The following is a 53,712-nucleotide window of genomic DNA, read 5'->3' on the forward strand; positions in this document are numbered from 1 at the left end:
CAAACATGAGGCTCCTTCAGCTCCAGGAAATTAAAGCCTTGACGCAGGTGGGAAACCAGGCGGGAGGAAAACACCAAACCCTGAATACGGGTGAGCCACTACTTTTGAGAAAACAAAACAAAACAATCCAACTAAGGAAAAAAAGACCCCCTCCGCTCTCACAAAATTACATGCCAGCAGGGGAGAGAGACACAGAGCAAGGAAGCTCATGATCAGGGACTTAACCTATAGGGCCGAGATGGACGAGAGTGGGCAAGAGAAGCGTGTGACAGGGGGCAGGGGGGCACCTGAGGGACACAGCAGCTGAGATGTGGAAGGTTAAGGGACAGGAAGAGATCTGGGCGATCCTAAGGGGGGGGCTGCAGGCTGAGTGGAGCGGGCCTGGGAGACACGAAACTCTGTCCAGGGGTGGCTCAGTCGGTTAAGCGTCTGCCTTCGGCTCAGGTCATGATCTCAGGGTCCTGGGATTGAGTCCCCTGTCTGGCTCCCTCCTCAGCGGAGAGCCTGTTTCTCCCTCTGCCTCTGGGCTCCCTCCCTATCTCTCAAATAAGTAAATAAAATCTTTAAAAAATAATAAAATGAAACAATTTTTTAATTAAAAAAATAGCCTTTTTTTGGTCTCATTCTAAGAAGCAAATCCTTTCACATTTGAACATCTCTGAAATTAGCGCGATCTCACAGCCTGAGCGGCAGAGCTTAGACCCACTTTTCCCGGTGGCGGACAAGTCTCTGACTGTCAATGGGTCACAGTGTCGGGAGACCATGGGTGTGGTTTCTCGTACAGAGGAGTGACTGGAAGTAAACTGGTAAAACCTACATTTTCAAAAGAATTGTGTTTCCAGAGAAACCACCTACCCTGAGGCTTTCATGGACCCAACAGGGCAGTCAGGACTTTGATGGGAAACATCTGTCTCGGTCCAACTGTGGCTTTTCTGGGTTAGCTGAACTTCTAAGCTGATCTCAGCTGTAAATTTGTAACTTTTGTTTGGCTGAAGGTTTCCAGATTCTCTTTTCCCTCTGGCCAGAGAATTTCTAACAAAACCACTGACTCCCACAGGCCCTATGACTTAAAATGACATGTGAACAACATAAAAAAAAAACCAACAACAAACAAAAAAACCCCGAACAACCCAATCTAAAAATGAACAGAGCACTTGAATGTATGTTTCTCCAAAGAAGACATACAGATGGCCCACAAGCCCTAGAAACAATGTTCCCCATCACTCATCATCAGGGAAATACAAACCAAAACCACAACGAGATACCAATTCACACCCATTCGAATGGCTAGCATCAAAAAAGCAGAAAATAGGGGCGCCTGGGTGGCTCAGTGGGTTAAAGCCTCTGCTTTCGGCTCAGGTCATGATCCCAGGGTCCTGGGATCGAGCCCCGCATCGGGCTCTCTGCTCAGGGGGGAGCCTGCTTCCCTTCCTCTCTCTCTGCCTGCCTCTCTGCCTGCTTGTGATCTGTCAAATAAATTAAAAAAAAAAAAAAAAAAGCAGAAAATAAGCAGGGATGTGTACGCGGACAAACCGGAACCCACAGAAGGCCCTGAGAGCTGGGGGTCCACCAGTTCCTGCAGCAGAACCCCCCGCCTGACTAGCACGCGAACCATGCGCAGCGGGCAGACCACGCTTCCCCGGCGTCCCAGCTCCTGTGGAGGCCACAGGAGACCACAACCCCCGTTCCAGCCCTCTGAGCTGAGAAACCTCAGAAAAACCACGTGCCTCCTCTGGGCTCTGGGCCCCCACTTATGCCATTTTTATCCTACAAAACCAGGAACTGCATCATGTTCAACCTATCAGGAAGAAAACAGACACTGGCAACCCAGGAGGGGAGATCCGGACCCTCTGCCAACCTGGCCTCCAGCTCACCGCCTGGCTCTTGGCTTCCCTGTCTGTGCCTGCGGTGGCTCTGATCACCCATGGCTCCCAGCCTGGGCTGGAGAGGGCAGGGGAGGAGCCACTGGCCCAGGAACTTCAAGAGAGGCTCTCCGGCAACGGGCCCCAGCTTTAGGGACCAGGAAGAAGAGAACTCACTCACTCCCAGCTGTCCACAGCTTGTCTTATCCAGGGGACCAGCCTGAGACCCTGAGCCCCGGACCCCCACCTGGGAGGCTACCCACTCGGAGCTGGGAGCTGCACAAAGAGCCATGCCCTGGGCCATGGAATCACCCAGCCCAGTGCAGGTTGTCTCACGTGTCTGTCCCCAGGCGAAGGGAAGAGGCTGCGGCCAGGGCACCTCCTGGCCGCAGAGGGCATCCGCAGGACAGACCCAGCACACAAGGCCATCTGGAGCTACACAGAGTACTGAGCTTTATTTATAAACGTGCCACAGAATCATCTTCCCCCCGCTTCCCAACCCTGGAGACCCCACCTCTGTCCCCAGGAAGGAGAAAGGCCTGGGCCCATCCACCTGCCCAACTAGGAGGGTGGGACCCAAGTCCACCTCTAGCTGAGGCCAGGCAGGGCTCCCTTGTCATGGGTGCCCCAGCAGAGGACAGGGGTCACAGGTGACGGTAGGGGCTCTGTCCTCCTCCAAGTGGCCAGTCCTCAGGGCTTCAGCCAGGGGGCGCGCGGCTGGGGTTCTGACCAGATTGGGGTGAATGGCGGGACCCTGGCTGGCAGGGCCTGAATGGTAAATGGGGAGGTGTCAGAGGGAACCAGTTGAGAGATCCCCCTCGGTTCCCACCTCATCCCCTTCTGGATCAGAGAGTCGGGGTCACCTTCCTGGGTGGGGTGCAGGAGCTGGCAGGGAGCAGGACAGCCTAGAAGGGTGCCATGGGCTGGGGGGACAGGCCCCTTCCAAGAGATGCTTCTGGGCTCTGTAGTCCCTACCCCCAGCTGCCCCCCAAGGCCTGCTCCAAGGCATCTGTCCCTCCTGAGGCACCCTGGACCATACCAGGTGGGAAGTACTGGCAGCTGACAGCTTCTGGTGCTGGGCCTCGGAGAAGACACAGGACCAGAGGTCCAGGCTCTTGGGGGCTGAGCTCTTCTCAGACTTCGGAGGGAGAATGTCCCAGCCCAGCATGCAGTGCTGTGGAGAGCAAGGGGTTAAGGCACCCAACCTGTGGCAGGGCTACCTTCTGAGGAGGTGCACCCCAGGGAGGGGGCTACGTCCCCCCAAACAGTCATGACGTGCCCTGGGGACTGAGGCTCCCCCAGGGCAGGCCTGTGTCCACACACTGGGTTACCCCAGGCCTTCCTTTCACTACTGACCCAGGCCCTGGGCCCCTGGCCTGAGACAGAAGGAGGGAAGCCCGTGGATGCTGACAGAGCTCTTCCTGTGTGCCAGACTCTGCCCCATGCCCCTGACATGTACTGATTCACTGAGGTGCCCCACTCATCCCACCACTCTGAGGACTGTACGCTGTACCCATTTTACAGATGAGCAGACCGACTTTCCTCCCATAATCCCAGCTCCCCCAGCCTCAACTGAGAGTGGGGTCCCCACGGACCCCCCGCCCTACCCAGGAGACACAAAGAACGCTTCCATGGGAGGCACTAGGAAACACAAGGACCTGGGTTCAAATCCCCACTCTTCCACCTGCTGACCCAACACCTGTCACCTCCCTCTGCCTCAGTCTCCTTATCTGTACAGTGGGATGGCAACAGGGCCCGCAGTCTTGGGGGCTGGGAGGGCTCCATGAGCTCATCCTAACAATGCACACAGCACCCTAGAGCTCAATCTGTGAGGCTCGTGTGCATGATGTGAGCAGCAGGCAGATGCTTCTGGAAGTGTTGGGGGAGGGCGAGGAACAGGGAGCGAGCACAGTCACAGGTGACGGAAGGAGCCCAGGACCTTTGGAGACCCGCCTGCTCGCTCTCCTGGTGCCCAGCCTCACTCTCTGGGCCCCAGGATCCCCCTGGGGGCCTGGGCTCGGAGCCCAACTCCACCCCCACCCCGAAGGGCAGCTCACCCGGGGCAGGGCCAGCGTGTCAGAGGCGTCGAAGCTCTTCCGCCGGTGGATGCGGTACCGGTGCGGGGGGTCCAGGATGGACAGCGGGACGCTCACCCTGCAGGGGGACAGCGGACTGGCTGCTAGGGGGCCCACCTTGCCCTCCCGCAGGCCGGGCAGGCCTCAGGCTCGGCTCTTCTCCGGCTGCCCCGAGGTGTCCTACATGCTCGGGCCACTCACCTGACCTGCGCCGGCGCCACCAGAGTCTCAGGACGCTTCTGGTCCCGAGGGGCCCGGCACAGGCGGCAGGGGGTGCCGGGATCAGACGGCTCCAGAAACAGCCGCCGGTTGGCGCGGTAGTGGTACACGCCTGCGGGCCGCGAGAGGGAGCGCCTCTTCTCAGCGGGGCCCCCAGATCCCTGCACGCCCCCCGCCGCTGCCCCCAACACACAGGCCCGCCAACACCCCCCCAAGGCCACATGCACAGGCGCACACGTACAGAACACGAACACGCACGTGCGCCCCAGCAGGACACACATTTGGATCTTGCACACGATCGCAAACAGGAGCCGTGGCTTCATACAGTCACGCTCACAGACACACGTGCGTGTGCCCAAACGGGTCATCACACGGGGGACGCACACACGTGTTCACGTGACCAGCGCACGCACCGCACGCTGCAGATGTGAACCCAAAGCAGAGACTCAGGCGCTCGTGTGACACGGCCGGCGCCCCCACCTCCCAGAGCGCGGGCAGCAGAAGTGGGGGCGCACGGGAAAGCAGGCGGCCGGGGAGGGACACAGGGCCGGCCCTAATCCCCACAAGGCCTGGCCTCCGCTCCCCCCACCCCACTCCCCAGCCCCCATCCAAGGCTTGCCCCATCCTGTCTGGACCTCAGGCCCCCCTCCCGGAGTCCCCAGCACCCCAGCTGCTCTCCCAGGCGCCGGAGACCTCACCGGCCAGGCTGCGGGGTGCCTGCCGAGAGCTTCCACTCACATTCATGGTCCTCCTCCACGCCGCTGCTCTCCCGCGGGCCGAGAAACTGGGGGCTGTGAGGGGAGAGGGGTGAGCAGGCTGGGCAATGGGGGTCCCCCAGCCGCCCTGCCCACCCCTCGGCACCCCTGCTCACTCAGGGTCACTGTTAATGCACAACTCCTTGTTGGCTTCCCGGAAATCCTGTAGCTTCGAGAAGAAGGCCTCGGGCTTGCTGGTGATGGGTGAACTGCTGTCCAGAGACCCTGGAGCGGGCAAAGCACCGGGAGCTGCTGTGTGGCCACCGGCCGAGATTCAGGGGACTCTTACAGCCCTCCAGTCTGCGCTGCCCCTACTCTGTCTCGTAGAGACCTGGAGGGGACGCGCCACTTGCTGTGACTTCTGTTCCTGTCTCTGTGCAGGTCTACCCTCACGCACTATCATCCGTGCAAAAAATATTAAAACAAAAAATAATTACAGAGCCCCTCCTAGGGGACGCAGTTTTACGTGCCATGGGGAGAGGAGGGAACTAGACAAAGCCCTGCCCTCAGGAGCCTTACAAAAACGGTGGCAAGGGGGGCACCTGGGGGGAGCTGTTGGTTGGGGGTCTGCCTTTGGTTCAGTCATGATCCTGGGGTCCTCGGATCGAATCCCACATCAGGCTCCCTGCTCAGTGGGGAGTCTGCTTCTCCCTCTCCCTCTGCCCATCTCCCCACTACTTGTACTTTCTTTCTCAAATAAATAAAATCTTTAAATAAAATAAAGAGAGAAACATTTCATCGGGGTAGAAAATAACAGGTTGCAGCTTTACTGCTGAGCAGATGTAAGACTTTGTGAAGTGGCTCAGAGCTGGCGGCTCAGCCCTCTCATCTGTCCACGGGGACAGGGGACAACAGCTGCACCGGCCTCATCAGATCATTGAGAAGAGCAGAGGAGTTAACAGGAGCAAAGCCGAGGGAAGCTCATGGAACATTGCACATAACAGGCCTGAAACAGGCGCCCCATAAAACCTATGCTCCTCACCCTTCCCAGTGCTCGCATGCTGGTGGGACGGACCGAGGAGGGAGAGACGAGAGACGAGGAGGATTTGGGGATGGGGCAGAGCACACAAATGCAGGGACAGGCCCGAGATGGGAGCGTTCATCCCCCCTCGGGAAGGAGAGCGAGGACAGGGCAGGCAGGAGGCGGGTGTCTCCACTTTCCAGAAACAGAAAGCAAGGCAGTGAGCTGACAGGCCGGGAAATTCTGGAGACAGGGCCTGCGTCCCCACCACCCCTGGGTCCCAGCAACCCCATGGAGTACCTGCCTCGAGAAGTAACTCAGCCTCTCTGTGCCTCAGTTCCCCCTTTATGAAATGGGAAGCCAAACAGCAGAACCTCTTATGGCCGTTCACTCATGCATTCAACAAGGGTTGTGTGAGGGCCTACTGTGCGCCACATGCCTCTAAGCCCGGGCTCAGGAGATACAGCAAGAAGATGGCTGTGGCCCTGCTTGAGTGAAGCTTATGCTCTACTGGAAAACTCAGCTAAGAAACAAGGAAACAGGACGATTCCTGAGAACAAATGATATGAACATACAAATGACTGATGCCACAGGCAGGGATGTGGGGGTGGGTTCGAATCCCCACTCTCAGGGTCAGAAGCCCCTGAGCTGAGCCCTCAATGATGAAAAGCAACCAGGGAAGTACATTCAGGCAGTGGAAACGGCAAGTGCAAAGTGCAAGTGCAAAGGCCCTGAGGTAGTCGTGGACCGCACAGAGGCCTGTGAGGCTGGAGCAAAGAGCCAAAGGCTGATAGTCAGAGATCATGTCACATGGCTAACTGAAGCCAGGTCTTACCTCAGAAGTCTAGAGAGTAAGTAAGTCTAGACAGATTTTGGATCTTATTCCAAGTGCTAATTACTCTGATTCCCATGTTTAGAAATTCATTCTGGCTACCATACCAGAAATGGATAGTTAGGGGGGTGGACAAAGTCAGAGGGAGACCAGCCCAGCCACTGAGGCTGCTGGGGGCGGGGGTATGGGGCATTAAGCAGTTCGATGTAAAGAGATGAGATGCACACAGAGTTTTGGAGGGCCCTGGCACCAATACACTCTAAATAACATGGCAGCTCGGACTCCTTCATTCGGCACCGGCAGAGCTCGGGCAGGCTCAGGGAGGTGGGCATACCTGCAATCCAGTCGTAGCCTAAGTACGGCCTGAGGCGCCAGCTCCTGTCAGGCAATGCAGCCTCCTCACTGAACGTCACTCTTGACTGAGCAGGGAGACAAAGAGGGGCAAAGGCTAGGCATGCAGGCCCAGCCCGGAAGGAGGCCCCACCTTGTGGGAAGGAAAGGGGCCATGTCTTAACTTATACCCTGACATGGGCCCCAGGGCTCAGCCAGGGGCTTGGGAGTTGGAAGATAAGAGTTTGGCCCCCAAGCCCCCCTCTACGTGTGACTCTGAACAAGCTTTGCCTCTGAGCCTTGGTCTTCCCATCTGTATAATGGGCTTATCACCTTCTTCGCAAAGTGCTGAGAAACAACAACCAACCACCACTTTTTAAGCGCTTCCGTGGAGCCGGACATGACTCAAGGTATCTCCAGGAAGCCTCCCACCCTGAAGGGAGCCTGCCAATGAGTACTTTGTGAGACAGGGAGACTGAAGTTCAAGGAAATGCTGTTCTCCCATGTTACCTTGGACAGCCTGCTTTGCTGATCCAGGGTGGAGCTCTGGGCCTGGGACTCCTGAGACCCTGGACTGTCCAGCTCTGCTGAAACCTCTGGGTCATCTGGGTTTGAGATGGCCAGCAAGGGTGCCGAGTAGGGCCTCAGTGAGCCCAGGGATGCCTGGTGTCCGTACTTTGCAGATGGCAGAGAGAGCACTCCAGAGTTGGTCCCATCAGACCAGGATGTATCACAGGGATCACCCTCGTGGGCGTCCTGTAGGCTGGAGGCTCTGAAGGCCATTAAAGACGTCTCCTGGGACGATGGTGTCTGGGAGTCATAGCTGCTGGTGGAGTCCAGGGCTGACTGGAACAGAGAGGACAGGTCACCCAGGGAGCAGCCCAACCACCCACCCAGCTGACCTGCTCTAGGCACAAAGGCCTGGATCCTCAATCCTCATCCCCGCTCTGGCCTCTGCAGTGTCCCAGGCCAGTCCCTTCTTGGCTGGGCCTCAGTTTTCTCTAAACTGGATGCGTTGCACAGGAGGCCTGGGACCTGCCTAGTTAGGCAGCCACTTCCACACCTGCCTTGCGAGTTCTCAACGTGGGTGCTCACCTTTGAGGCCGCCTTGGCCACTGACCGCCGCACGGCATCCTGCCCGGCCCACAGCTGCTTCAGGAGCGCCAAGTTGAGCTGCCGGAGCTGCACCAAGTCCTTGGTCTCCACCATCCCAGGTGTACGGTGTGGCGTCCCCCTGGGCTGCAGTGTACCCTCGGGCTGGGTTCCAAGCCCAGCTCTTCTACCTAAAGCGAAGACAGCACAACACCAGCCAAGGAGGCTGGGTTCGAATCCCCACTCTCCTACTTCCTAACTGTGAAGCCTCAAGCAAGTTATTTAATCACTCTGTGCCTCAGTTTCCTCAACTGCCAGATGATAACAGACCTCCTGAGATTACGCAGGGATTAAACGAGGTAATGCATGTTAAGCCTTAGTATGGTGCCTGGTAAACAGTGAGCATTCAACAAATGTCTATTATTAAACAGACCAGAGTGTGTTTACTTACATGCCCCAAAGGGAACGATCCCCCTTTAACAACCTTAACTATGACATTAGTTTAATTTGTAGAAAACAGTGAGGGCAAGACTACAAATATAAGTATTATAATTTGTGAATCCGACACAGATCAGGCTTCTGAAGAGAAGCGTCCCTCTGTCCTGCCCACCCTTCCATCTTCCCCTTCTTTCTACAAATGAAGAAACCAAAGCTCAGAGGAATTAACCAACCTGCCCCACGTGACACCGCTAGTAAGTGACAAAGCCCGGATTTGAACCCTGGCTCCAGGACTCATGGTCACTCCAGCCTCTCCCTTGAAGCACAGAGGTGCCTGGGATGCCATCTCCTCCTCCTCCTCTCTCAGCCTTTTGCCCCCAGGGACCCAGACTCGAAGCCACACCGATGCCTCTAGAAGGAATTTCTGCAGGCTGGGGAGGGGGCTTCCTAATCCCCTCGGGGGTCCAGGCCCACGCTCCCCCCAGAAACTCGGTCTCCCTCACTGCGCACCAGGCCGGTTCTAACACCGGGTCCGGCCAGACCTTACTCTCAGAAAGCCGGCCCGGCGCCCCGCCCGCCCCAGCCACACCGGTCAGCTGTGGACCGCCCACACCAGGAGCAGAGGCCGAGCGAGGCCAGGCTCCGATGGACAGTGCTCCCTCCCCCCTCCCCCGGGCACAGACGACCCTGGGAGGGCGGGGAGGGTGCGGATGAGGGAGGCAAACATCCTGACCCGCACCACCCGGAGCCCCGGCCCCGCCCTCACCTGAGCGAAAGACCCGGGGTCACAGCCTCTTTCTCAAAAGAAAAACGGAGGCAACAAAACTGCCGGCGGGCTCAGCCTTCTCCTTCCTTCCCATCGCGGCCACCGGATCCTCCGCGGGGACGCTCGGGATGGGGGGGCTCCCCCCGAGTCCTTCCTCCCCACGCCAGCCGCGCCGCTCCCGCACTCACCGCCCGGAACCCTGGAAGCCCGCCGCCCGCCGCAGCTTTCGCAGCCAGGAGTTCCGCCCGGCCCACCCCTCGCTTCGCAGGCTGGGGGCGGGGCCCGATGCGGCCTCCCTGATTGGTCAGATTGCGGGCGGAGCGGGACGCTCCAGCGAGCGTTACTCCGCGTTCAGAAGCGGAAGTTTCAACGTTGGGGCGGGACCAACAGCGGGACTCAACAACTGATTGGTCAACGTTCGAGACTGCGTACTGGTCGTCGATTATAGAAATGGAGGCGTGCCCAGAGGGCGAACTCCGATTGGCCAGGACGGGGCCGCCCGTCACGCCGGATTTGGCGGCGGCAGTTTCAGAGTGTGGACCTGAAGCCGTTCGCAAATGGCAGAGCCCGGCTGCGCGAGGCCGGGCGGGAGTGGGTGGTCGGTGGCTGGAGACCCATTCTTTCCTACTTTCTTTCCAGTATTTGTCGTGCCTACTTTGTACCCAGAGGCACAGTGCCAGGCACAGGGAGGCCGAGAAGAAGGGAGAGAGAGGGAGAGGAGTGGGTTAAGCACCTGTAATCCATGCCAGCCCCGTTTTACGGAGAAACCCCAAAACGAGGTGGTACCAGATGAACTGACTTGACCAGAACGTTTTAAAACCAGTCAGTCTAATTCAGCAAATTAACAAGTAGAAAAAAAAAAGGATAGTAGTGAGGGAGGACGGAAGGAAGGGACTAAAGCAAAGGAAGGGGGGGACCAAGGGGGATGTTTCTGGGGTGCTGGACACGCTCTGAAACTGGGTTGTGGTGCAGGCTGCACAACTTTGTAAACTTGCTAAAATGGTTTGGTTGTACACTTAAAATGAGTGAATTTAAGGGTGTGTAAATTACACCTCAATAAAGCTGTGTTGTTGTTAAGTTCATACCCACTGCATGAGCCATTCTACTCCTAGACATTTACCCAAGTGGGAGAAAATTGTCCCTACAAAGATTTGCATATGAGTGCTCACAGCAGCTGTTTCCAAACACAGGTCAACATGTGTCTACCAAATCAGGGCATATCCATACAATGGCTACTATCCTGCAATAGCCACGAACAAACTATTGATACGCACAATACGGATGCATCTCAAGATAGTTATGTTGCCTTTAAAAGAAAGGGTACGCACCGTATCTTCCATCCGTATAGAACTTTAGGAAATGTGAACAGATGTGTAGTGATAGATCAGTGGGGATGGAAGGAGGAATGACAAGGGGGCATGACGGAGCCTTGGGGGTGATGAGTATGTCCACTGTCTTGGTTGTGGTGATGGCCTCATGGTGCATACATATGTCTAAACTTAATGTACACTTTAAACATTCAGTTTATTGTATATAAATTATATCTCAATAAGGGACGCCTGGCTGGCTCCGTCGGTAGAGCACGCAACTCGATCACGGGGTGGTGAGTTCAGGTCCTATGTTGGGCATAGGGCTTACTTTAAAACAAATAGATTAATAAATTAATTAAATTTCAATAAAGGTGTTAAAAGATGTGAAGCAGGACACCTGCGTGGCTCAGTTGGTTAAACATTTGCCTTTGGCTCAGGTCGTGATCCCAGAGCTCTGGGATGAACTGTGTATCAGGCCCCCCACAGAGCAGGAAGTCTGCTTCTTCCTCTCCCTCTGCCTGCTGCTCCCCCTGCTTGTGCTCACACTCTCCCTCTCACTCTGTCAAATAAATAAATAAATAAATAAATAAATCTTAAAAAAAAAAAAAAAAGATGTGAAGCGAGTAAAAGAAACAAATAAGAACTTGGTCTCGTTGGGCACAGTGTGTTTGCACTAGCTGGAATGGACAGCTGCCACTCCCGTGTCACCACCAGCCCCTCTCGGGAGTGGCCCTGAGGACAAAGATGAAGGCCAATCCTCCCAGTGAACACAGCTGTGCACTGCACACTTGGTCACTCATGCATAAAGAGGGATGAACGGCCCGAGGGAAAGGCACACACCACCACCCTGGGTGGTGGCAGGTGATCTGGCTGGTGCCTAGGAGTTTCAGGGAGAAAGTTTGGAAGATGGGGTCCCAGGAGAACTGGGGAGGGAGTAGGAAGATAAGCCAGTGAGCACCAATGGGAGGGGCACAACAGATGAAATCCGTGTCTCGCATTTCAAATCCACCCATCAGAGATGTCCAGGGCAGGGGAGACAGTCAACCAACAGATGGAACGGGAGGCGTGCTGGTAGACATCAGCCAGCCTCCCTCGGCAGCCTCCCTGGTGCGGGTGCAGAGGGCCCAAGGACAGACAGAGCGGCCATGATGACAGGAGTGAAGCGGCCTGGGCTCCTCTCCTGAAGGCTCCGGGAGGTCCCGAATGCCTGGTTTGCCAAAGCAAGACCAAAGCTGAGCCCTCTGTACGCCATCTCCAAGGGACCAGCCAGCCACTGGAAGCAGGTGGATTGCATCTGACCTCCGTCTGCCCTGGAGGGGGCAATCTGCACTTACTGAGATTGATGCTAATCCACATACGGTCCCCCCTGACCAGTCTGTGTTTGGGGGGGGCTCATCCCGACCACCATCTGAGGGCTTTGGATTCCCCGATGTAGTGACGTGATATACACACAGGGGCTCACACTAAGGGACCTGTTTTTGGTAAAATGTGGAACAATGTGCTTGTGACCAAAGGACCCACTGATCTTTCCAGGAACACCAACACCCACGTGGCATTGCCTGGAAGGACCAAGCTCAGGGACCATACCTCACAGCTCTGCTCTCTGAGCAGCTGAGATAGGCCACCGTGTCCCCTGTGGCTAGAATATTCGGGGACAGGAAGCAGAGGGTGTAAATAGAGGCCCTTCCCTCCAGCACTCCAGTGACCCACTTCTGGACTTCGTGTTTCCTGTGCCTGGAGGCAGGAAGCTTCTGCTGAGGGACACGATACAGTCCCATCAAACTTGAAGATGTGGCCATCCCCCGGTGGCTGTGCCTGTCCTGCTGGTGGACCAGGGGACAGAGTCGCCGTGCTGCTGGGGAGAGATTCTGATCCCCGTGAGGAGCCAGGGCTGCTGCTATGCGGTGGGACAGAGAACTGTCAGGAACACCCTCAAGTGTCTGTCCCTTGGTGCCTCTACACCCACTGGTACCAGCAAGCGGCAGTCGTGGCAATCATGGCCCAAGCAGAACCAGACGGCCAAGGGCTCGGGTCCCCTGGGATGAAGTCTGGATCACCCCACCAGGAACCGGCGCAGCTGCGGCATAGGCTAGGACAAGGACAATCCAGAATGGGGATGGACGATGGACAAGCTGGACCAGCAGGGCCTGTAGCTTCGGTCACTAGTCCCCCAAGGCAGACACCGTGCTGGCTACTGCCTCACAGGGCTCTGGCAGGTCAGACTGAGACCTCCCCTCCTGGGGAAGAAGGGAGGGAAGACAAATGCAGCTCTGAGTGATCTGGGGGATAGAATTTTCTACATAAACCCTCTCCTCCGCCTCAGACCCTCTTGGTCCCACTTGGGTCTGTTGCTCCAGCTCTGCCAGGGCTGAGTGATGCGGGGCAAGCACGACCGGCCCCACCGCCCCCCAGCCCACGCCCGCGCCCCTCACCTCTGCCACCCACCACTGACCCGTTTGGTGGCCCAGCATTCATATATGCAACGCAGAAATACTCAGTGTCCCAAGGGGCAAATCTTCAATCAGTGGGAAGAGACAAATAGTGGATAAATTCTTCCCCCCACCTCCGTCCCCACCCAGGAAAGGTACGCGATTCACCTGCAGGGCTTCTCAAGGTCACCGTCTGTTAATCTGCAGGCCCATCCAACTGCGGCCAACTCTATAATGCATCCTTCTGCCAGCTCTCCCTCCTTCCGACTTCTCTCTCCCTCCCTCCCCTCCCTGCTCCTCCCTGGGGTTGTTCCGCAGAAATAAAATGAGGGTGCGTGAGCCCTCTCCTTGAGGCTCCGCTTTCCGGAGAACCCTGGCCAAGGCGCCATCCATGTGCTGACTCCCAAACGTGTATCTTCAGGCCAGACTCCGCCTGAGCTCCAAGTTCTCGTGTCCAACTACAGAAGATGGGCCTTACATTTAACAAGTCCAAAAATAGACTCCTGATTTCCCCCAAACGTGCTCCACTGAAGCTGTCCCCCTCCTACCATGTGCCCAGGACCCCAAGTCACCATGACTCACTCAGTCCGTCAGCACAGCCCATCATTTCTAGCTTTATATATTTTTTTAAGATATGTCTATGTATGAGAGAGAGAGAGAACCCCAAGCAGACTCTGCCCAACGCAGGACTTGATTCCATGACCCCAAGACCACGACCTGAGCCAAAACCAAGAATCAGATGTTCAACCAACCTAGTCACCCAGGGACCCCCATGCAATCTTTAAAAGGACTCCAGAGGGCGCCTGGGTGGCTCAGTTGTTAAGTGTCTGTCTCCGGCTCTGGTCATGATCCCAGCGTCCTGGGATGGGGTCCCACATGGGGCTCCCTGCTCAGCAGGAGGCTTGCTTCTCCCTCTCCCACTCCCCTTGCTTGTGTTCCCTCTCTCACTGTCTCTCTCTCTCTCTCTGTCAAATAAACAAATAATATCTTAAAAATAAATAAATAAATAAATAAAAGGACTCCAGAACCTGCTTTTCACCACCTCCATCACAGTCACCTGGCCCCGGGCACCACCCTCTCCTCCTTGGAACACTGGTCACATTCTGACTGGTCCCCCTGCTTCCATCCTTACTCTGTTGTCTTCACAGCAGCCTGGGACCCCATAAATATGGGGGTGGCTGGGTGGCTTACTGGGTTAGGCCTCTGCCTTCGGCTCAGGTCAAGAGCTCAGGATCCTGGGATCCTCTCTGCTCAGCAGGGAGCCTGCTCCCCCTACCCTGCCTGCCTCTCTACTTGTGATCTCTGTCAAATAAATAAATAAAATCTTTAAAAAAAAAAAAAAAGGAAAACGGAAGGCAGCTTATGGGACTTCTCTGCTCAAAGCTCTCCAATTGCACCTACCTCACTCAGAGTAAAGCCAAAGTCCTTACCTGTGAGATGCCGATCTGCCTCCAGGTCCCTTTCATACCTTGTCTCCCACTCCTCTCCCCCTCCCTCACTCTGCTCTAGCCACACCAGTGTCATGTTCCTTAAAGATAATGGGCATGCTCCTACCTCAGGGCCTTTGCACCTGCTAGTCCCTCCATCTAGAATGCACTGCCCCAGGTGTCTACAGGATTTCATTCGCATTGTCATCCTTCAAATGTTGTCTTCTCAGAAGGCCTACCCCAACCACACTGTTGTAACACCCTCCCCAAACTTTCCCAGCCTCATTTCCCCCCACAGTCCTTATCTGCTGATATACTATGACTTTTACTCAACTGGGGTTTTTTTTAGTGATTTTTATTTATTTGACAGAGAGATAGAAAGTACACAAGCACGAGGAGAGGCAGAGGGAGAGGGAGAAGCAGGCTCCCCGCTGAGCAGGGAGCCCGATGTGGGACCAGATCCCAGGACCCAGGGGTCATGACCTGAGCCAAAGGCAGACACTTAACCCACTGAGCCCCCCAGGCGCCCTATTCAACTGGCTTTGCCTGTAGTCCAGCTCCCCCCACTAGCATACCAGCTCTGGAAAAAGACGGACGCTTTTATCCACATGACTCATTGCTGTGTCTCTAATGCTAGGCACCATGCTCATTAGCACATAGTAGGCACTCAAATATTTCGATGAATTCATGAACTCCCTCATCTGCACAGAGACAAACAGATCACGGAAAGTCTTGAGATTTGGGTTCATGCATATAAATATTCGACACGTGCTCAGCTCTCATTAAACATCGGCTGTTCTAATCTCAAGCCTGATGACTCAGAGCCAGAAATCCGTGTCCTGGAGCACAGGGTGAATTCAGCTGACGTCTGTGAAGAGGGCTCAGACTTGGAAGAGGGGCACATTCTGGCCACTTAGTGATTAAACAGGGACAATATTACTGGAAAACCAAAAATCCCACCTCTTGGATTCCCCAGAACTCTCAGTGGGTGAGGTAGGCTGAGCAACCACAGGCTTCTGGTCTCCACAGGGCACAGAGAACTAGGCGGTGCTGAGTGAGGAACAGGGTGTGGAACACCTTTTTCCAAAGATGGTAGGAGCAGCTGGTGAACAACTTAGTGGGTTGCGAACAGCAGCGGAAGAGAGAATCCCTGTGCATCACAGGAAAAGGGCACTGACTTTAGATCTTCGGCTTTACCTACATATACACACGTGTGTGCTGGTTCATCATGTATTTCTAATTGTGGGTAAAGAAGAAAGACAGAAAGACACACAGACAGAAAGAGAGAGAGCAAGAAAGAAAGAGAGAGAGGGGGGCGCCTGGGTGGCTCAGTGGGTTAATGCCTCTGCCTTAGGCTCAGGTCATGGTCTCAGGGTCCTGGAATCGAGCCCCGCATCAGGCTCTCTGCTCAGCGGGGAGCCTGCTTCCTCCTCTCTCTCTCTCTGCCTGCCTCTCTGCCTACCTGTGATCTCTGTCAAATAAATTAAAAAAAAATCTTTAAAAAAAAAAAAGAAAGAGAAAGAGAGAGAGGTGAAGGAAGGAAGGAAGGAAGGAAGGAAGGAAGGTAGGTAGGTAGGTAGGTAAGTTTGAAAGCCACTGGGCTTTGGAAAATTAAGACTTGGGCTCCAATCCAGGACCCATCAGCCCTGCAGCTGCTGACATTTGAACATCTGAAAGCCCCTAGTCCCATGACTACTCTTAGGGCGTTTCCAGTACCATTTCATTCTGGCCCCCAAGCCTGGAGGCTGACAGTATGTGGACTGTGTCATCAGGACAGACCTCATTAATTCAGCAAGGATTAATGCTGAGTTCTGATTCTGTGCCAGGCACGGAACTAAATGCTTGACATTATCAATAAGCAAAACAGACAAAAACCTCAAGCCTTGCAGAGCTAGTGTTCTAGCAGGCGGACATACCAAACCAACCCTATTACGTGGGGAGGATGGCGACTGGGAAAACGTGGCTATTCCATAGGCTGCAGGGCGAGGTCCTCAGAAATGCCAGCAAATGGGGAAGGAAAGAAGGATTTTACACAGGATGGTCTGGGTAGACCCAGACAATGAGGTAACATCTCAGCAGGCTTGGTAGTAAGAGAGCTAGCTGTGATGTCTGGAGGAACAGGAGGGTCAGCCAGGGCCAAGACCTAAGGAGGTTATGTGCTTAGCACTTTCAAACAGCAAGGAACCAGTGTGGCCAAAGCAGAGGGCACCAGGGAGTAAGGGGTACTGCAGACCTGAAAGGGCCACCGCCAGGATCTGGGCCCATTCTGGGTGGGAACCAGGGGAACCAGGGCAGAGGAGTAACATGAACTGAGTTCTGGTTCAAATCTATGGCAAGGTCACTCTGGCTGCTCGCTGCCTTGAAACAGGCACCTGAAGGCAAGGGTGGGAGGGACACGTTGGGTAGCAGTGACCAGGGCTAGAGTGGGGGCTGTGATGGGCCGGGGAAAGTGGTCAGGGTCCAGAGGCATTCTGAAGATGGAAGCAAGTGCCCCTGGAGTCCAGGATGACACCCCAAGTTCGTGGCCTAGGTACAGGGAAGGATGAGGCTGCCATCGACTGCGGTGAGAGGAGTGGGGGAGGCAGAGCCCGGGGCACAGGTGTCGGGGGCCAGGGAGGCTGACGAGTCACTGCCAGGGCCCTTCAAAACGCAGAAAGCTCACAGCCAAGTTCTCAGAAAGCAAACTAGGGTGGGCCGGTCTGAGTCATTACTTTTTAAGTGAAAAATCAATGGCTTGGAGTTACAGCGAAATCTGTAAAGACATCACTCTAGATTTCCTGGTTCTTAAAGATTGGTTACGCCTTTTGTTCTCAGAGTATGAGTCCTTCCAAGAGCAAGAGGAACCCATAGGCAAATCACAATTGGAACTTCCCCTGAACAAAGTTAAGGTCATTTCAAAATACAGCCTGCAGTCGTGGTTTGCCCAAGAACAGTAAACTGAGGCCCCACAAAGTGTTTCCAACTGGGTTTTATTTTAGTGCCAGTATTATCAGCAATGATACAGGAGTAATTCAGGCAAGTAGATCACCTTAAGTACATCAGAGAAAACACTCACTGTGTCAAGCACGTCTCACACTCTAGCAAATGAACGTAAAACGGGAGAACAAAGTTAGCAGCATCAAATTAAAGTGCTTTTTGCCACACTTCTGTCCGAGCCTTTCCCTCAGTGGGATACATTTAATTTCACTTACTGGAGAAGAAACTCAAAATTCATTCATTGCCCAGGGGCTACATTCAAAAAAATTCATGTTTAGTTATTAAATAATTTCTTTTTCCCCAAAAAGCACAGAATTCATTGGAATTGTGTGACACTGATTTCTCCTGACACGCTGTGAAGTGACCACGTAGGCCTGGCAGAAAGCTCGAACATCCTCCTGCCGTGGGGCGATCCCGGCAAGGTCCCCCACTTGGTTCCACACAGCAGCCGCACTACAGTCTGAATGAGCGGGCACCCGGACAGGATACCACCTGTGCGGCCATCTACTGGCGAGCAGAGGCCACAACTCATTTCCCGGAAGCTCGGTGGTGGCGGTGGGGGGGCGGGGTGGTGGGGGGAATTTCAAGAGGACAAGCCCCACCTCTCGGCCTGAGCCCCAGCTCTTTCTGGGAGAGAGAACCTACTGGTTTCTAGGAAGTTCTCCGACCCGAACTGCGAAGGCTGTTTGCCCCAGTTAACACCTCAGAGACAGGAACCTGCCCCCACTTCAACCAGTAACGATCCCAAACTCAACAGGGAACATTTCTCAAAGTCAACACGAGGCCAAGTGAGGGTCAGCAAGAGGCTGTGGGGAGCAGGGAGGACGGGAAGACCAGAGGAGGGCTGCTGGGTGTCCCACACCGTCTCTCAGCCAGCGGCAGCCTTACTGGCACAGGAGAGTTAGTCCAGAGGTCCGGAGGTCAAGGGCAGCCTGGGCCAAGGTTGGGGGGCGGGGGCAGGAGCCTTTCTTAAGGAGCCTAACAGGGACACAACCGAGCTAACAGGGTGGGCTCTCAGACCCCGTGAGGGCTCTGTTCTCCGTGGAGGCCACATTCTCCAGCCATCCCGGATCGGGCCCACCCCCCTCCCTCTGCCTTCTTTCCTTCAGCTACATCCTCGAACGCTCTGGACCAAACCATCTCTGACCAACGAAAAAACCAGACTACACGGGCTAAGGACCAAAACCAGAACAAGGGACGCCATGAAGAGGAGGAAGGCCAAGGCCAAGGCCAAGGACTCGGCTACCTGCTCTCCCCACGCGGCCCCTGCCCTCAGCTACTCTGACTCCAGTCGATTCTGCAACACCTCCCCCTTCCTAGCACGAGGAGGCTCCAAGACCAACCGAGGCAAGCCCCGCCCCCAAGACATGTCTGAAATGCTCTGCGGAAGGAGCGAGGCACAAAAGCTGAAGGGCCAAACTGACACACACAGGCAACAGCCCTTCTGGGACGGACTCGGGCCTTTCTGGAACTTGTTCCAGCGCAACCTGGGAAGAAAACCCAACCCTCCCTCAGGCGGCCTTTCTCCGCAGGGGTGCTGGAGTGCGCGGCAGGCGGGTGTGCACGGGTCGGTGTTGGTGCTGGTCGGAGAAGGGGTCTGCTTGGTACCCCCAAAAGCTTCAACCAGGCATTCCATGGGGCAGGCAGATCCCAGGACCTCGTCAAGCACTCAAGTGAGTCTCAGTCCCGGGCTCCTGACAAAGCAAAGACTCGACTCCTTGGTGTCATGCTGTCCACGTCGTCATTAAAGTTTCCTTTGGGGGCACAAGCCAGATCTTCCTGCAACAGCAGGCAAAGGGGGGGGGATACTAGCGATCAGGGGCTCAAAATGGCATGAGACGGGGGTGCTTTCCCTCTCACAGTGGCGGCCACAGGCAGGAGCTATGCATGGCCCTGCTGGGAGGCCCACACTGGCGGCACCGCCCTTGTCCACACGGGCTCCGGCTCGCGGCGGCCCACTATCTGCTGGGCTGCAGGTACTGGTGCGTGAACATGTTGAGCTCGCTGTCCAACCAACCGGCTTTGTTCCTGCGGAGAAATGGTTACTTTGTAGCCCTCGGAGCTGATCACGGGGGACAGAAAGACAGGCCACGCACGCTCTTCTAAGGACGCCTGACGTGTAACCTCCTTTACTCCTCCGGACACCCCCCATTGCACAGATAAGGGAAAGAGGCCCAGAGAGGTCACGGAACTTCCTATAGTCAACTGTCATGCCAGAGCTGAAAGTCGGGCTTTTCTGACCCTCCAGCCCTACGCTGGCTTCACCTGACCACAGGCAAGTCGCCAAACTGTCCAGAACCTGGTTTTCCTACCCATCGGCAAGGGGTTGGGTTGCTAGCTAAGCAGCCCTTACGGGTTCCACCCGTCCCTGTTGGTGACAGGTGGCAGAAACACGCTCCACCACACACGCCCCCCAGGAGAGGTCCCACGTGTCCCCAGAGAAGGCCTGAGCCAGGCTGGTGGGCGGGGAGGGCCCATCTGCACTGTCAGGGAGGGAAAGTCCACTAGTTGCTGAGGGGACCGGTGCTGACGTCAGCGGCAGGGGCAGGAAGCACAGGGTCCCCACGTGCTGATGTTATCTCGGGCCGAGCGGGCCGAGGACCTTTGCACAGTGCTTTTAGGTGCAGCTCTGTGGCTCTGTCATGAAATCCTGCCCTGTTCTACAGATGAAAACAGTAAGACCAAAGGAAGCTCTGTGACCTGCCCAACGTGAGTGCCTGGGCCAGAACCCAGGCCTCCTGCTCCTTTGAGCCATCCTTTCCAGCAAAGCACGGACAGAAGCTCTGACTCTCAACAGGGACCCCACAAGGATGGTGTGCCAACGCGGGCCCTGCCAGTCACCAGCTGGGTACCCAGCTCTCCTGGCGGTAAAGAGGCTGACCTGCCCGTCCCTGGACTCAGAGAGAAATGGAGTAAAGCATGTGGCAGGTCTAGCCCGCAGGCCCCAGCACACAGTAGACAATAAAAGATCATCAACGTGCAGAGCCACAGCCTGCTGGGGCACGCGTGCCTGGAGTTGTCTACTTCTGGCCTGACCGCTTCCCATGGAATCCCAGACAAGTAACTTCTGGAGGCCCCAATTTTCCCTTTTAGAAAAAGGAAATGGGTCGTACAAGCCTGGAGAGATGCCAAGATCTCAAGTGCCAGCCACGGGCTGCTAAGGAGGCGCATACGTTTCGGTTCCTCTACTGCACCCCGGGCCCGGCTGCAAGCGTCTGGAGGCCGGTGGCCCTCAGTCCCGCTGACCCTCCAGCGGCGTGCCGTCTAACCTCTCCCACGCAAGGCCCGTGTCCACACCCAAGACATAGCTGCGCGGAGGCCCCCACAGCACCCGTGCCACGCGCCAGAGCTCACCACCTCTGGCCGCCCAGGCTGACCTCACCTGAGCAGTTTTGCTTTGCTCTGAAGCGAGTCGAGAACCTCAATCTTCTCGTTCATGGCAGTGATTTCCTGCTCCAGGTCCTCCCGGGTGACGTCGACTTGCTGGCACAGGTGAGCAAAGGTCCCAGACAGCTCCCTAGGGGAGAGAGACTCCAGATCAACCGGGCCACGTGGCTGTTTTGCGGAACACCATGCCTGGCTAAATCCCACCAAGTGTGGGGCACTGACAGTTAGTTCTGCTCTGCGCCACCCCCGTGTGGCTCCCAGCCCCCGGCTGACACCTTGTCACAGCCGCCACCCACACAGCATCGCCACAGGGAGAGAGCCAGGAGCACCCTGCCTTGGGCACGACCGGCCGGGATTCAGATCCCAGCTCTGCTGCTAATCACCCAGCGGCAGGGGAAAAGGGATGACTCTTCCAGTCTGTTTCCCCATTTGGAGAAAAAATGCCAATACAAACAACGTCTATGTCAAAGGATTCACAGAGAAAATGAGAAATTAGGTGCCAAGTGCCTAGCAAGGGGCCTGCTATGGAGCAGTGTTAGGCAGGCAGGCCAGCACTCCCGTCCACCAGCCCGGCAAACAATCCAGTCCCAGCTGCCCAAAGCTATGCCAGGAAGACAGGCCTGCGACTTCGCATTTCAAAGCTCTGCCTATAAACCAAGCCCTTCAAGGCAACCTGTAATAAATGCTACAAGCAATGTCCCCTGCCTTCCCATATTCTCCTTTCTTGGGGGAACAGAGGCCTATGTGGACCCAGCCCAGGACACAAGGCGTCCCTAGCAAGACCCCTCTCCCCGTCCCTGGTCTCAAAGCTGACACTGCATAGCTGAAGGCCAGTGGCAGATGATGCTTGGGACCCAGTTGTATCCAGGCCTGGTCCAAAGGGAAGCTACAGGGAGTCCTGAGCCACAGGAGCCAGCACCGACCCCGGTGCAATGGGGCCACTCACTGTTGGACTTGGTGGCTGCAGTTGGAGCCAGTGTAGCTGATGACAAGCTGTAGCTTCTCGCTGGCGTACTCTACAAACTGGCGCTTGAAGGCCCTCTCCTTGGCCTTGGTGGTCCACGTCAGGCGCTCGTAGACATACAGGAGGCCATAGAGTCCAAAGGAGAGGGCGATGAGCCGCCAGCCCACCGCCTTCCACACCTGCAGAGGCACAGTGATGAGCGGACGCAGACCCTCTGCCGTCTCACTGCCCATCTTCTCAGCTGTCGCCAACAGGACCTGCCCAAGGGTCCCAGTTCAGAAACAAGAGTAACTTAGTGTTGACCACATAACGTAACTCGTGCAAAGAAGACAGGGGGGCAGGGAAGGTAGTGTTAGGACCAGAAGCATAGACACAGACACTTAGAATTCTTAAAGATGAATGTAAGCATGCTCTGAAGTGACATTCCATTCCAATGGCACTGAGAAGTAGGAGTCTGCATTTTGTTCCTCGTGGGTGGCTTCTGCTGGTCTGGTCTGTAATACTTCAGTTCAAGGCAGTGTCGTTATAGTCGAAGAGCAAAGGACGTGGAGCCAGACACCAAGGCTTCAGTGCTGCCTTCCTGCCTGCCTGAAACTTGGGCAAGTTTCTTTCCGCCCATTCTTCCCAAAAGGGCCATAACGGCCTCCACCCAACTCACAGGGCTGTTTGGATAAAACGGGGCATTTAAGGTAAGGGTCATATGACCATCAAGTATCAGCATCTGAGCTAATGACCCCCTGCCAGGTCATCCTGTAGGAACACGGCAGCACACAACGCACCACCTACAGAGAGGGAGGGCAAGGGGTCTCAGATCCGTCCCTTCCCAGCCCTCCAAGCTGACAACAACTCCTGGCAGCTCTGTCACTGTCACATCTGCCACCACTGTATAGCTCGAAAGACCATGACCGAGAGCAACGCCACAGGTTAGGAAAAGTCAACATATGACCAATGGCAGCTGCAGAGCATCTTGGGTCAGGACGTGGGGAGCACGCTGGTTATTAAGAAGGCAGCCTGTGAGCTCAGGCCTCGGGACAGAAAGGGAAGGGCAAGAAAACCGGGAGACACCTTTGCAGGTTTTGCTCTCGGTTTCCTCACCTACAAAGGAAAAGCTCCTGGCCACACCCACCTATCTAGAACCCAGCTTTGCCCATTTCTCAGGTCTCTTCCCTACCCATCGTGTAGTGCAGGCTCCATCGGGGACAAACATGGCCTCGAGATCAGAGTTTCAATCCTAACTCTGTCTTTGGCAAGCCAAGGAGATGTTCCTCCTCTGTAAGGTGGGACTGGTGATGTCTAAACCTCAGGTTAGCGCAGGGAGACTTTAAAAAGTCAACGAATACGCACTGGGGCTTAGGCTCGGGCTGTGCACAGTTCCTCATGAGACCCCTGTGAACAGTCAGTGGTGGCCATGAAACCACCGCTGTGCCCGCTGTGACGCATGGGGCCAACGCAGGGACCTCCCCCCGCCACTGGGACTGTGCCCCCAAGTCCCTGCCCTCCCACCCCCAGCCTTCCCGGACAGAGCTTGTCACTAACCACGCCTCCAACTACGAGAATGCCCATGGAGGTCCTGGACGTCAAGGAGGCCAGGCCAGTGACCATGGAAACCATGAGCTCTTCTTGGGTGAGGGAGCCCTGCGGCAGCGGGGGCATGCTGGGGTTGGCTGGCGTCAGAGGGACCGGGCGCTGCACCTGAAAAGAGATGGCAGGAGGGTGAAGGGTGTGGCCAGCCTCTCATTCAACAGAACCCTCAGTGAGCCTCAAGCCCCGGAGGCTGGGAAGTGGGACACACCGCGGCTCTGCATTTCCAAAAAGCAAAAAAAACCCAAACCAAAAACCCAACAAACTTTGCATGTAGCCAGGAAGCATTTAGGCTCCAAGAGGGGCATTGGGGAACCCCACAAAATGAGAGCCCTGGCCTTCCCGCCACGTGTGGGATGTGCCCCAGGAACAGGACACACATAATTCAAGTGCTATGGACAGGAGTGGTTTAAAATCCGACTTGTGGAATGGTGCCATGTGGGCATGTTTAAATCTTCTATATTCAACAGTTATATACTTATTTTAATATATACTAAAGACAAAACTCAGCTAGCCTGTTAAATTTCGTTAACTATGGGTACTTAGGGGAAGACTCGACTGATGTGTGGCAAAAACTGGGAGCCGCGGTGTGCTGTGTGGCCGCCGAGGCGCCCCAGCCGCTACCGCAGGACAGCCCCGTCCGAGCGGTCCCCGCGTCTGCAGGAGGGTGAAGCGGGCACTGCTTGCCTGGTCGTTGTAGCCCATTAGGGCCCGGCGGCTGTTCTTGGGGCCCAGGAACCTGTTCACCAGCATGGTCCACCCGAGAGAGAAGTGGAACTCGATGTCCTCCTGAAAGTCCGCACACAGCTTGTCACAGTTCAGGTCGTAGCTGAGGGAGAAGCACTGCCGAGGGACGAGCACGTCTATCTGACTCCGCACAGACGGAGGCAGGAGGGGTTTCAAACCATCTGTCAGGAGCAGAAATGAGGAGGAAGCCCATCAGCTCGTAGGCCCTGTGCCGCACCGGTGCCCTGCCTCGGGACGGAAGCCGTGCCAGCCCTGCCGGGGACGCGGACAGCTGCGCAGGAGTGGGCCCGGGCTGCAAGGGCCTCCTCAGAGAAGCAGGCCAGCGCTCCCTGGGGTTCTGTGCACCGAGGCTCTACACCTGCTGACATCTATGCCCCGTGTGCATCTCAGGACAGGCCAGACCCTCAGTCTGGGACAGTCCCGTGGGGTCACCCGAGATGGCTCCCAGAGTCTGTGTGTGGATGAAGGCATAAGATACCCCAAGAATCGGAGGGTCCGGAATGGACTCATCAGCACAGCTGACAGACAAGGGAAGGCCGTCGTCTCCGTGCACAGGCCTCCAGGGCGGACCTGCGGGCAGCACGGGGGCCCCAGAGGCACTGACCTATCATGTCCTGCCGCGTGGCCTGCAGAGAGCTGCTGACAGCCGCGGAGCAGCGGTCGGACATGTTCCGGCCCAGTCCCTCCTCGATGTGGCGGTGCAGTTCCTGTGTGCGGATGGGAGAGGTTAAGGGAAGCAGAAGCAGCACCAGCATCAGGAGCTTCTTCTGGGGACCAGTCTGAGGCTGGTGAGCCCGGCCCCGCAGGGGACCGCAGAACACGGGCTGAAGCCGGGGTCCTACCCGCCCCCCACCCCGGCTGAAGGGCCCGGACACAGACCAGCAGGGGCTGAATCACCGTCCTGCAAGGCCGTTCTACCCCGCGGCCAGAAGGGACGGAGGTGAGCACAGAACCCGTGACGCTTGACCACTCACGTTCTTGTAGACCTTGAGGACCACCGGGGAAGGGTGGAAATCCATCTGGTACTCGTCCACCAGCACAGAGAGGCGCCTGATCTCCTCCGCCATCGCGGTGGACACCTACGAAACAACGAGGGGCGCCGTCGGTGAGGGCGAGCACCTGCCACGTCAGGAGAGCCCAAGTGACGCTCCAGACCACATGAGCGCCCCCGCGAGCCAGCGGTCTCCTCGCGCACTCGCCACAGGAAGGCTCCTGAGGCAGAAGGGATGTTGCAGATGGGCGAGCAAACGCTCGTCTGAGATGTGGAGGGCAGGCCAGGGGGCGGCCCAGGGTCACAGAGTGGACCAGGGAGCCCCAAGTGTGTTGCAGGGAGTACTATGCGCTCAGGACAGAGCTACAGCCTCCTCTGCAAGGCTGAGAAACCCTCACAGGAAGGACGTGCGCCCTTTCAGCTTCCCAGCCCTCCAGATGCGACTCGGGAGTCCAGACCTCCCCGAGTGCTTCCTCCCCGAACCTCACCTGTCTCTCGACCTCCTCCGTGATCTGCTTAATCCGCAGCTTGTAGTCCTGCGCCAGGAGCTCCAGCTGCTTGTCAACAAACCTCAGCCGCTCCTGCTGCTCCTCCCGCATCTCCAGGCAGTAAACCCTGAGAGAGCGCACGCTGCTGTCAAGAGCGGGTCCCTGTCCAAGCCCGCAGAGGAGCAAGGGGACCGGGGAAGCCTGAACATGCCCGACAGTTTCGTGTGCGTGTGCAGAGACATGCTCTCCACCTTCCCGGGTGCCAGCCACGTACTCTTGGGTCTCCCACCCCAGAAGGGGGGGCCGGGGCAGGGAGTGCACTTTCAGGGGGCTCAGACCAAGTTCTGCCCATTCACAGAGGCAAACGGCTCAGCCTCATTAGTCATCGGGGCAATGAAATTAAGAAGAGGTTCTACTCTAGGCAGGCAGAAGCCTGACAAAAAGCAGCAAGTCTGAAGTGTTGGCGAGGCTTGGGGGGAGCTGAGTCCCGGCAACATGCTGCTGGGGGGACTGGGAGCGCATGTTTCTGAGAGCAACAAAGGGAAACAGGGTGAAACTGAAAAGGCACACACCCCGAGACGAACAGTTCCGCCTCCAGGAGTTCATCCCAGACAGACTCTTCCAAATGTGCACAAGGGGCCACGTAAACTCGTGTCCGCTGCGGAAGGGTTTGCAGCAGGAAAACAACGGAATCTAAAAACCAACCCACAGGAGGGACTCCTGGCCGACTCAAGTCAGTGGGGCACCCGACACTCGATCTCGGGGCGTTCGAGCCCCACACCGGGTACAGAGGTCACTTACATAAATAAAAAAACATCCATGAGAAAAATGAGGTATATTCCCCAGGGAATACTCTATGGCAGTTCATGGTCCCAAACTCCAACTCTATGTTATCGGCAGGGTAAGGGGCAAAACCAGTGCTGGGCAGAAACACACGGTGCACTAACGCAGATGGTCCCAATACGACGTCTCCGCTTTTTAAAGCACACACAAAAGGGGGCACCTGGGTGGCTCAGCGGGTTAAAGCCTCTGCCTTCGCTCAGGTCATGATCCCAGGGTCCTGGGATCGAACCCCGCATCGGGCTCTCTGCTTGGCAGGGAGCCTGCTTCCTCCTCTCTCTCTGCCTGCTTCTCTGCCTACTTCTGATCTCTCTCTTTTAAATAAATAAAATATTTAAAAATAAAGAAAGGAAGAAAGCACACACGAACGAAGCAACATTACATACTCTTCCGGATCTGTGTGAAAGTACTTTTAAATGGATAGAGCTACACATCCAATTCAAGGCTGTGGTTACCTCTGAGGAATGGGCAGATGACAGCGGCACAGGTGCTAAAGAATCAATGGTATTTAATGGTTTTGTTTTTTGTTTTTTTAAAGATTTCATTTATTTGACAGGGAGAGAGACAGCGAGAGAGGGAACACAAGCAGGGGGAATGGAAGAAGGAGAAGCGGGCTCCCTGCTGAGCAGGGAGCCCAATGCAGGACTCGATCCCAGGACCCTCGGACCACAACCCAAGCCAAAGGCAGACGCCAAACCATCTGAGCCACTCAGGTGCCACCTGGGTTTTTTTTTAAATTCAACTTCAAGATAACACAAAGCAAACACTGAAGGAAACAAGATGTTTTTGTATTATTCTCTCAACTTTCCCAGATGTAAATTTCTAGCAAAAAAAAAAAGCCTTTTAAAAAAATGTCTCCTGGGTGGCTCAGTCGGTTGAGTGTCTGACTCTAGGTATCAGCACAGGTCCTGGTGTCTGGGTCCCGAGACTGAGCCTCGAGCTGGGCCCAGCAATCAGCCCTAAGTCTGCCTGAGGTTCCTTCTTCCTCTCCCTCTGCCCACCCCCCAAATCTTCCTCTCTAAAATAAATAAATATATCTTTAAAAAAAAAAAGAGAAAGAAAGAAAGAAGAAAAGTATCCTGGGGGGAGGGGGCCGCCTAGCTGGATCAGTTGATGGAACATGCAACTCTTATTCTTGGAGTTATGAGTTCAAGCCCCACGTTGGGTGTAGAGATTACTTAAAATAAAATCTTTTAAAAAAAATAAAACACATGTCCTGCTTCAAGCTCTAAGAAATGCTGCAGTGCTCAGTGTGGTGCTAGGCCCAGGCCTCCAACACGGGCCTGAGGGGCAGCGTTTCAGGGGACCACCATACACACCACAGAGGACAACCAGACGCCCAACGGACATCCTCTGCAGGCGACTCCGCGTAGGTCTGACTGGGCCTGGTGGCAGCCCAGAGACTCGGCTCTGCCGGTAGGCACACGGGGGAGGGGAGGTGATCACCTCCCGGCACTGCCCTCCGCGGGCGCGCGGTCTTGGGTTCTTACCGCTGCTCCTGTGCCGCGATGTGCAGAGAATCCATGATGAGGCGCACGGCCTCTGCGATCTGCTTGGCCCGGACCGTGTGCTGCTCAAATTTGGTCTTCACCGCGGATTGGGAGATGCACTCCTGGAACAGACAAGAGGTGGTGAGGCGGGCACCAGCCACAGGCCAGGCTCTGGCATTCACTGCCAGGGACATGGCTGGTGGGTGCTGGGGGGCCACAGAATAACGAGATACTGGACTGAAAGGGCTCACCTCAAATCTCCTTTCAAAATTCTGAAACTCGAACATCCTCACTTGAAAGCCTTCTGCGAGAGCGCCCCCTAGGAGAAGTGCACCGCACGAGTCGGGATGGGACTGCAGGGCAGAGGAAAACCCCCAAATCCCCCAAAGCCAATCTGACCAGGCACTGCTTTTACGGCACTGGCAGGGGGGCGCCTGGGTGGCTCAGTGGGTTAAGCCTCTGCCTTCGGCTCAGGTCATGATCCCAGGGTCCTGGGATGGAGCCCCGCATCGGGCTCCCTGCTCAGCGGGGCGTCAGCTTGTTCCTCCCTCTGTTTCCCCTTGCTCATCCTCTCCCTCTCAAATAAATAAATACAATTTAAAACAATAATAATAAAAAACGAAATAAAAATAAAATACCAGCAGAGAAACAAAGAGCTTCTTACTCGTGGCTCTTGTTACCACCTCATGCTCAGAACTACCTTCTACCGGCTGACTTAGCACAAACCAACTGTCTCAAACATCAGGGAAAAGGAAGAAGGAAACCTGTTCCCTTGTCACCTCCTTCAGGCATGCCCTGGGCCTTCTGGATCCTGGCATTGAGCACCTCCTTGGCAGACACAAAGAAGATGCGGTCTCCAGCCTGGCCTCGATCCACCACGCCCAGCTCGTCCACCAGGAAGCTGGTACAACGCTCCATGTGCTGCCGCCGCACCTGAAGCCCAAGCAGATGGGTGTAACCAAGCGGGGTGCCGGTGGGCCCTTCCTGATGGAGCCCACAGCCCCCAACTGCCTCTCCTCTAAAGAACAGGTAATACAGTCACGTGGTTCAGTACCCCAAAGGTACAAACACGCGCACACACACACACACACACACACACTCTCTAGAACTCATCTCCCACCATCACCGTTCTCTAGGCACCAAGCTCCCCAAAACCAACACGATAGGGGTCTCCTGGGGTACAGGCTGCCATAGCTACTTTATGCACATACAAGCAGAAATGCTTAAACACGTGGGATGCTTGAGTAGCTCAGTCGGTTAAGCATCCAACTCTGGATTTCAGCCCAGGTCGTGATCTCAGAGTCGTGGGATCAAGCCCTGCATGGGGCTCTGCATTCATCTTGGAGTCTGCTTGGGATTCTCCCTCTCCCTCTGCCCCCCCCATGATCTCTCTAAAATTTAAAAAAAAATTAATTAAAATTAAAAATAAAAAAGTGGGGCGCCTGAGGGGCTTGGTTGGTTAAGCATCTGCCTTCAGCTCAGGTCATGATCCTGGGGTCCTGGGACGGAGCCCCACATCGGGCTCCCTGCTCTGCAGGAAGCCTGCTTCTCCCTCTCCCTCTCCCACTCCCCTCCTCTCTCGCTGTGTCTCTTCCTGTCAAATAAATAAATAAAATCCTAAAAAAAAAAAAAAAGCTTAAATATGCTCTAAACTGCCCCTTGCTAGAACCAGCACAGTGTCTTCACTTTGGTGCCCAAGAAAGAAAGGAACATGGGAGCCAGGAACGACTCTAAACCTGGGCTCTGTCCTGCCAAGCCGAGTCCTCCTGGGGCCTCACGTATAGGATGAGTGACCGGAAAACCCCTCCTAGCTCTGAACTCCTAGGGTTTTCCTGCCCGGTGCTTTCCTCAGTGTGAGCAGACCTCCTCCTTCCAACAACTCCGTGACAGCCACCTCACAGGTGAGGGGCTTCCCAGTTACCCTGCTGGGCACCGGCCTGCCAGGTGCACGCTTCGCCCTCCCATGTTGCCAATCTGCTACTCCTTTCTCTGGCCTTTCCTGTCATGCAGGTCAAGCAAAGAACTGTGAACCATCAGTGAGGATCAACTCTTCTCCCCTCCTCCTTCAGGCTTCTCTCCTGGATGTCTTCTGAAAGCTGAGACTGTTCTACACGGTTATTTCTTTATGAAGTGAAGTGAGCACCAGCCTCCAACAAGGGCACAGCTGAGGCGGCGGGGACGCTTTTCAGACCTGGACAGCCACCTTCGGAAGAGCAGGGGGAGTGGGGGGGCGAGGGCGTGGGGAAGTGGGGGCAAGCTCTCGGAGCCCTCGGAGGAACACGTGGGAAATCTCTGCTGTAGGACTCTGTCACGGGCCTGCTGTGGCCCGGGTGCCCACGAAGAGGTCCTGAGTAGACACACAGGGTGGCGTCCCCCATGCTGACGGACAAACAGCCACTAACCTCTTCCATGTACTCGGGCTCCGAGGCAGACGCGTCCCAGCGGTTGTTCAGGATGAAGATGTTCGGGCGGGAAAGGCGCTCGCTCACCTTGTGGAAGAACTGCTTCTCCTGATGGAGGAGAGACCTCAGTTGGAGGAGGGACTGTGCCGGCCAAGGACCTGTCAGCCGCGCACCCCGCTTCCCGCTCAGCTGGGTTCCCGGGGTGCAGGAAGAGGTGGGAGAGGGGTTACCGTCTGCATCAGGGTAGACTCAGAGTTGGCCACGAGCACAAACACGTCAGCGTCCAGGCAAAACTTGTCAATCCAGCTGTCCAGCTCTGTGGTGACATCGATGCCAGGGCTAGAGGTGACAGGGGCAAACTATCGTCAGGCACACAGACCGGGGCCCTATTCTTCCTGCTTTGCACAGACCCAAGGCAGCCAGGCAAAGGAGGAGGAAGTTATAGATCTGAGAGAAATCGGGCCTGGCCTTTATTCGGAGGGATATCTACTTTTCATTTCATACTCTCCTCGACTGTCTGAAAACGTGTGTTTTGTTCCATCCCTGCATCACTTTTACAAAAAAAATGATTTGTAATTTCACTTTAAGGTAACAATTAAGATAAAATTTTATGTGCATATGACTCCCAAAAGCACTGAAGTACTGTATGTACTTCCCAGGATAGTTATAACCCGTCACCGAAGCATTGCTTCGAGAGACATAAAAATACCACAGGGACTCCACCACGACCAGCGCCCACCCCTCATGCGTGCACCAACACTGGGTCCAGGCTGAGACCTTCCTTCACTTTTGGGCGTCCCCCCCATCCCCCTTTACAGACCATCACTGGGACCTCTCCAGGGCACTGCCACCAACAGATACAGTAACCGACCCCTGCGAGATCCAGGAGGCAGGAGGACTGGGCTGGGCCAGTGTGAAAGGCTGTCCACTTAAGCAAGCAATGACAGGCCCCGGGGGACCCTGGCCTGGACGAGGCAGAACCAGAAACCTGGGGACTGGCCAGTTTGGATCTCCGAGGGAGGTTCTTCCCCTCTCACCTGTCCATGAGCACGAGGTCATCCTTCAGGAGCGGACACTTCGAGTTGGGCCACATCACACTCACCAGGCTGCCAGCGTGCAGCTGCTCGTCCTGGTGAAGGGCATGGGCCAGCTGGTTCACAGTCTGATGGGGGAGGAGGAAAAGAGAGAGAGGTCAGGGCTGAGGAGGAGTCACCAGGCAGGAGGCTGCCCATGCTGCTTGGCACGCCCGGCACGGCGGCCCGACGCTGCGGCCTGCCTGCTACCCACCCTGCTCTCATTTCGCACGGAAAAGCCAAGAGCTGGGAGCTGCCAGCAAGAAACCACTACTCCTCACTCCCCTTTTAAGCTTCTTTCTTGGATGTTGTCCTAAAGCTGCGGTTATTCTGCACTGATGAGTTCTTTATGAACCAAAAGTAGCCGCCTGGCCCCAAAGAGGAACGCAAACGGCTCTCAGAAAAATAAACAGAGACAAGCTGCCGATTCTCAATCACAGAGCCAGAGCGGGAATCGCTCTCTGGCCGCCGCTCAGGAAACGAGGCCCAGGCACACTTTGCGGCAGAGAGAGGCTGGCGGGCCTGCCAGGATTTCCACAGGAACCAGAGCCTCCTGACCCCCCACCCTTCCCGAAGCTCTGGCACCTCCTCAACGGCTCGGATCCAACAGGGCTTCCCCTCTCCCTCCGCAGGGGCTGCCGTCCGGCTTGTCCCCCTGACGGTCCGCTCACCAGGGACGTGCTGGCTGGTCCGAGCGCTGAGCTGCCGGCAAGCCCAGGGCCGAAGGCCGCGCCCGCTGGCATGGTCCCCGCCATAGCCCCTCACCTTGACGCTGCGCTTCTCCTCCGAGCCCTCTGTGAGGAGGAAGGCCTCGTGACCGTCTGTGCCCTCGACCCGCAGAAAGCAGTTGGTGGTGTGGCCGATCCCAGAGGGCAGGACTTTGTCCCAGAGCATGGCATTGATCACCGTGCTCTTGCCGTTGCTCGTCCTGTGAGGGGACACCAGGCGTCAGGGACGCTCCCCGTACCGGCATTTCGGCTCCCACGGTGAGGCTGCCAGCCCGGAAGCCCAAGTCTCCTTCTCTGCGGGGCACCAGTACCCACACAGGCGGAGTGGGCACTCTGTGTTTATGAGGATGGATGGACAAACGCCTCTGGCCTGTGCCCGTGGTGTGCTCCCGGTCCATCACAGCACGCCTACCCGCAAGCAGACACTTAACTGGTCCTTGCGGATGCCCGCCCCTGACCCGCGGCCCGCAGCATCACCACGAACTCCCTGTCTCCCTCCGAGGGATAATCCCCACTGCTTCTACTGGAAACCAGGGGCTCACCCCCGGGGCGGCCTTCCCCCGGATAACTGTCACCACTAGGGAGATGGCTGGAGTCTTCTTGTCCAGCACAGCCCTTTTCTACATTCTGGTGACGAAAGGGCCACATCTCTGAGATGAGGATGAAAAAATGACAGCCCCAGGAGTGGAGGGCCACAGACTGAGGCTGAAGCCACCTTAATCTTCATAATTAGCATGGTGACCTTTAATAGAGGTTCCTAAGTGCATGTGACTGATTCACTAACCCTCGTGTATCTATAAACCTTACATTCCTTTCTAGAAGGCAAACAGAAAGCCCCGACACGTCACAGAACAGGAATTAGGCCTCTTGCACAACCTTTGAGCACAGAAAGCCATAAACAGGCACAACCGTATCTACCCAGAAGCAGGAAATATCAGCAGCCCCTATACCTTCGTACTGATGAACGACACCCATCCCTTTAAAATCCTCTTGGCCAGTGGCACCTGGGGGGCTCAGTCAGCTAAGGTCGGACTCTTGGTTTCGGATCAGGACTCGGATCAAGCCCCAGGTCAGGCTCTGTACGGGGTGTGGTGCCTACTTCTCTCTCTCTCTCTCTGCCCCTCCTGCTGCCCTCTCTCCCTCGTGGGTCATTAGGGGCAGGACTCAAAGCAGAACACCTTCTCCTCAGATGGCCGCTGTGTGTATAGCATCCAACCTGTCCAGGTGCCTTTTCCCTTATTAGATTTTAACCTTTTTAAAGGTACTGTGATAAAATAAGGAATGTATTTGATTTGTTTTCTATCCCCAGTTCTTGGCACGGAGCTCCTAAAATCCTTGGAATTTCCTAAGTGATGGAAGTGTCTTTCGTCATTCACAGGAGCCCCTTTTGAGCAGCTTGTCTATGCTGAGAGGAGACCCAGGGTGGGATCCCCAGATAGTCTCAAAATGGGAGGGTCACCAGAAAGACCAAAAGAAGAGAGGGCTGGACTTTCAGCCCCACCCACCCACTTCAGGGAAAAGGGGCCGTGATTCGACTCCATAAAAAATCTTAGACAAGGTGGTTTGATGAGCATCAGGGTTGATGAAGCATCCACACCCCTGGAGGGTGTCATTCTGGACCCCACCTGTGTACCTCTTCATCGGGCTGTTGTTCTGTATCTTTTATACCAAACTGGGAAACCTAAGTCCATGTGACCCCAGCTTTCTGAGACACTCTAGCACATTAATCAAAGTTGAGGAGGAGTCACGGGAAGGTCTGTTCTATCATCAGTGGGGCAGAAGCCCGGGTTTCCCAACAGCATCTGAAATGAGGCCTGTCTTGTGAGACCAGGCCCTTAACCTACGGAATGTGATGCATCCTCCGGGTAGACCGTGTCAGAGGCGAGTTCCACCTGCGGAATACCCAGGGTCTGCTGAGAACTGCAGAACAGCTCCGGGTGTGGGAAACGCTCCAGAACTCTAGCATCTCCTAGATCTCCAAGTAACGAGACCTGATGGCTAAAACTGTAAGATCCTTATAAGAAAACAGGAAAGCCTCATGACATTAGATTTGGCAAATTCTTGGATATGACACCAAAAGTAGGGGCACAAAAGCATAAATAAATACAGGGGACTACATCGAAATGAAACACTTCTGTGTATCAAAGGACACACTCAACAGAGTAAAAAGGCAACCCACGGAATGGGAGAAAATATTTACAATTCACATACCTAGTAAGAGATTAATCTCTGGAATACCCACAAAAATCCTACAACTCAACAAAAAACCCACAAACATCCCAATCTAAAACGGGCAAAGGACTTGAACAGACATTTCCCCAAAGAAGATACACAAATGGCCAACGAACACAAGAAAAAATGCTCAACATCACTAATTAAGAGGGAAAGGCAAACCAAACCCCAGTGAGATCCCACCTTACACCCATTGGGATGCCTATTATCAAAGAAAGAAAACAGGTGGAGAAAGGATACGGAGAAACTATAACCCGTGTGCACGCCCGGCAGGGATGAAAAATGGTGCGGTCGTCTAGGGACAACAATATGGTGGCTCCTCGAAAAGTTACAAGTAGAATTACCACATGATCTGGGAATTCTACTTCTGTGCCAACATCCAGAACTGGAAGGAAGGTTCAAACAGGCATTTGTACACCCGTGTTCATGTAGCATGATTCAAACAGCTAAAAAGTAAAAGCAACCCAAGTGTCCATTATGGATGAATGGACAACCAAGACGCAGCCTATACACGCAAGGGAGTATTATTTAGTATTATTTAGCCTTACAAAGGAAGGACGTCCCGAGACGTGCCACAACAGAGATGAACCTTGAGGACATGATCCTTAGTGGAAGAAGTCAGTTACAAAAGGACAAATACGGTATGATTCCACTCACTGGAGGTCCCTAAAGAGTCAAATTCACAGACAGAAAGCAGGATGGTGGCTGCCAGAGGCCGGGGCTGGGGAGGAGAACAGGAGTTCGTGTTTAAGGGGGACAGAGCTCAGTTCTGCAAGACGAAGACGTTCTGGAGATGGCTGGTGGTGATGGTCCCGCACCAACGTGACGCACTAAACACTACAGGACTGCAGTGTACACTTAACAGTGATCACGACCAAGAACTTTCCGATCTGTGTATTTTACCACAGTTAACAACTGAAAAAGGACGGGGAGGAGAGCCATGGGTTCTGAGGCACGCCGGCTGCTCCCCACCTGAGGTGCTCAGACGGTGAGATTGCACGTGTGCCCCCTCCCTCCTGGCCAGGAAGAAGCGGGAGGGCTTCACAGACTCACCGGCCAAAAAAAGCCACTTTCATGTGCCGTCGGGCCAGCACCTCGCTGATGCCCCTCACTTTGGACAGGTAGCCCTTGACATCCAGAACCTGTTCTTCTGTCGTAACTGGGTCCAGTTCTGCGTTCCTGTGAGTGTCTGGAGGTGGAGATTGAAAATGAGTCACTGCACGGTCAAGGCAGCTCCACGGTCACAAGTCTGTTGGGGACAGAGTCCACCGCCACGGCTCTCTGCCATCACCTGCAGGATCCTATCGTGGCACTATGACCCAGCAGTTTGGGACGAGGCTTGGAAGCAAGGCTGCCTGGGCTCCAGTGCAAGGGAAGTGCTGCTTCTCCCCTCTTCCCAGCTCTGTGACCTCAGGCAAATGAACCTTCCAGACCGTCAGTCTCCTGACTCTTAAAATGAACAGCAGTGCCTACCTCCTATGACTGTTGCAATGATTAAATAAACAAAATACAGAGATTTTGCCTGGGAGGCTCGGTCAGTTAAGCGTCTGCCTTTGGCTCAGGTCATGACCCCAGGGTCCTCGGATCGAGCCCTGCCTCGAGCTCCCTGCTCAGTGGGGAGTCTGCTTCTCCCCCTCCCTCTGACCCTTCCCCCCTTCTCGTGTGCATGTGTTTTCTCTCTCTTGCTCTATCTCAATGGATATTTTATTTAAAAAATAAATTTAAAAAAATAGAAAAGAAACAGTCAGTGGACTGACAAATCTTTAGAGTCTAGTCCCAAGGCAGTCACCATACTGCCCCCTCCAAGCCAGGTCCCAAACACATCTCAGAAGCACTCCGGCTCTCTCCTCCAGCCCACCAAGAGAAGAGGCCTAAGTCGGAGAACAAAAGGAATCTAAACACCCACTCCTAACAGCAGCACATAAACACCTTCACTAAGCACGTGTCCATCCACAGCACCACCTAAGGAAGCGGCTCAGAGCATCACCTACGGTCAGCCTGGGCTCTGGGAGGAGCAGCCTGCCCGCCCCATCTCTGCACCCACAGTGCCAGATGCACCCGAGCTACTGCTGAGTGAACAGGTAACGAGCTGGAATAACTTCAACTGCAATCTCGGAACTTTGGAATTCAGGTTTTTAAATTAACAAAACGCAGAGACCGCCTTCTCCTGCATCAAGAACCACGCTGGGGGGAGGGCAGAGCGAGGCCATTCTCAGTCTTCGTTTGCTCAGGCTGCTCTAACCGAACACGACAGACATGGTGGCTCATTCAAATGGGAATGTTCTGCTCCCAGTTCTGCGGCTGCAAGTCTCAGATGAGGGTGCTAGCCTAAGGGATGAGGGTCCTCTCTTGGGCCACAGACTTCTCACTGTATCCTCATGTGGCAGAAGGGGGCCAGGGAGCTCTGTGGGGGTCTCTTTTATAAGGGCACTAATCTCATTCACGAGTGCTCCCCCCTCACACCCTAATCACCTCCCGAAGGCCCCACCTCCTAACCCCATCACACTGGGTCTTAGGATTCCAACATGGGAATTTGGGGGCACACGAACATTCAGACCAGAGTACTGGAAATACTTCCTTTTTATAAAGGGAGCCTTAAGCAGTGGCCTGTCACGTAAACCAACCAAGCCGAAGCCAACCCTCTCTAATGGAAAGCAGAGGGTGACCTGTGTCCCTAGGGCATTTCCACTGAACATCAAGAGTTTTGCAGACCAGAATTTAAAAAGCCCTGGTCTCGCTTGGGCGCACCTCTTTCACAAACAAGGAAACCAAGGGCAGGGAAGGCTCAGCTGCTGGGTCTTTGCTGACAATCTCAGACACAGGAGCCAACATGTGCCTTCGAGAATGGTAGCCTGGGAAAGCCCGAGGGGTTGGCAATCGACTGAGTGGGGCCCTGGGAACCCTTCCCCCTCTGCTGATCGAGCAGGGACTAGAGGCTGGACTCAAATTAGTAACTAGTGGAAAAGGTGCCAGTGACACAAGCTTCCTATCCCTGACCCCACTGACTACAAACAGCAGAGAGAGAACACCCCGGCCAGGGACAGCCAATACCCACACAGGGCCTGGTATAAACGAGCCAAAGAAAACACCTGGCCTCAGGAGTCAGAGACACATGGTAGAGCCCTGCTGTGTCACTGAAAGGTACTGAGCAATTCTCAAAAACCTCAATCTGCTTGTCTTCTACATGGCGGTAAGATGCACCGACCTTTCATGAGTCAGTGACACAGAATACGCAGAATTCCTAAATGACAGGTCCCTTGTTTTCCTGGCCCCATCTCCCTGGAGCCCTGTCTGGGCATGAGCGCCCCAGTGGCCAGGCTCTACCTCCCCACCCCCAAATCCTCCCACCTAAACATGGAAGCTGACAGAGGAGTGAGCCCCGCTGAGCAGGTCGCCTGTCTCACCTTCGAGGAAGGTGGCGCTCTCCTGGATGTAGGCCCCCAGTTGCTCAAAAATGCCATTGATCTTCTTCTTGGCAGTGACAAAGTGCTTGAGTGGGGAAGCATTCACCTCAGCCATGTGTCTCTTGTCCTTCTTGACTGTGACGATAGAGTTGCACCGAGAGAAAAGCAGGGACATCGCGCTGCAAGAGAAGACAAAGTGAGTAACCCACGAACGCCCAGCTTGGATGTTCTGCTAGGGCCATGGCAGGGCACGGTGCGGGGGTCTGGGGCTAGCTCTGGGGGCCATCAAAGCGGCCCTCCAGGACTAGCTCAGGGATGGCAAGATAAGACTCAGTGTCCACAAGAGAACAAAGCGACCGCTGAGGACATGTGGGCACTTTCCCTGTGACATGGTGTGGGCACTCAGCTGGGGCCAGGGTCCTGAGCAAAGGCCTTGGGTGATCACACCTGGGTTGGGGGATCCTCACCCGGGGGCAGGCCCTGCCTGTCCCACCTCAGAGAGTCAGGCAGGAATCACAAAGCCCTCCTCTCAGCCTCAGGCAGAAAAGTGTGACAGAAATCTTACTTCTTTCCTACACATCACCCACTTGAGAAAAAGCACTGAATAGTGAAAGCAAAGTGATGCTCAAGGTCCATGACCCCCACCACAGCCCCCCACCCCGCCCCCCACCAGCCACCCTGCTGTCCAAGTCACAGGGCCCTAATTCCTAACCGGTTGTTTTGATTTTTGGTGATGGTCAGGAGTGGACAAAGGTGAGGCTCAAGTGACAGAGGTTTACGTCTACTATTTACTTAGAAACACTGATTGGTCTTTTTCATTATAAATGTGTACACACTGCAGAAAATGCGGAAACTGAAGGAAAAATCCATAAACCCACCATTCTGTGATGAGCACGGTTTCTCAGGAGTCTTGTTTCTGCAGCTCTCTCGCTCTCAATCATACACACCTTTTTATAGCCTTTATTTTTTCGAGTAGCAATAATCTGTTAGGGGCTGTGAGGCTTAACTCCAAAGTCCTAGAGATCTTTGGTCAAAGCCTAAAGAGGCAGACAGACCGGAGACGAAGGCATCTGGATGTGGCTGTGCCTACTCCTGAGTCCCACTGTGCACAGAGCTGCTTCCCCAGCACAGCCCTCGGATCCTGGATGTCAAAGGACAAAGGCCCCTCTAAGGGTAAGGGGGAGTGTGCACAGCTACGTGTGCCTGGTTCTCAGGCTCCAACACCCAGCAAGTTCTTGTAGGCCACTCCCTTCCCAGCGCCCTCATCACGGCAGCCTCAGCTTTCCGCCCGCCCAAGCTGGCAATCAGCACTCACTGCCTCTGGGAAACGAGGAGAAACTTCCCAAGGGTGCCAAAGAGTATACACAAGTCCCGGAGAAGCAGAAAGAACATCTAGAGAAAGTGCAAAACACCTGAAAACTGACTCTTAGGATCTAATCATCCCCAAGAGCGGGCAGACAGACAGACACACACACAGGGACGTATCGACCCACATGTTTTACCTAAACTTACAAATTAAATTACTCTGTTACTGACTTCTAGGGAGACAGGAGAGACAGGTAACTGTATGTCCATTTCTACCACCCTCCTCAGTAAGCCACCACAACTGTGAGATTTTCCTAGTGCAGAGGTCATGTGTCGAGGACTTCTGGGGCTAAAGAACTCTGAGAAAGGGAATTGGGAAGAAAACACTACTGGCTCCCCCAAAACATTAGAGTGCACCGAAATCAGGCTTCATGTGGCCCAGCAGGTAAGACTCTCCGGAGAAATGGAGGATGAGTGCACAAAGTGGAAAGCATTGAAAGGAGAAGAGAAGGGATCCAGGATGGGGCGTGACACATCCATAGATGAGATTCTGGAAAAAGATAGACCTGGGTTCAAATCACACTCTTTCTGGGTCGCATACACTTGGGCAGAGCCTTGAATTCTTTATGTGTATGACAAGTGTGATGCCACACAGACTGAGAAGACTCAAGAGGAACCAGTACAAACTTTAAGGTAGTTGTATCTGTTATAAAGCAGCGACAGAAACTCCACCAGCGAGATCGCATGACTCTCCCCTAGAACACCCAGCCTTCGGGGAAGGGCAGAGACAACACCAACACACCCAGGGCTCCCCCACCACTGCCATGGGGAATCCAGCAAACAGGTCTGTTCAGGGCTGAGGATTAGCAGCGCCCAGCCCCAGAAGTTGACCTGCTTGAGGCAGAAAGTTCCCTGAGATCAGGGGGAGTCTAGAAGCATATGCTTTTGAGTTCTGGTTCATTGTCTACAAGCCCAAAGGACATGAAACCAAAAGTGTTAGTGTTCTGTAAGTGTTAAGATTCAAAGGCAGGCACATTACACAAAGCTTAGTGGTTCAAAGTTGTATGATCTGCTCGGAGTCACTCCAGTCCAGAAGCTGACCTGCTCTCACCATTTCCCGGCCTGCAGCCGCATGCCCCAATCCTTTCTCACGGATCCCACATCCAACCCATCTAAACTGTCCTATTTCTCGGGCTCAGTGAACTCCTGAACTCCCGTGTTTGTGCTGCTGCTTCACCCATTCGGAACGTCCCGATTATCCTTCCAGACCCAACTCTAGTGTCACCCACTCTGCGAAGCCTTCCCTGGCATCTCCAAGCAGGACAAGGCAACCTTACCAGACTTCTGTTTTTTTTTTTTTTTTTTAAAGATTTTATTCATTTATTTGACAGAGAGGTCACAAGCAGGCAGAGAGGCAGGCAGAGAGAGAGGAGGAAGCAGGCTCCCCACCGAGCAGAGAGCCCGATGCGGGGCTCCATCCCAGGACCCTGAGATCATGACCCGAGCCGAAGGCAGCAGCTTAACCCACTGAGCCACCCAGGCGCCCCAGACTTCTGTTTTTTTAATCACACTGTCTCCTCATCTAGTCAATGAGCTTCCAGAAAGACAGTCTGATTGGGTCGTGACCTATTTCCATTTTTTTCTTCCTCCTCTACGACTCTGAGGAACATAGATGAATTAATGAACGTTCCTCAATGGGACTGCCCTCTTACCCTCCCACTCATCTTTTTTCTTAAAGAGCAGCTTTTGGCACATCGTCTGTTTCTTAGTGTTTGGAGCTCAGGGAATCAAGACAGTTGAACAAACCTTTCATATGCCAGGATCTGATCCTTCAAAGAGTGAGCTGGACATACATATGTGCACCGATGAACCAAAGTTGCAGAAAACACGCACACGAGCCAAGACAGAGCCCCCACTATCTTGGGGCTTTGCCTGCTGGCTTCCGACCCTTACAGGGTGGTAGGAAGCAGCTGGGTTCCTGTGCCTCCTCTGGGAAGCCCTGATAGTCCCTACTTCACTGCAGGGCTCACAGCAAGCTTGTGGGGCCAGTCCCCCAAGCACAACTGGGTTAGAGTAGCTCTAGTATCAGCTGGACATTACGTGGCATGCCTCAAGCTGTTGTGACAGCTACAAAGCGCTCTTCAAGTCAGGGTTTTAGATAGTTTACTGAAGCATTTCCCAAAATGCGGTCCACAGAAAGGTAGTACACCCCATGCTCCATGTAAAGAGGGTTCCATAGTGAAAAAGTTTATAAAACGCTATATGCCACAGTCTGCCTCCATCACAGTACACGACCAAAGCAAAGATTTTGGAAAAGAAGGCCTGTTATAAAGATACTAGCTTAACTATATTTAATGCAGCATTTCACTAATGTATCTAAAGAAATTCTTCTTCTACATAACAGCTTTTAAAATCTTGAGGAACACACTTTGGGGAAAGCCTCACTCATCCTGGCCCTCTCCCTCTCCCACCCAAAAAAACTGCTAGGGGCACAGCATTAACAGGTATTAACTTAAGACCAGAACCAAATCCAATTCTCAACTGGAAAAAAAAAAAACAAAAAAAACGCTTGGCCTCAACCTAGGCTATTAGTTGAGGAGTATCAAGCGTCTTGCATGTGCGAACAGCGGCAGCAAAATTCACTGCATGGTGTGTTTGGATCCCAAGCAAAGTCCCTGAATCCACATCACCTCCTTACCCAGTTTTATGCACAGCAACTCCTAGCAGGGAAAATAAAATAGGTCCGCGGATCGTCTGCTGGCACAACTGGAACAGAGGAGAAGCTGAGAAATTGAAACAAAAGAGTATACAGGGTAAAGGGAGCAGAGGAGACTCTCAGAAGAGCTGTGATAAGGAGCCAGTCTCTGCTGAGCAGAGAGGGGGGAGGGAGGAGCCAGAAGAGTAGAGAACAAGGGAGAGAGATAGAGACTAATTCTTCAGGGAACCCAAAGATTCTAGACACTTTCTGAGCTATCAACCTTTAAACAGGCTCTCTCCGCCACCAGTGAAATCGTCCATGGAAGTAGAAAGGACATACAGTTGTGGGGTTTTTTTGGTTTTTTGTTTTTTTTTCAACACAGATTGGAAAACTCCAGTTCTGTGCAAAGATGACCCCATCCAAGACACGTGCCACTGGATGGGCAGCAGAGCACACCCCTTTCCATTCAACCCAGATCCAGGATGCCAAATGTCACAGCCACCACTTACTTTTTGGATGGTGAGAGACCTTCACAGGCTGGGCATCATGGGCATGGCTGGAGTCAAAAAGACGAAAAGAATCTGAGTTCTCCTCTGTCCTGTCTCTCAGATTGAGGTTGGCTACTGATTGTGCTGACTCCACCAATTCCAACTTATTGGAAAGGAAAAGGAACATGTCAACAAGCAGCAAATTAAAAAAAAAAAAAAAAAAGTGCACAAAACATGTTCAATCAGTTTTAAAGCCAAACAAACTCATCCCTGAGGGAAGCTTAGTCATTGCCCACACTAGGATGGTACGTGAGGGAAGTGCCCAGGAGAAAAACACAACACACAGGTGGGGACAATCCTGGGTGTGCACAAACATGTGGTCAGCCACGTGCTGGTGAGACGCAGGAGCTTGCTAAAGGCACGTCCAAAGTGGTATGAGGAGAGGAGGTAGCAGAACAGGGCAAAGACTGGGCTAAAGGACTGTGGAACTCAAGACTAGAGATGGGAGAGTGGGGGTGAGGAAGAGAAGCAGAACTTATTGAAAGGCTTTGTGTGCTAGAGGCTGTAAAATCTCTCGCTTAATCTTCAATTCTATGGGGGCAAACAGAAGCTTGGAATACTTAAAAGATGTACAGACTGCTGGTTAAGTGGCCGAGCTAGAAACTGAGATACCACCTTCCTTTGACGCCAAAGCACACTTGTTTTTAACTTCGTGGAACTGCCTTACTCCACCCTTGCAGGTGGGAAGAGTGATAATCAGAGGCCTTTCTGGGAGGAGAAAGAGAGAAATGAGAGGACCAGGGCAACGAAGGATTACAAAGGATGGGCACTTTTGTCTTCATGTATCCAAATAGCTAATTATTCGGCATCTTGTGTGTGCCTCCTGTGTGTTGCTAGGCGCTAAAGTTAGGGATGGGTCAAACAGCACCTGCCCTCAAGGGGCTTACCTTCACGTGAGAAGTCAAACAAGAAATAGGTGACAGCACGGGAGTCAGTAAGTGCCCAAAGTGGGAGAGGACAGGGTGCTAGGGTGGTGAACCTGGGCACTTACGTGCTGAGTAAATGCTGGCATATACAGAAGACTGGATACGAAATGGCCAAAGGGCTGGGGTGGAAAGTGGCGGGGAAGGAGAGGGAGACGAGGAACCTCAGGGAACCCCACCCCGACTCCCAACACCCGCGTCCCGCCCCCTGCTCTCAGGGCCGCGGAGGGCCCCGCAGCGAGGCCGGGGCGTGGGACGCCCGCCTGCCCGGATCCCGATCCCCCGGGGTTCCAGCGTCCCACCGGTCCCCGCCGGGCTGCTCAGGACTCGCAGGGCTGGGCCGGGCTAGTCCCCACCCCTCCGGCGCGCTCCCCTCTCACCTTCACCTTCCCGGCCTCGCGGCGGCCATCATGCCCCCCACGTCACCAGAGGGCGCCACCCCGAGAGAGGCGGGAGGACGCTCACGTCACCAGCCGCCGCACGTTCGCCGCCCCTGCCCGGGTCAGTCGGTGGACTCTGAGCTCAGGCGGTTAGACCCTATCACTCCTTACAGGTCAGCGAGACTGCCGGCTCAGCGCTCGGAGAGGCGCCTCAAGCAGGCCGGTTCACCGCCAGGGCGTCCCAAGCCCATGACTTAGGCCTCGAGGCTCCCGCTGCATCATGGGGGCTGTAGTTCCGCTGGGCGCCCGTCAGGGCGGGGTGGGCGGGGCCTCGAGCTGTCTAGGGGACCGCGAAAACAAGGGCGTGGATTAGAGGTTCCCGCTTTCTCGTTTATTGTCCAGGAGCCTGACCCCAAGGCTCCTGCCAGCTCTGTAATCGCAGCCTGCGCTCTTTAATTTTACAGAAGAGCTCTCAAGAGGAAGACCGGAAGCAAACTTGGGCCTGCTGCCCTTCAGTTGACTTTGAGGAAGCAAGAACAGCCACAGTCACTGAACAGGCAGAGTACCTAACCTACATCATTTGATTTAACCCTCACTGCAGTTCGTGGAGGCTCAGCGGACAGACTTCCCCAGCTCACATATGGCAGATCACTGGGCCTCATTATGTGCCAGGCACTAGGACACAGCAGTAAAGAGGTCGCCTGGTGGGCCTCAGCACAGCGGGGAAGGCGTGAAGCCAGTGCTCGCCAATAAGACAGCTACCAGCCGCGTGTGGCAATGGAGTCCCTGAAAGGTGACCCCTGCCAATTGAGATGTGCTGCAGACTTAGTACGAAAAAAGGTTGAGGGGGGCGGGGGCGGGCGCCTGGCTCAGTCTGCAGAAGAGCATGGGACCATTGATCCTAGGGGTCATGCGTTTGAGGCCCACATTGGGTGTATAGATTACCAAAATAAATAAATAAGCCTAAAAAATGCAAATGATTTCATCCATATTTTTATATTGATTATGTGTTAAGGTAAAAATATTTTGGATACATCGAGTTAAAATCTATTACTAAAATTAAGTTCACCTGTTTCTTTCCCACTGTTTAAAATATGGCTACTAAAACATCTAAAAATGCATAAAAGTGGCTCACTGTGATATTGTGGTTTACAATAAATATGAGGGGCACCTGGGTGGCTCAATGGGTTAAGCCTCTGCCTTTGTCTCAGGGTCCTGGGACCAAGCCCCATATGGGGAAAATCTCTGCTCATCAGGGAGCCTTCTTCCCCCTCTCTCTCTGCCTGCCTCTCTGCCTACTTGTGATCTCTCTCTGTCAAATAAAATCTTTTTTAAAATGTTTAAAGAAAATGATAGTTGATTTTGTCTGTCTCATGAAGTTTCCATGTATAATTGTTGGGAAGAAGTAGGTTGAATAGATTAAAAAGATTTAGAGGTAAATTGTTGTGTGTGGGTTTTTTTTTTTTTTTAAGATTTTATTTTTAACTAGTCTCTAAAGTCAATGCAAGGCTTGGACTCACAACCCTGAGATCAAGAGTTGCTCGCTCTACCAGCTGAGCCAGCCGGGTTCCCCTGTAAGTAAACTTCTAAAGAGCTTCCAAAATCTTTGGTAAATTAAAACTTTGAAATTTTGCTTGCTTAAATAAGAAATTGGGTCCAATTCACTGGCTATCTAAGTCTTTTCCAAATGAGATTCTGGTGTAACAACTCAAAATTGCTGGCCCCTTAGTTTCCACTTGAAATTAAGTTTTCTAACCTTTAAGGATATAATTAAGACTACTGAAAATAATGAGGGAAACAACTCCGCGTGCATGGGAAGATGCCTGTTTTGTTAAGAAAAGAATGAGGTGGGGCGCCTGGGTGGCTCAGTGGGTTAAGGCCCCTGCCTTCAGTGCGGGTCATGATCCCAGGGTCCTGGGATCGAGCCCCGAATCGGGCTCTCTGCTCGGCGGGGAGCCTGCTTCCTCCTCTCTCTGTCTCTGCCTGCCTCTCTGCCTACTTGTCTGTCAAATAAGTAAATAAAATCTTAAAAAAAAAAAAAAGAATGAGGAATGAGAATACTTTTTTTAAGGGAAAAGAAAGTAATTTTGTCCTAAAATGAGACTGGTTGTTTACTCTTTTTTCAACACTTCTTTTAAAAACTTCTATTTATTAAGTAATCTCTATCCCCAACATGGGGCTCAAATTCATGACCCTGAGATCAAGGGTCAGATCCTCTACCAACTGAGCCAGCCAGGCCCCTCCTTGGTTTACTCTTTATTTTTTTTTAAGATTTATTTATTTGAGAGAGAGAAAGAACACAAGCAGGGAGAGGGGCAAAGGGGAAGGAGAATCCCAAGCAGACTCCACGCTGTGTGTGGAGCCCAATGTGGGACTCCATCTCATGACACTGAGATCATGACCTGAGCCGAAACCAAGAGTCATCAGGTGCTTAACCATCCACACCACCCACGTGCCCCTTGGTTTACTCTTGATTAGAAATTGTAAACAAAGTTGTTGGTTTTTTTTCTTTATCTGCCCAGAAACAAAATAAAGCAGTTTCTCCGTTTTGTCTTTATCAGGCCTTTACTTTAGAAAACTGAATCTTGGGGCACCCGGGAGGCTCAGTTATTAAGCATCTGCCTTTGGCTCAGGTCATGATCCCAGGGTCCTGGGATGGTGCCCGGCATTGGGCTCCCTGCTCAGCAGCAAGCCTGCTTCTCCCTCTCCTACTCCCTCTGCTTGTGTCCCCTCTCTCAGTCAAATAAATAAATTCTTAAAAATTAAAAAAAAAAAAGAAAACGGAATCTTCTCAATATTAAAAGAGCTAAGCTTTCTCAAAAAGTTAAAAATAGAACTACCCTACAACCCAGCAGTCCTACTACTGGGTATTTACCCAAAGGATACAAAAAATACTGGTTCAAAGGGGTACATGCACCCCGATGTTTATAGCAACGTTATCAACAACAGCCAAATTATGGAAAGACCCAAATGTCCATCAACTGACAAATGGATAAAGAAGATTTGGTGTATATATACGACGGAATATTACTCAGCCATCAAAAAATGAAATCTTGCCATTTGCAATGATGTGGATGTAGCTAGAGTGTATGTTAAGCAAAATAAGTCAGTCAGAGAAAGACAAATATCATATGATCTCACTCATATGTGGAATTTAAGAAAGAAAACAGATAAACATATGAGGGGGGAAAGAAAGGGACACAAACCATAAGAGACTCAACTATAGGAAACAAACAGGGTTGATGGAGGGGAGGCAGGTGAGGGATGGGGTAACTGGGTGATGGGTACTTTTTCAAAAAGATTTTATTTATTTGACAGAGAGAGACACAGCGAGAGAGGGAACACAAGCAGGGGAAGTGGGAGGGGAGAAGCAGGCTTCCCGCTGAGCAGGGAGCCCGATGTGGGGCTCGATCCCAGGACCCCAGGACCATAACCTGACCTGCAGGCAGACGCTTAATGACTGAGCCACCCAGGCACCCCTGCGTGATGGGTATTAAGGAGGCACTTGTTGTGATGAACACTGGGTGTTATATCTAAGTAATGAATCACTGAATTCTGAAACCAATTTTACCATGTATGTTAACTAACTAGAATTTAAATAAAAACTTGAAATAAATATAAAGAAATAAAAGAGCTAAGTTTTGCTTACAACTATGTAACCCATAGAATCTCTTACTGCCATCTTGGTTAAATAGGTAATTCAGTGTTAAGGTTTGTAGTGATCTCTAGTCCTATTCTGCGTGTGCTTTCAAAACTTCGGAGGTTGCTTTTTGTTTGTTTTTTTAACAAGCATCCCTCAAATTAAAATTCTTTTTTTTTAAGATTTTATTTATTTATTTATTTGACAGAGAGAGATCACAAGTAGGCAGAGAGGCAGGCAGAGGGAGGTGGGGGGAATGAGGCTCCCTGCTGAGCTGAGAGCCTGATGTGGGGCTTGATCCCAGGACCCTGAGATCATGACCTGGGCCAAAGGCAGAAGCTTAACCCACTGAGCCACCCAGGCGCCCCTCAAATTCAAATTCTAAATGAAGTTTCTTTGACAAAAGAGGCTTGTTTTGGGGGTTTGCTCAATTCCATCGGAAGCATTGTCAAAGCCTCCTCAGGTTATATTGTATGCGTGAATGTTATAGCTGTTCTAGAAATTATATGAAATTCCTCAAGTCTTAATATGTCTTGGTAGAATGTCATCACTCATAATTCTAGTTATTGAAATGTGTGTGTCACAGAAATAATCACATTTCCTTGTCTGGTGCCTTGTCTGCTGCCATCGGATCTCTAACCATGGCCATTTTTTTTAAAAGGCTTTATTTTTAAGCAATCTTTATACCCAACGTGGGGCTTGAACCCACAACCCTGAGATGGAGAGTCACAAGCTCCACTGACTGAGCCAGACAGGTGCCCTTATGCATGGACTTTTTTTTTTTTAAGGATTTTATTTATTTATTTGACAGAGAGAAAGATCACAAGTAGGCAGAGAGGCAGGCAGACAGAGACGGGGAAGCAGGCTCCCCGCTGAGCAGAGAGCCCGATGTGGGGCTCAATCCGAGGACCCTGAGACCATGACCTGAGCTGAAGGCAGAGGCTTTAACCCACTGAGCCACCCAGGTGCCCCGGACCTTTTTTTTTTTTTTTTTTCAAGATTTTATTTATTTATTTGAGAGAGAGAGAGAGCAAGAGCAGAGAGGAGAGGGAGAAGTCGGCTCCCCAGGAGCAGGGAGCCCAAGGCAGGGCTCGATCCCAGGACCCTGAGATCATGACCTGAGCTGCAGACAGACGCTTAACCAACTGAGCCACCCAGGCGCCACCCCCCATGGCCATTTTTGAGTCTTTCGTCACTTAGTTATTGTTCTGACGCTTTTATAAATGTATTTCATTTTCAAGGAGATTCAAGAAAGGGACTTTAGATGAATACAACTTTCTGATACCCTTCAGATCATAAAACTAAGTGGGGTAAGAATTTTCAGAACTAATGGAAAAACCACATTCAAATAAGAATAACGTGGGACTAAATGAATTGAGGAAAATAATTATAGCTGTTGTGACTCTTGTTTGAAACACTGCTGGTTCTCTAACTTTTGCCTCTTCCAGATTTAAGGAAACATTTTGCTCTTAACATACCCATGACTTCCAGAAGTTTGGTAAAATATCCCTTTGCAAACAAATTGAAACGTTTATCTTCTTCTCCCTACCCGATCCCTCTAGAATTTGGAAACTCTCATTGAGTAGTCTTACTCCGATGGCAATTATAATTATTTGCATAAGTTCAATAAGAATCTGTTCTCTTTGTAAAAGGACGCCACTGGAAACATTGGTTATATTACCAAGACTTTGAATGCAAGGTCATATTTGAGAGAGACATGCATAGACTCAGATATAACCAGACAGCTTTTTTTTTAAGATTTTATTTTATTTTTTAATTTTATTGGGGTGCCTAGGTGGCTCAGTCCATTAAGCATCGGCCTTTGGCTTAGATCATTATCTCTACACATGAGGGGCTCAAAGGCCCAACCCTGAGATCAAGAGTCACACGCTCCAGTGACAGAGCTAACCAGGCACCTTTACCCAGACAGCTTTAAGGTTGACTTTATGGAACCAGTGAAGCCCCTTGGAAAAATCAGCCTGACACCTTGTTTACAGGATTCCCAGAAACCTTACCAGGTGAGATAGGAAGGTTATTTCCTGGGGGAAATAACTTTAGGATATTTGGAGGACCTTGAAAAGAGAGAAAGTGACCCCAGTCTGCAGGTATTGCCAATAAATCTGGTGACAAGTGTTTGTTTGGCTTCCTAGCTTCAACAGGCTGTTAAAAGGTCAATCTGATGGGGCGCCTGGGTGGCTCAGTGAGTTAAAGCCCCTGCCTTTAGCTCAGGTTACGATCCCCCTGGGATAGAGCCCCACATCGGGCTCTCTGCTCAACAGGGAGCCTGCTTCCCTGCCTCTGCCTACTTGTGATCTCTGTCTGTCAAATAAATGAATAAAATTAAAAAGAAAAAAAAAAAGAAGGTCAATCTGAAATCCCTTAAGAACAGTTGCAGCAGAGCAGATCTAAAAGAACTTATTTGGCACTGTTCTTGCTGCATTTCTGTAAATAATGAGGCCAAGTATGTTAAAACTGGGCTTGTGTTGGGGCGCCTGGCTGTCTCAGGGTGCTCAGCAAGACACTTTTGTTCTCAGGGTTGTAAGTTCAAGCCCCATGTTGGGTGTAGAGATTACTTAAAAATAAATCCTAAAAAAAGAACTGGACTTGTTTTACAGATGAATGAGTCTTCATTTGACCATCTTTGGTGAAAATTAGGGTGATTTTACAGAGAAAATATTTCAGTTACACATATTTATGGATGTTTCTAGATTCTAGTTCTGATTGTCTTTGAGTGCTTGGTGTTTGGCCTGGGAAACTGGGCTGGATCCTGAACTCTCCCGACCTGGAATATCTGGGTATAATTCACCAAACTAAGGTTTTCTGTGTTCTCCCATTCATGGACCTGGACCAAACCTGCTCTTTTCCCAGAAGCCCTGAAAGCTGAAGCTAGACACCTGCAGGTAAACTTCCGAGAAATTTCCACAGTGGCCCGTGTCTACACAGTCTTTGTGCCTGTTGCTATATGGGTCATTCAAAAAGATCACTAGAGGGCACCTGGGTGGCTCAGTGGGTTGGAGCCTCTGCCTTTGGCTCAGGTCATGGTCCCAGGGTCTTGGGATTGAGTCCCGCGTCGGGCTCTCTGCTCAGTGGGGAGCCTGCTTCCCTTCCTCTCTCTCTGTCTGCCTCTCTGCCTGCTTGTGAACTGTTAAATAAATAAATAAAATCTTAAAAAAAAAAAAAAGATCACTAGACACCTCATGGGAGAGGCTAATCAGAAATGTATGCACTAGAGGGGGTATAGCTCAGGGGTAGAGCATTTGACTGCAGAAATGTACGTACTGTGTTAAAAATGAGGTACAAAATAAACTCGGACTCTCCTCTAGCCAAGGTTATGCAAAGTAGAGGGACTTTGCCTGGGGAGGATTGGCCTATGAGTTCTATAGTTACACCCACCGACCCTGGCCCCTGGGGGATTTTATTTATTTTTTTAGTTAGAGCGCACATGCATGTGTGCATGAGGGCAGGGAGGGGCAGAAGGAGAGGGAAAATCCCAAACCCACTGGGAGCTAAGTGAGTGCAGAGCCAGACTCAGTGCTGAGATCATGACTTGAGCCATAATCAGCATTTGGAGGAGTTGGATGCTTAACGGACTGAGCCACCCTTAAACCCCTGAGGGATTTAAATACCTTCTGGTTTTCAGGGTACTTTCACTGGGTGGATGGAGGCTCCCCCCCCCCCCCCCCCCCCCGTGGAACTAAAGGGGCATATGAGGTCATCAAGGCATTGCCTGGGGACATGGTTCCTAGTTTTGCAAAGTGGTAATGGACCTGCATTTGTTCTAAAGAAACCATGGGTGTGGCCCTTGCTGTAGGGATAAAAATGGAAGTTGCCTGCTGCCTGGAAGCCCCAATCATCTAGAGGTTTTAAGGAAAAGGCCCCTTTGGAGCACCTGGGTGGCTTGAGCAGTTGGTTTAGTGGCTGCTTTCGGCTCCCAGGGTCCTGGGATCAAGTACCCATCAGGCTCCTTCTCAGCAAGGGGTCTGCTTCTCCCTCTGTTTGCTGGTCCCCCGTGCTTATGCTCTCTCTGACAAGAAAAAAAAAAATTTTTTTTTTAAAGTAAAAGGCCCCTTTGGGGGATTGAGCGCCTAGACATCCCCGGGGAAGGTTGAAAGATAACAACAGAACTTCACGTGTACATGTGGAAGAACTTTTCCAGGCTTGTTCCAACCTTAACTCACCCTGAGGCTGAAATTGAATACGCAATAAAGCATATAATTTACCTTGGGACTTTGTGTCTGCCCTGAACAAGTTATGCACATACGAGCCTCCCTTTATCACACGGAATAAACTGTATTCCTATGAACCTAGTGACTGGGTTTGCTGGAAGCCAGGGTCAGCTCAGGATCAGGTCAGCCCTATCTGGACAGGACCTGACTTGGGGCTGCTAACCACTGACTCTTCTAGGAAGCTGTTAAGATACAGCTCCCTGATTCATCGCTAACAGCTGTCCTCCTTAACCTTCCTCCGTCTCCTGGCGACCGACGTATTTGGTCCATGCATACTTAACTTGTTCGTTGCAACAGTCCACTGAAGTCTCATGTTTCAGTGGGGATATGAAAAATTGCAGCCCAAACCTTTCTCTGATCCCCAAACTTATCTAAATGCAACAGCAATTGAGTTTCACTCCTTGGATCGCCTGGGTGACATAGTTGGTTGGTTTCTGTTCTGGTCATGATCTCAGGATCTTGAAATTGAGCCTTTCGCATCAGAAGTCTGCTTAAGATTCTCTCTCCTCTGCCCCTCTAGAAATAAATTTAAAAAGAGAGAGAGTTTCACTCCTCTAACTAGGGAGACCACGATGCTCTTTCTCAGCAGGAAGCACCTACGGAAGGCTGACCTCCGCCCCAGACCCTTCAGGCACAAGGAATGAAATATCTCAAGGTAGGTGTTTTATAAGCGGGCCAGGAGATTGCCTAATCCTATCGGGGACAACAAATAGTAGTTAAGACTCACTGCACTGATTCCCAGCACTGACCTGATGCACATTCATGGGTTCTCTCTGCAGGATCTAAACCCCTCTGAGCACTCAGATACCAGACCAGAATATTAAAAATGCTTACCCGAGCCAGCCCAGTCCCGTGCAATATTCCCCACTGCACCAGCCCCTTCACGAATATGTATGCGCCCTTACCTTCAAACTCCCCTAAATTTGTTGGGGAGACACTGCTTTGGGAAATATCCCCAGTATTCTCCTTGCTTGGTGCCCAGAACCCCCTTCCTTTCCTTATTCTTCGGCTTGGTTGTGTCAGTGAAACTGGTCCAAGGGAACAGTTGTGCCCTGAGTGAACTAGCAGCCTCCTGTCCAGAGCCTCAGTCTGCTCCATGGGGCCGTCCCCAGATGCTGCCTCTGGGTGTGGCCAGGCCTCTGGGATGGAGTACACACGGGGGCCTGTGACCCGCTGCCTTCTTCCTTCCAGCTCCCTGACCTCCCTGAGGGGACTGTCCATTCTCTGAGGACAGGAAATGAATTCCATTTCCTTTCCCTTATTTGGCAGAACCTTGCCCAATCCAAGAAAAAGAAAGAAAGGTGGAGGCCTGGAGGTTCTCCCTCCTGAACATCTGTCCTGTTCATTTCCTGTCCATTTCCTCCTGCGGGCTCTGGCCTGGGTCCCGGTCAAGTGCCTGACCCGTGGCAGGAGTCTTGGAGTCCATCCCCCGCCCTCTGGTCTGGCGCTCCAGCCAGCACCCGGGCTTTCTCTCTCAAACAGTTCCAAGCCATGAGGCCCTCGACGACAAGACTCCCCTGAATCAGCTGGTGGTGTTAGTGGGGAGGGGTGCAAGGCAGGGTTGGTAGGCAATTCCATGAGACCTTCCTTTCCTACATGACTGACCTACTTTGGTTTTCACTGACTTTTTCTCAGTGTACAGTAACTAAAGGTAGCAGTTAAAAACAACCCTGAAACACACAACACACACACACACACAAGCACATATCAGCTCAAAAAAGATGCCCAAGAGACAGATTAGGCACGGTGGCTTCTGGGGAGAACACCGTACCCAGGATTGAACGGGAAAGGGATTAAGATTTGCACTACATGAATTCACCCTGGGGCATGTTAAAAAGACCAAACACTTAAAATTATCTTTAGAACATACAGAAAACCCCAGAATGTCTTTTGAAGCGGTGAAGTCCAGCCCTGCGAAGGCTGGGAAAACCGGCTTGTACAAGCTGACCCCCACCACCGCCCACACCCTGCCGACCTGCATTCTCTGATCTCATCTGTGGCTTGTTGGCTTCAGCCACCAGGGCTAGAGAGTGCTCCTGGGAACCTCCTCCCCTTCCAAGACCCTGCATAAATAGCATCTGCCCACCAGGCTTCTGTCTCGCGCTCCTGACATCTGGGGCAGGTTAATTCCTTGGGGGAGGGGCTGTCTTGTGCCCTGTAGGGTGGTTAAGGGCATCCTGGCCTCTACCCATG

General features: G+C 53.0%; 2 protein-coding genes across 10 annotated transcripts; both read right to left on the reverse strand.

The window, feature by feature from the left end:
* Positions 1-2,292: 2,292 nt before the first annotated feature.
* Positions 2,293-9,616, reverse strand: MIIP (migration and invasion inhibitory protein). Of its 4 annotated transcripts, none has more exons than XM_047727970.1 (11): positions 9,519-9,549; positions 8,578-8,757; positions 8,130-8,317; positions 7,545-7,880; positions 7,039-7,123; positions 5,028-5,136; positions 4,895-4,947; positions 4,139-4,268; positions 3,920-4,016; positions 2,902-3,036; positions 2,293-2,630 (listed from the first exon to the last, which is right to left on the reverse strand). In XM_047727970.1, the coding sequence occupies exons 3-11, from the start codon at positions 8,241-8,243 to the stop codon at positions 2,553-2,555; spliced, it is 1,137 nt and encodes a 378-aa protein (XP_047583926.1). In that variant the 5' UTR covers positions 8,244-8,317; positions 8,578-8,757; positions 9,519-9,549; the 3' UTR covers positions 2,293-2,552. The 4 variants fall into 4 exon arrangements, with proteins under 4 accessions (XP_047583926.1, XP_047583927.1, XP_047583923.1 ...); XM_047727971.1 differs by lacking the exon at positions 9,519-9,549 and adding an exon at positions 9,331-9,512; XM_047727967.1 differs by lacking the exon at positions 8,578-8,757 and having other exon boundaries at positions 9,519-9,616.
* Positions 9,617-17,446: 7,830 nt separating this feature from the next.
* Positions 17,447-43,885, reverse strand: MFN2 (mitofusin 2). Of its 6 annotated transcripts, none has more exons than XM_047726403.1 (21): positions 43,654-43,885; positions 43,342-43,395; positions 42,312-42,453; positions 41,803-41,887; positions 37,800-37,978; positions 35,449-35,584; positions 32,201-32,363; positions 31,400-31,524; positions 30,593-30,701; positions 30,363-30,470; positions 28,725-28,893; positions 28,212-28,279; positions 27,961-28,082; positions 25,631-25,757; positions 25,126-25,230; positions 24,756-24,858; positions 24,092-24,312; positions 23,360-23,515; positions 21,806-22,002; positions 20,855-20,989; positions 17,447-19,500 (listed from the first exon to the last, which is right to left on the reverse strand). In XM_047726403.1, exons 2-21 carry the CDS (start codon positions 43,360-43,362, stop codon positions 19,431-19,433), a joined length of 2,541 nt encoding a protein of 846 aa, XP_047582359.1. In that variant the 5' UTR covers positions 43,363-43,395; positions 43,654-43,885; the 3' UTR covers positions 17,447-19,430. The 6 variants fall into 6 exon arrangements, with proteins under 6 accessions (XP_047582359.1, XP_047582360.1, XP_047582363.1 ...); XM_047726404.1 differs by having other exon boundaries at positions 28,740-28,893; positions 43,654-43,708; XM_047726407.1 differs by lacking the exon at positions 43,342-43,395 and having other exon boundaries at positions 42,312-42,358.
* Positions 43,886-53,712: the final 9,827 nt, after the last annotated feature.

This window comes from Lutra lutra, chromosome 4, assembly GCF_902655055.1.
Source record: "Lutra lutra chromosome 4, mLutLut1.2, whole genome shotgun sequence".
NCBI classification, from domain to species: Eukaryota; Metazoa; Chordata; class Mammalia; order Carnivora; family Mustelidae; genus Lutra; species Lutra lutra.

What these genes read in the sequence shown, in the direction of transcription:
- MIIP (XM_047727967.1), bottom strand. Translation starts at nt 8,243, where the DNA reads ATGGTGGAGACCAAGGACTTGGTGCAGCTCCGGCAGCTCAACTTGGCG. An exon ending in AGCAAAGCAGGCTGTCCAAG is followed by an intron (nt 7,124 to 7,544) that starts GTAACATGGGAG and finishes CTCCCTGCTCAG; the next exon opens with TCAAGAGTGACGTTCAGTGA. An exon ending in AGGCTACGACTGGATTGCAG is followed by an intron (nt 5,137 to 7,038) that starts GTATGCCCACCT and finishes TGCCCGCTCCAG; the next exon opens with GGTCTCTGGACAGCAGTTCA.
- MFN2 (XM_047726403.1), bottom strand. Translation starts at nt 43,362, where the DNA reads ATGCCAGCATTTACTCAGCAC. An exon ending in GACCTCGTGCTCATGGACAG is followed by an intron (nt 30,702 to 31,399) that starts GTGAGAGGGGAA and finishes TGTCACCTCTAG; the next exon opens with CCCTGGCATCGATGTCACCA. An exon ending in AGCAAAGCAAAACTGCTCAG is followed by an intron (nt 19,501 to 20,854) that starts GTGAGGTCAGCC and finishes ATTTCTCCGCAG; the next exon opens with GAACAAAGCCGGTTGGTTGG.